At 40.3% G+C, this 72,089-nt stretch overlaps 5 gene segments (V, D, J or C); all 5 read right to left on the bottom strand.

Annotated features, from left to right (window-relative positions):
- Window positions 1-14,243: 14,243 nt before the first annotated feature.
- LOC133067366 (T cell receptor alpha variable 13-1-like) lies at window positions 14,244-15,195 on the bottom strand. The segment is given in 2 exon segments: window positions 14,244-14,869; window positions 15,084-15,195. Coding segments are annotated over 2 exon segments (399 nt in total).
- Window positions 15,196-17,940: 2,745 nt separating this feature from the next.
- LOC133067364 (T cell receptor alpha variable 22-like) lies at window positions 17,941-18,913 on the bottom strand. The segment is given in 2 exon segments: window positions 17,941-18,576; window positions 18,771-18,913. Coding segments are annotated over 2 exon segments (552 nt in total).
- A 4,972-nt stretch (window positions 18,914-23,885) lies between these two features.
- On the bottom strand, window positions 23,886-24,425 carry LOC133066986 (T cell receptor alpha variable 9-2-like). The segment is given in 2 exon segments: window positions 23,886-24,220; window positions 24,344-24,425. Coding segments are annotated over 2 exon segments (381 nt in total).
- A 7,210-nt stretch (window positions 24,426-31,635) lies between these two features.
- Window positions 31,636-32,999, bottom strand: LOC133066985 (T cell receptor alpha variable 14/delta variable 4-like). The segment is given in 2 exon segments: window positions 31,636-32,093; window positions 32,826-32,999. Coding segments are annotated over 2 exon segments (507 nt in total).
- An 8,413-nt stretch (window positions 33,000-41,412) lies between these two features.
- LOC133066984 (T cell receptor delta variable 1-like) lies at window positions 41,413-62,598 on the bottom strand. The segment is given in 3 exon segments: window positions 41,413-41,496; window positions 61,907-62,253; window positions 62,463-62,598. Coding segments are annotated over 3 exon segments (567 nt in total).
- Between the last annotated feature and the right edge of the window lie 9,491 nt (window positions 62,599-72,089).

Below are 72,089 nucleotides of genomic sequence, written 5' to 3'. Positions count from 1 at the left end.
TGAGCCATTTAAGATCAAAGACAAAACTAATCTGAGAGAAATTAAAGAAAATATGAGATAAAATTTTACCAGTTAAGGTGCTACAGATTGTGAAGCATGAAATATATAACTCAGAATCCATGAAAGAAATTTTTCAAAAATTTACTACATACTATTTTTAAAATTCTGCATAGCAAACATGAACAAAGTAAAAAAGATTGTATTAAACTTTTTTAAAGACATATATATGACAGTTTTATGACAACTTTTTTAACAGAGAATGTTCTTTCAAATCTATATTTAAATGACTCTAACACAGGCGCTGTTTTAGTTGCTAAGTCACATCCGACTCTCAGGCACCCCGTGGACTGCAGCCCACCAGGCTCCTCTGTCCAGGGGTTTCCCAGGCAGGAATGTCGGATTGGCTGCCATGTCCGTCTCCAGGGCCTCTTCTGGACTCAGAGACTGAGCCCTCATCTCCTTCCCACCTAACCAGCTGGGAAGCCCCATAACCCAGTAGGGAAGGGTAAGACACGTGAATAGAACATTTACACGAAAACATATAAATGACTTTTAAATGAAATTAAGTTCTGCCTCATTCATAAACTTTAAATAATTTAAAAAAAATTTAAAGCCTAACTGATAAGCAAAAGTCCAAAACCTCAGTAATACACAAAGTCTAGGAAAATAGGTATTCTGCCTAATCGTGACTATTGGTGGTAAAACTTATCTAGGAGAAAATTTAGTTGAATCATAAAGACTATGGGTATGTTACTTTCTTCAATAATATTTTATTTCCCTAAAATGAATACTTAATTATTATATTTTAAATTTTTAATTATTTTGGCTTTCTTACTTACATGTGCCATTGCTCAACTCATCAATGGCTAACTTCCAATTTTCTGCTGGGTTTGGAAAGTGATCACTGCTTATTATACAGGCACTGGTAGAGAACATAGGTAGTCTCTGCTTATATATTTTTAGTCTTCCTATTTTCAACCTTCACTCTCTGAATGACCTCGGAACACACAAACACACACAACGCATCAATCCACCCTAATTATTCAAATGTAATTGATGTTTTTGGTCTCTAAATTTTTCCACAAGAGTACAGCAGCATCCCAATGCTTCTTGTTCATTTTTTGAATGACCCTCAAGTATCACTATTTACGTGACTTTACCCTGAAAATACTTTAATCCTGGTGTCATACTCTTTTGCTAAACTCACTAATGAGAGTTGGGTATGGGGAATCTTCATGCCTTGTTCTCATGCCCTAGTGATTTGTGTGAGTTTTGTATCAGCCAGAGACTGAGAGACAGAACACCACAGACTGTGCCACGGAGTGGATCAGACAGTCAGACACTCTGCATCCAGGCCCCGCTGCTACTCAGAGTGAGCATCAGCTCCCCCTGCAGTTCCCTTCTCTGTGTCTCTCAGAGCACAGTAGTACACAACCGAGTCTGACTCTTGGACTGAGGCTTTCTTCAAGTGGAAGGATTTTGATTTTCTGTGGCATGTGGCTTCAAACTCTTTGCTGATTTCCTTCTCCTTGTCCTTCGTGGCTTTCAGGAGGAGCTGTGGACCTTCTCTTAAATAGTGAACATATCAAAAAAGAGTCGGGTACCCGGTGGCTGAGTAAGTGCAACTGGTGGTCAGAGCAGCCTTTTCTGGAAGAGTCACTTGGCTGCCTAACTGGGTCACTGAGTCTTCACGTGTTTGTCCTGGGGAAAAATAAAAGAGTTCTGTGTGATCTCAGGCATAAAGCTCTGGGATAAAATTATGATTAAAGGTTTTGTTGACATAACAGAAGAAAGAAGCCACATTTTTAGAAGCATTTTGCTTACCCAGCAGGAAGAGTATTATGGTCACTAAGCCTGAAGAAGAGTTCATCTCTAGAGTATCTCCTGAATAACGTTCTTGGCTCTTAAGATGAAGAAATGTTGAAGTCACAGTGAAATTTAGTTTCACGCAGAAAATGTGTCTGTGTTAGGAATCTGCACCCTCTGATGGACAGGGACAGAAAAATGATGCATGTATCCTGGTCTCCTCTGCAAATCAGAAAAATGTTATCCTTGACTGTATCCATGAGGCACATGTCAGTCTTCAGGTGAGGCTTGGAAATCTGATCAACAGCTGTTAACAGCCCTCAGGTCTGTTTTGTTTTCAGGATACTACCTTGTATGGAAGTTCTTTAACAGAGCATCCCAGGTATTTCTGTAGTTAAGAAGATAATCAATTTTCTTAAGCACTTTAACATAGTGCTTTATAGTCACATGCATCCATGTGGGCCAACCTATAATCCACTGACTGTCAGAAAAGGGTTTTGTGGCTGATTACAGAGAAAGTAATAAGAAGTCAAGTCAGTATTGAATGAATCTCTATTTCTCAGCATTGTACCCCAATTTATAGAACAGTGACTTACATTTATTACATGCTCACTAAGTATTTGCTATACCAAGCAAAAATAATGAATAAAGGGTCTTTGATTTAGGAATCACTACTACTTGAAATATAGTATTTTATCATTCCTAAAATAATACCATTTGTAAGAAATGCTAACTTTTTAATAAATATTTTCAGGGGGAAAACTTCACACTATCCTATCAAGAGTCAAATAACCTTGAATTTCAAAACCATTAAAATATGAAAACAAAAGAATTATCATAACTGAATTTATCAAATCCTTATAGAATGATCTGACATCAATATCTTATTCTACTATTTCCCCGATTTCAAGATAAGATGGCTAATCTATCTGAATCAGCCAAGATGAACCCCATACTCTTAATGAAAATCTAGCTTCAGGATTGATTCTCTCAACACCCATCTGCCACATTTTGTTGCCAAACTTTAATCAAATAGTTTTCCTCCATTGGGTTGGGAACCCTAAAAATGTGGATTTCTGTCAAAAGCCTGGAGCATGAGTTAGGACTCTGTTCTTTCCCAGCTTTTCAAATTATTAAAAACATAGCTGATATGTATACAACAGCAAATAATAGAATCAATGTGTGATCTTAAATGACAGATTCAGGAATTCCAACTATAACTTCATGAATTGTACTTTTCAGGATTGAGACCAAGCAGTGTAATTTTTCCCTTGACCCCACTGCACAGCTTGTAGAATCTTAGTTACCCGCCCAGGGATGGAACCAGGGCCCTCGGCAGTGAAAGAACAGACTCCTAGCTGCTGGACAACCAGGGAATTCCCAGAAATTCATAACTTTTAAAACTCCCAGATGGTTTTGTTGCAGCTAGTTCAATACTGATTTATAAGATTTCTTTTGTAATCAGTGTCCTAAAGCAAGATGGTCATCAATGATCAGACAGAAATGCCATTTTTTAAACTGGTCTTTTGCTATGAAGTAAATGGCAACCCACTCCAGTGTTCTTGCCTGGAGAATCCCAGGGATGGGGGAGCCTGGTGGGCTGCTATCTACGGGGTCGCACAGAGTCGGACACGGCTGAAGAGACTTAGCAGCAGAAGTAGCAGCAAAAACTAGCACTTCTTTAGCTTACTTTTTATGAATATTCATTTTTGAAGAAATAAAATAAACAAAACATCCTCAAGGATGAAGTTCTGGAGTGGAGCGCACCTTTTGTAAAACCCTGTAACCGTGCATCCCTAGACAAACGTGCATGGGTGCTCAGCCGCTTCAGTCATGTCCAATTCTTTGCAATTCTGCCAGGCTCCTGCCAGGCTCCTCTGTTCATGGCATTCTCCAGGCAAGGGCTGTCATGCCCTCCTCCAAGGGACCTTCCTGACCCAGCAATCGAACCCACAACTCCTGAATCTCCTGCATCGCAGGAAGATTCTTTACCACTAAGCCACAGGGGAAGCCCCATGCTAGACTCAAAGATGGAAGTTTAGCTCAGCCTGATTCCTGGAGTTCACTCTCCACAGATTTGTATCAAGCAGCTTCATCAGTCCAAAGTAAACATACAGATAATTTCCCTGATCTAGATTTAAGTAATAAAATCAGGCTCAGATTCTCTTTTAGGTTCACATATTCCTTCCTTTCTCCTTTGTTTTCCAACTCCGTTGTCAAAAATGACCTCAAAACTATGCTAGGAAGGAATTCTGAAAAAAATTGACACATTAAACAGAAAGCGAAAAATAAGTTTGGATGATGCTGGGTTGAAAATAAATGTATAACACATGGACACAGAAAGCTACTATCCACACCTTTAAAAAACTACATAGGACAATGAGAACACAGAGGAGAAATATTTGGAGTTGGGGTCACATTAGAAGACTCATGCAACATTGAAGAAATACATTCGCTAAACTTGGATTTTTAATTGTTTTATAAATACACAACATTCACAAAACTATACTGCACTTATTTTAAATAAACAAATTAATAAGATTTGACATGTGTACACATTTGTGAAGCTATTATTCCAAGCAAGATAATGAACAGGGCATCACCCAAAAGAGTTTCCTCACATCTCTTTATAATCTTCTCTCAATCCTCTCCCCGCCTCCTACTCCAATTTTCATGCAGCACTTCCATCATGAACTAGTTTGCATATTTTATATGATATAAATGGAATCAAGTGTACTCTTTGGTCTACTTTCTTTCTCTCAGCATAATTAAGATTCTTTCACAGTTGTAAGTATCAATGGTTCATTCCTTTGTATTGATGAAAAGTCTTCCATTACATAGATATAAAACAATTTGTTAGTCTAGTCACCTATTAGCAAACATTTCTGTTAGTTCTAGTTGGAGGCTGCTACAAACAAAGTTGCTTTGAGCTTTTTTGTGTCACATTTTTAGTAGACATGTGCTTTCATTTTTTTCTTGGGTGAATATCTGGAAGTGGAATCCCTGGAGCATATGGTAGGTGTTTATTTGACTTTAACTTTCTTATTTTTCTAGTGGTTTTTTATAGATTCCCTTGGATTTTATACTAATTATGCTGTCTGTGACTAAAGACAGGTTCACGTCTTCCTTTTCAAATTGTGTTTTTTTGCTTCTTTCTCTTGCCTTTTTACACTGGCTAGAATCCCTAGTAAAACACTAAATACAAACAGTGAGAGCAAAAATTCTTCCCCTAGTGCTGAAATTAGAGGGGAAGCATTCATTCTTTCACCATCAAGTATGATGTTTGATGTAGTTTTTGTAGAGGCTTTTTATTAAGTTGAGGAAATTCCTTAGGTCCTAATTTTCTGGAAGTTTTTGAACAGGAATGGATGCTGAATTATCTCAAATGCTTTTTCTGCATCTATTGAGGTTATTATCGTTAATTAATCAACTGCTACTCGTCAGCCCCTGTAACTACACTATTGATAACTTCCCACAATAAAATGCCAAAGAATATATCACTCTCCCATTTAATATAGTAAAACAAGGCTCATGAGTGTCTAGAAAGTTTGTGGCCAAGCTAATAATTTTGAATAGAAATCTCTCTGATAGTAAAACCTGATTCCCTGTTTTTTACACTATAGATAACTTTCAGGGGCTTCCGTGGTGGCTCAGTGGTAAAGAACTCACCTGCAATGTAGAAGCTGCAGGTTGGATCCCTGAGTTGGGAAGATCCCCTGGAGGAGGAAATGGCAACCCACTCCAGTATTCTTGCCAGGATAATCCCCTGGACAGAGGAGCCTGGCAGGCTACAGTCCACGGGGTCACAGAGGGCTGGACGTGACTGAAGCAGCAGAGCGCACACGCACACAGTACCATCTGTTAACCGCTTTCTTCTTTATTTCTGCACATTGAACAATAAAAAGTGACTAAATCATCACAGATTTGACCCTTTCACCAAAGGAGGACAGCAACACATTGGAAAAAATATCCAAGCTGCAGTTCAGGAGCTGACCACCAGGTACTGCCTTGGCCATTCCTTTCAGATCAATTGTTAGGCACCTGAGGAGCAGTGCACTATGACAAAGATGACAAATTTTTCTAAGTTTAGGTGAACCCCCAGAGTACCAAAATTTCATTCACAGCTCCTGACCACTCGCTTTCTCTAGTCCTTGAAACTGGCTTGTGATAAAGTAGTCTAGAGGATGGCTGTTCAAATTAACTAAGATAAATATTTCTCAAAAATTTAAAAACAGAAGTGTCATATGATTCAGGAATTCCACTCCTAATTATGTCAAAAACTTGAAATTTTGGTATATGCCCTAAATACTGAGATATTTATATATCTATGTTTCCATCAAAAGGTGAAAGCAGTCCAAATATCACCAAATGAGTGGGTAGATGAAATGTGGTCTATACTTACCCTAGAATATCATTCAACCTTAAAAAGGAAATAAATTCTAAAACATGCTACAACATAGATGAAACTTGAGTACATCATGATAAATGAAATAAGACACAAAATGACCAGTGTTGCATGATTCCACTTATACAGGCTGTCTGAAGTAGTCAAACTCAGAGAGAATAGAAGAGTAGTGGCCAGGGGCTGGAGGGACAGGGGAATGGGGAGCTACTCTTTAATGAGTACAAATTTTCAGTTTTTCAACATGGAAAGAGTTCTAAAGATGAATAATGTTTCTGCTTAATCATAATGTAAATGTATTTAATATCACTGTATTCAGTTCAGTTCAGTTCAGTCGCTCAGTCGTGTCCGACTCTTTGTGATCCCATGAATTGCAGCACGCCAGGCCTCCCTGTCCGTCACCAACTCCCGGAGTTTACTCAAACTCACGCCCATCGAGTCAGTGATGCCATCCAGCCATCTCATCCTCTGTCATCCCCTTCTCCTCCTGCTCTCAATCCCTCCCAGCATCAGGGTCTTTTCCAATGAGTTAACTCTTCACGTGAGGTGGCCAAAGTATTGGAGTTTCAGCTTTAACATCAGTCCTTCCAATGAACACCAAGGGCTGATCTCCTTTAGGATGGACTGGTTGGACCTCCTTGCAGTCAAAGGAACTCTCAAGAGTCTTCTCCAACACCACAGTTCAAAAGCATCAATTCTTTGGCACTAAGCTTTCTTCACAGTTCAACTCACATCCATACATGACCACTGGAATACATGATCACTGTATTATACACTTAAGATTATTAATATGGTAAAAAAAAAAAAAAAAAGAAGTCTGTTAGGATGGTAAAATTTTTTGAGTTAAACAAATTTAAGACTTTTTAAAATTAACTTTTACTGGAGTATAGTTGATTTACTGTGTCAGTTTCCGCTGTATAGCAAAGTGAATCAGTTGTGCACACACAGCACACCCACTCTGTTTAGAATTATACTCCCATGTAGGTCCTTACAAAATATTGAGCAGAGTTCCCTGTGCCCTACAGTAGGTTTCTTATTAGTTATCTGTCTATATTATATGTGCAGTAGTGTGTATATGACAATCCCAGCCTCCTAATTTATCCCTCCCCTACTTCCCCCTTGGTAACCATAAATTTGTTTCCTATATCTGTGACTACTTCTGTTTTGGAATTAGGTTCATTTGTACCATTTTTTAAGACTCCACATATAATTAATATATGATACTTGTCTTTGTTTGACTTCAGTCAGTGTGACAATCTCCAGGGCCATCCATGTTGCTGCAAATGGCATTACCTCATTGTGTTTTATGGCTGAGTAATGGTGTATAGTATACATGTACCACACCTTCTTTATCCATTCTTTCCATAGACATATACGTTGCTTCCATGTCCTTGGTATTATAAATAGTGCTGCAGTGAACATTAGGGTGCATGTATTTTTTCAAAGTATGTTTTCTCCAGATTTATGCCCAGAAGTGGAATTGCTGGGTCATATGGTAGCACTCATTTTAGTTTTTTAAGGAACTTCCATACTGTTCTCCATAGTGGCTATACCAATTTACATTTCCACCAACAGTGTAGGAGGGTTCCCTTTTCTTCTTTTCTCCACACCTTCTCCAGCATTTATTGCTTGTAGATTCTTTCATGATGGCCATTCTGATCAGCATGAGTGAAAGTGAAAGTCACTCATTCATGTCCGACTCTTTGTGACCCCATGGACTATACAGTCCACGGAATTCTCCAGGCCGGAATACTGGGGTGGGTAGTCTTTCACTTCTCCAGGGGAGCTTCCCAATCCAGGGATCAAACCCAGGTTTCCCACATTGCAAGCAGATTTTTTATGAACTGAGCCACCAGGGAAGCCCAAAGATCAGTGTGAAGTGATACCTCATTGTAGTTCTGATTTGCATTTCTCTAGTAATTAGTGGCGGTGAGAATCTTTTCATGTGCCTCTTGGTCACCTGTACCTGTTATTTGGAGAAATGTCTATTGGATCGTCCCCTCATTTTTAATTTGAATTGTTTGGGTTTGTTTGTCTTTTTTTTTTTTTTTTTAATGGATCTGCATGAGCTGTTGGTATATTTTGGAGACTAATCTCTTGTCAATTCGGTTGCAACAATTTTCTCTCACTTTGTGAATTTTCTTTCTGTTTTGTTTATGATTTCCTTTGCTATGCAAAAGCTTTTAAGTTTAGTTAGGTTCCTTTTGTTTATTTTTGCTTTTATTTTCATTACTCTAGGAGGTAGACCAAGAAAAGATTCTAGTGTGACTTATGTCAAAGAGTGTTCTGCCTATGTTATCCTCTAAGAGTTTTATAGTATCCAGTCTTACATTTAGGCCTTTAATCCATTTTGAGTTTATTTTTGTGTATGACGTTAGAGAGTGTTCTGATTTCATTCTTTTACATTTAGCTGTCCAGCTTTTCCAGCCTCACTTATTGTAAACAATGTAAGACATTCCTTTTAAGATTTCTACTCTACATAATTGCTTTCCAAATACAAATATAAGAGGCAGCTACTATACAAGATCACTTAGCAACCACCCATTACCATTCAACTTTTAAAACACTGACAGAAATGGGATTCAAGGTAGAAGGAAGAAATTGCAGAGAAGGAATATTTGGGATTGTGTAACAATGATTGAACGAGAGAGCCTAGAGGAGTGCAAAATCAGCCACATGATGGAAAAAATGCTTTTGGAGGAGTGTGCAGTGAAAGGCAAGATCAGAGACAGAACATAATTCATATAGTACTTCGCAAAAATGTCCTTCTAAGGGCCACTAATTATTGATCTTTTTGTGGTTAAGACTGAAGAGAGGCAGGAAAAACCTACATTATGGAAATTGAGCCATTCAGTGATGGAGGTGTTAATAAGAAGCAATGAGTATTAGCACAAAGTAGGCACCTTAGAATGTAAATAAAGGTACTATTAACTCAGCTAACAAAACTAAAATGAATGAATTTATTAAATGGTGTAAAACAACAAAATATTCAAAAGAAGGAAAATCACACAGAGATTTCATGACAAAACAATACCTGTAATATAACATATAGTCAATTAATATTTAATGAATTGCTGGGAAAATTAAATAAATAGTCTTGTTTAGGCTTCAGAGACAAAGCAGAACAGGCCTCTGACCTTGCTTCTAACCTGCCTGGACACTGCCCTAACTGTGAGTAACTGCCTGCTGTGAGTGCAAGACTTCCAGCACCTTGGATAAGATGGGGAAGGAATCTTGAGATTGTTGAGCTCCTAGAGGGATCCCCCAGCCATAGCAACATTCCAAGTTTTACATGACTAAACGAACAGCATTAAGGAAACCAGAGCTGCAATTTGGTCACAGATTGATGATGATATCAGTTTGCAACTGTCCTGGGATTCTAAATGGGAGCCCTGAACTGTTATCTTTGAAGTCTTACCCACGGAGAGTACTCTTTTCATAACTGGGACTCTAGATAGCTGTGACCTGGGATTTCCCAGTGCTGGAAACTCTCAAGTTTGGATGTTGACCTCCATCCACGTCTGGATGTTGGTCAAAACCCAATTTAGTGATGTATCATCTGCTCTTTCTATTTCTATTTTCTTTTAATATTAGCATGTTTAATGCTAATATGTTGAAAGTAAGCTATATAATTCTCCAATAAACATCTATATTATTTATTTGTATAGAACAAGTGTCTTATTATTTTAACAAATCCTTTGAACCTGAGACAAAAGTGAAAACTTTTGGTAAAACATAAATAAGCTGAAATGAAAATCCAACAATTCACACACATTTTTACTGATTTATAATTCAGACATTTCTGAATTTCCTTAGTCAATTCTTCTAGCTCATACTAATCACTACATGGCAAGGATTTTATGTGGCTAATTTTTGTCCTCAATACATAATTTTACATTTTTAATAAATACATAATTTAAACCTAAATTTTTGGATAAGGATTTTTTTTTTTTTTTTCATGAATGATAGCTCTGAATATGGCCTCTGAACCTAGAGAACTATTTTCTTAGAATGAGTATCTTCTCTCTAACCTTATGCCTGTGCAACCATAATCACTTCCTGTCTGTGCTGGCAACTCCCTGCCCTGGTCCCTACGGCCGGTGGAGCAGGGCCCTGGGTTTTGGTGCAGGTCCCTCCTCCACATGTCTCACTGTGGGCTCACTCAGCGCACAGAAATACACTGCAGAGTCCTCCAGCTGTGAAGCTGAGATGACAAGTGTGATAGATTTTCTTGCTTTCTGGAAATTCAATGAGTAGCGACCTTCTGTGGCATTTTGCTGGTTATGAGAATCCTGACGAACAAGGAGAATCATCCCCCCACTGCTGGGCTGCTTGTACCAGAATAAACTATACTGTGAATCCCTGGTGTCATACTTGCAGTCCAGGGTCACAGCTTCCTTCTCCTGCACTAGTACTTGTGGTTAGTCTTGAGTTACCTTCTGGGCAATAATGGATCCTAAAGAAAAAAAATAGAATCAGAACTTTAGGAATAAGTGGTGTGGAATAAAGAAATCCTATTTTAGACCCTACTACCCCTTCTTCCCAGGGTTCCCATAAGACTGCCTGTTCCCCCAGTCCTTAGGTCACAGAGGAGGCTCAGTTCCATTGGGACCATCCTTACCTAAACACAGTGAAGCCACAACCACCTTCAGAAGGCTGGAGAGAAGCATGTTTCAGCTCTCCACTAGATGGAAAATATCTTCTTCTTCAATGTCAAGGCTTTGCAAGGTGAGCCTGACAGGGTGAGGGAAGGATTGCTGGGTATGTGCTGCTGCTGCCCCACAACAGGAAACAGGGGTTTCCTGGAGTAGCAAGTTGATGTGGCTCATGTCAACTTCTCTATGGACCAGGTGAATGTCTCACTCACCCCAAACTTCCTTTTGCATTAACCAGCTCTTCAGTTCAGTTTGGTTCAGTTCAGTCGCTCAGTTGTGTCCGATTCTTTGCGACCCCATGAACCACAGCACGCCAGGCCTCCCTGTCCATCACCAACTCCTGGAGTCTACCTAAACCCATTTTCAGTTGACACCAGCTACATCTGAAAATAAACACAAGTCAAATTTGATACTGAAAGGAAGAGTGAAAATTTGACTAACTCCTGTGTTCAGCTGTTGCATCTATGATGGAACTTGTTTCAAGATACTACATGTAATGGATTATGGAAACAACATAAGACGTAGTGATCATTTATCTTCATACCTACATGTGTTTTCTTTCACTTAAGATAGAAATAAATTGCTTTATGAGAAGAAGACAAATCTGTTTGTGCAGCTTTCTCAACCTACATATCAATATAGCAATCACTATAATTCTTCACCACAACATCTGTTCAGTTACCTAACTTGGGACCTAATAGTAGGAGAAAAGATAATCTCCCTTTGCAGAAGGCTAGAATGAATCTCGCAGACATGGAGTCCTATCACAGTGGTCCCTTTCTCCTCTCTATTTGTTCTGACAGCCCAGGTCTGTTCAGAGAGGGCAAATAGATGCTAGATTTTGGTCATCAGGTTATCAAACCTTTGAATTTATATTGTTCCCATTAATTCAGTTGGAACCCTCTCAGTCAGGTCTGACTCTCTGCGACCCCAGATCTGCCAGGCTCCTCTGTCCATGGCATTCTCCAGGCAAGAATACTGGAGTGGGTAGCCATTCCCTCCTTCAGTGGATCTTTCCAACCCCAGGATTGAACCCAGGTCTCCTGCATTGTAGTCAGATTCTTGACCATCTGAGGCACCAGGGAAGCTGAAAAGAGCCTCAAAAAACCTCTATATTCTGTGAACCTAGTTCTAAGGGAATATGTCACAAGAGACCTCTGTTGGTCCTTTAATGGACCGGAACCTGGTGGTCCAGAGTCGACGATGAGAGAGTGAAAGAAGTGAAGATGCTAATATTCCCTGGGTTATGCAGCCGGCTTCCACACTCCAGGGAATCAGCCAGAAATAGACAGAGAGAGATAGAGAGAGAAGAAAGAAAGAAAGACACGGGGACCAAAGCTCTGATGGAGCAAAGGTGTTTTAATCAACATGGCGTGGGCATATATACCGTAGTTATTCTCAGCAAAGATAAAGATTAAAATTCCATACTTACAAAACACAAGGCGATTCCTATTAAAGAGAGAAGAGGGTACTTATCACCATAATGAGAAACTAACAAAGGAAACGCCTGGATTCCTCAGCCCAGGGAAGGGAAAGGCGTGCATCTCCTCTTAATTCCTGAATATTCAGGAATTAATAAGGGCCAAAGGTTTCCTGACAGATCCATAACAGCACAAGGGAAGCCTCCTGTTAAAAGCTTCCTGACAGACCTCCGTAAGACAGTTGATCATAAGACTACTACTGATTATAATATTTGTGTAAAAATGTAAAAGGAAAGCCATGCCTAAGGATATTACTAATCAACATGTTGTCAACTACAAATTGGCACTTGTCAAGAGTATTTGCCAGCAACTGAACAACAGCAGGGGCATTTGTCTTCTACCTCTACAGAGATTGAACCCTATGCTGCTGCAGCTGCTGACTTTCAAAACCCTCTGAGGGTAATGCAGCGTGGACAGTGAGGCATTCTGTGCTCCAGGGAAACTGGTGAAACAAGTCTTTACATAGTTAGATATTTTCAGGAACTGATTTCATGATCCCAATCCCTGCATCTCTTCATATCTAGAAAAACACTAAATCCCTTCATGGTGACATCAGCTCCTTGGGACTAGCAGAAAATTTTTTGTAAAGTAAGCACTTGATTGTGTTGAATTCCCCCTTCACCAAAATCTTATATGTTGACATTCCCCCACTACCTCTTTGGAGCAGTCTCTCCGAGCTATCTGAGTTTCGGTCTCCCCGGCTTCAGTCCTCATTTTGCCCCAAGTAAAACTTAGCTCACAACTCTCACATTGTGCATCTTTTTAGTCAACAATGGCAAACAGCAGAGAGCTGTTACCTATAGGGGCCTACCCCTTAAAGTTGAACAGAACTTACCTTCTTATCTCCAAGTAATTACAGCTTCAGCTAAATTGGTTGAAGTTTTTTCAGATCCTGCCCTGGAATCTTCATTAAATCTGATGGTACCACACATAGCGCAAATTGTTCTCCAACCTAAAACAGCCAACCTTTTTCTACCAATCAGTTGACTAATATAAAATATTAATTTCCCCTCAGGTTATTCAACTTTGTTACCCTTCTCAGTGAAAAGTTCTCCTGATAGTACCTTTGCTATTCAAAATGCCTTCGTGTCCAATACAGATTTTTTTTAACACTCTTGTACCAAATGTGAATTAATGTGTTTTAAAATAATCTTATCTTAGATATTGAAAAGAAACAATACCAGGCTGTCTACACAATAACTATTCTAAACTCCTCTGTAAACCAATCATTAGCAAAAAATGAAATTAACTAAGTAGCTGAACTTGTGAATCTATATTGGATACATTAAATTGCAAAAAGTATATATTCAGTGGAAGTTTTAGGTTTTTTACACAGTTCACATATCATGTATGCCTGTTAAAGTGAAAGTGAAAGTCGCTCGTCGTGTCTGACTCTTTGTGACCCCATGGACTATACAGCCCATGGAATTCTCCAGGCCACAATACTGGAGTGGGTAGCCTTTCCCTTCTCCAGGGGATCTTCTCAACCCAGGGATGGATCCCAACTCTCCCACATAGCAGGCAGATTACTAGTTGAGCCACAAGCAAAGCCCAAGAATACTGGAGTGGGTAGCCTATCCCTTCTCCAGCAGATCTTCCCAACCCAGGGATTGAACCAGGGTCTCCGACATTGCAGGATTCACCTTTTCTTATTTCTTTAACAAACACCTACTGATAATCAACTATGTGAATGGGGACTGCTCAATTCAACATATAATAGTAAGTGAAAAACATTATAAGCCTATTGTGACAATAATTTATTGAAAAGGTTAGCTGAATATTCACAATATTATGTGATTGCAGAATTATCAATATCATATTTATTGGATATCACACATTTCCCTATAATTAGCATGCAATATATAATCAGAAAAATAATAAATGTTTTCAAAACACAGTATTAAAAAAAATTCATAACAAGGATTATCAATTGATACCAAGAGGTTATTTATAGAAAATGAGTCTGAGTGGCAAATGTAAAGGCAATATTACAATTTCAAAACAAAACAATGCTAACTCCCTTCAAGAAATCAGTAAGCAGCAATTATCCATAAAATGTGTCATACTTTCTGGGTCATCTTAAACCTAACCTTCTTATTCTATGCTTGTCTAACACATCAGTTTCCACTTGCAGACAAACAGTATGACAAATGCTACTTTGAAGGTTGCACCAGAGAAGGGGGCTGCCCGTCACAAGTATGAGTACAGGTAGCGGCTGCCTGGGAAGCGCTGTGTCCTTGCTGCACAGAAGTAGACAGCTGAGTCTCCAGGCTGGATGGTTGCGATGTGCAGGGAGAGATGTTTGGCGGTCTCATTCAATAAAACAGTCAGTCTCTGGTCTTTTTTTTCACCCATATTTGAACGAATAGCTACAAGGAGCTGGGGACCTTTTCCAGGTTCTTGCTTGTACCAAGGGAAATACTCTGAAGCAGTGTCTGTATAAGTGCAGGTGATAACAGGGGTGCTTCCCTCCTGGACACTCAGGGTAGAAGGACTCTGCTCCACCTTGTTTCCAAGACTGACACCTATGGAGAAAGGAGAAGTCAGAGGAAGGAGAAGGGTTGTCAGATTATTAAGTTCCACAATTTAGTTTCCCTTTTCTACAATAGCTAGAAGAAACTTGAATAAAGTCAGTTTCGGTGTCTAACGAATATCTACTAATACACTCTGTTTCCCTTTTTTTTTTTTTTTTTTAATTAATTTATTTATTTTACTGTTTCCCTTAAACCCTCAACTCACAGTCCAGCTGTAGCCATAAGAACGTGATTAAAGCTCCAATGGGTGTCTTCATTGTTTTTCCCATTTAGGATCAATTGTGGACTTGTAGTCTCCAGACAGGAGACCTGCTTCTGTTACCAAGTGTCCCCTTCTTTTCTCTAGTGGTTTCTTTCATTGTCTAGCCAGCCAATAAGAAAAAGGCTCTGCTTCTGCCCTAAGCCTATTCATTTAGAAACCACTCAAAGGAACCCTCCACACGTTCTGATCAGCAGAGGTTCACCACCATCTGGTGGCCACATCTCTAACTACTGAACTCTGGTTAAATGTCCTTTTCATGGCTGTGCCTATGAGGGACATGCATAAAAGCAGCAAAGGTCAAACAAATTATGTCTCAGATTGAAGTAATCTAATGCACAGTAAGAATGTAGAGATAGAGAATTTGACTGTTTATAAGCTGCAAAGAGGTAGATGCTGTTGCTCTTTATTCAATGATGGGCCTGATATATAGGTTTTAAATTATAAAAGCAACATGATTCACTCTCCTAAACAAACAAACAAACATATATATATATATATATATATATATATATATATATATATATATGAAACTATCAAGTTCAGCCAATATACCATTTTCATTTGCCTGTTATGGAGGAAAACTCTCTGTAAAAGAAACTTGTAAGCCAAAGATCAGAGTAACAGAGGGAAGATCATTTGACATTTCAACTGCCTGTTATCTCAGACTGTCTCCTCTAAGCTGGTTTTCAGTGGGCCCTTGCTTTCTCAGAGAATTGACAGTAGAAACAGTTGAAATGTATCCTAAAATGTAATTACTAAATGTCAGAGATCTAAGTGCTGCAGCTTGTATTAGACAGCTTTCCTTTGCTCAGCAACAAGGATCTGAAAGAAGGAGATAGGAAAAGAACATTAAGGGGGAGGTGAGGATATCCAGTGTATCCTCTACTTTCTGCTGCTAGCTCATTTGATCTATTTTTTAATTATATAATTTCTCATTCTGCCATATTGGATCTAGTTTCTGTTTTGTAAAATGAGGTTGAATAAACCCTAAGGGCTCATCTAGTTCTAAATTCTTTTATACTATTTAGCAGAACAAATCTTTATTGAGGCCTGCTCATATACAATGTAGAATGATGAGAGAGAGTGAGGAGAGACCCCTTGCACTCTGGAACCCCAACACCATTTTCACATTTCATGCAGTCTTCGGGGGCTGTGGTTGCCACTAATTAACCCTAGGTCCTCTTCTGAAGCAGAGGCAGGGTCCTTGGAATGAATCCCTATCCATGATTTCATTTCTCCTATAAGATCAAGGAGAATATAAATCTACAGTAAAATGGCATAAAATGGGACTGAATGTAAGCGTCATCACAGACAGTGAGGTCAAAGGGGCTTTGTGACTGAATCTGTAAGGAGATGTTCTTTTGGTGATTCATTCTGTAAGTCTTATTTCATCTTGTAGGAATAAAAGAAAAAACATCTGCATGACTGGAGGACCCAGAGGAAGTCGATGAGCTGCCAACAGGTAAAGCAAGAGACTCTTTCTAAAGCTACCAAATTGCTTTCTGGCTTCTGTCTCTCCGTGCAAGTATAGGTGGGGATCACCTGTCATTTTTAGAACCAGTGCAAAATGGAAATTTGGAATCTTCTTTGCAAGAAGCAGGGTAAAGTATCATTGGGTAATGTTTCTAGTGGCTTCCCTGGTGGCTCAAATGGTAAAGAACTTGCCTGCAATGCGGGAGACCTGAGTTCGATCCCTGGGTCCGATCCCTGGGTCGGGAAGATCCCTTGGAGTAGGAAATGGCAACCCACTCCAGTATTCTTGCCCAGAGAATTCTGTGGAACGAGAAGCCTGGCAGTCTGTAGTCCATAGGGTCGCATAGAGTAGGACAGGATGGAGCGACTAACACTTTCACTTTCAATGTTTCTAGTGGCACCATTTTTCTAAAATGCTTTAACTCTTCATACAAATTAGTTTCATGTATCTGAATCTAATTTTTTGAGTCTTTCAATCATTTTAGGTTCACAGGAACATTAAAGAGAAGATGCAGAGGTTTCCAATATACCTCCCACTCCCACACTTGCATAACCTCTCTTCTTATCAACTTCCACACAAGACTGGTCTATTTCTCACAACTGGTGAGCCCACATTAACACATTATAATCGCCCAAAGTTTATAGTTTACTAGGATTCATTCTTGGTGTTGTACATTCTATGGGTTTACAGAAATGTACAGTGTTCATCATCATAGTATCACAGAGAGTAGTTTCACTCCTAAACATCCTTTGTGCTCTGCCCATTCATCCTTCCACTTCCCTCAATCCTTGCAATCACTGGTTTTTACTCTCTTTATAATTTTGCCTTTCCCAGAATGTCATATAGTTGGAATCATATAGTAGGCGGCCCTTTAGATTGACTTCTTTCACTTAGTATTATGCATTTAAGTTTCCTCTGTATTTTTAAGGCTTGACAGCCCATTTCTTTTTAACACTGAATAATATTCCATTGTTTGGAGGTACCACAATTTACTTATCCATCCACTTGCTGAAGGACATCTTGGTTAGTCCCAAATGTCGGTACCTGTGGATAAAGCTGCTGTAGACCCCGTGCCTTTCTCTCAGCCTGTGGCAGCCGCCCTCAGTGTTTGGTGCTCCTTGGCTTTCAGACACAGCGCTCCAGTCTCTGCCTTGTCTTCACATAAAAAAAATATTTTTCTTATATTTGTTATTACAGGGACTCAAAAATCTGAATACAAACTTTAAAAACATTACACACATTTAATTCCCTTTTCACTTTGAAGGAACACACACGTGCAGTTAACCAAAAAATTGAGTCATCTCTTTCTGTTTGTTGATCACCATATATTTTTTCAAGCATTTTCCATCAGAGAAATTTATATGTAGCTTATATTTTATCTGTCAGGAGCACTAGATTGTTTTAACAGGACATTGAATATTGGCATCTACATTAGTTATGACAATGGTTCCATATTAGAGCTTTATATCCACAAGAGATTTCTGGGATGAAGAAGGGCGAAAAAAAACAAATAGTGAAATGACAGTCCTAAAGGATCTGATCTTCGGAAGAAAAAAGTGCTGAAGTATGAATCTGGAATCCCAAAGAGGTAACAAGGTACTTGCACGGTGTAGCCCTGCGGAGGGGCGGGGCTGAGGCAGCTGCAGTTTGGGCACAGACTGCAGATCACCGGGGAGCACTGTGCCTCCACCGCACAGAGGTAGGTGGCTGCGTCTTCCAGCTGGGAGGCTGCGATGTGTAGGGTGCTATACCGTTCCTTAAAATTCACTGTGGAACTCAGCCTTCCTTTCTGATTCGTCCCTGAAGTTATGAAAAACAGCGTGGTGAGGCTGCCTCCGGGATTCTGCTGGAACCAGTGCACACTGTTCACTGCGGCAGAAAAATTGCACCTCAGAGTAGAGTTGGCTCCTTCCTGGAGCTTCAAGACTGAAGGGCTCTGCTCCACCTTCACTCCTCTCACCCCTGCTTGGAAAGAGAAAAGCAAACACATGTGATGTCACTGAGGGATCGCAGATGGGGTTTCCAGACCAGGAAACTCTCTCAGGAAGCACCTGAGGATGAAGGACCATCTAGGAGCCCCAGTCAGCTCTCCCCCTCCCGCCCACTGATGGCTGTGGACACTCCCCAGCCCCCTCTCTGGGGTGACCCCGACTCACAGCAAATCTGGACCCACAGAAGCCCCAGAAGGGCTCCCCATTGCCTCTTCATGATCCCTTGCCCAGGTACTGAGGTGCCTTCGCCCCTACTCTGAAGGATATAGAGTCCTGGGGCCAGAGAAATGTTGTTCTTACTGTCAGTGTGTTCCACCAGAATCACTGAGTACCAATCACATCTGAGGTGTTTCAGCTCACTTAACAGGAAACTCCACCCACAGTGGCCTAGTGAGACTGCAGTAAGGTCAGCAATTTCTCCAAAATTGAGGTTTGGTGGGACAGTGCAGAGAGGTAAAAGCAATATTTCCGGTATGTGTAGTGATAAATTTTTCTTTTCTTAAAGGACTATATGTAAGAGAAGATTGTGGGATAGTGTGTGAGGAAAGGTAAATGATATTTCTAGAAGAATTGTGTCATGATGGATTACATAGAACCTTGAGGAATTATAGGGACAGATAACCCATTTTTCAAACTGCATAGTTTGGCAGAGATTTTGATAATTCGGTTATGTGAAAATTCTCATCAAGGAAAAATATCTGATACATGCACTGTTTATTGCAGAAGTAAATACAATTTCTTGAAATCATTTAGAAACAAGATATATAGTCAGCCTCTGCACAGATTCCAAGAAGAATTTGGTTCTTGAAAAACAGGACATGCGTATAATGTTCACTCTGCCTTAATTTCCACCTCCCCTTCCTACTGTCCAAATCTTGGACTCTCTGTTGACCCACAGCTGATTCTGATCTGGTCACACTTCTTTGCTCAAATTCAATATTGTCTTTATCTTTTCCTTCTATTTTTGTTCCTTATTTTTTCCTCTTTTTATTCTTGTTCTTTCTACTCTCGAGGAAATATGTGAAAAGGTAGGAGGTCTAGGGTATTGGAATAATTTCTGGGTCAGTGGGTTTGGGGAATTCAGTCATAAAAATTTTAAAAATGAATACAGATCATGCAGATGTTTTCTGCTCAGCTTCCATTCTCTCAGAGCTCAGTAGTATCCCTATTTCCCTACCTCTGCGCAGAGAATCATACTCACCATTGATTTACAGAGGTAAGGGCTACAGCTTTCCAAAGCTTGTATACAATGACAAAGCTGACATCTGAGATGAACTTTACACAAACACTGTTCCCCTCTCCCCATCTTTGCTGTCTATAATTTGACTGTTCCCCATGCTCTCTGGGCTCCTCTCTTAACTGTTCCATCTTTGGAATCATCAGAAAAGGTCTTCACGTCTTGTAAAGCCTATAGTGCCCCCTAGTGGGCTGAAACCATCAACAAAGACCCATTCAGACCAACAACTGCAGCATCACAAAACCCCGGTCCCATTCACTGCATGCTTCCTGATGAAGAAAGTAGTCAGAAAAAAAGTCACTGCCTAGATTGAATGGAGACTAAAAATAAACTGTTACTCTTAAAATGTCATTTCATGGGAATTTATCCCTTAAAAAATTTGATAAATTTCATTTTGTGCTTTTTTTTTTTCATTTCTTTACTTTAGTTCAAAATAAATCCTTATTTACAGAAGTTGTGCTGTAAATACAGTAATTTATTAAAAAGAACAAAATTTTGCCATTTGCAGCAACAGGGATGGACTTGGAGGGCATTATGCTAAGTGAAATATGTCAGAGAAAGACAAATACTGTATGACATCATCTGTGTATAGATTCTAACAAACACAGTAAACTAGTGAATATAACAATAAAAGCAGCCTCATAGATAAAGAGAACAAACTGGTGGTTATTAGTGGGGGCAGGGCCAATAGAAGGGTGTGGGTGTGGGAGATACAAACAACTGGGTATAATAAGATAGGCTTAGGGATGTATTGTTATAACAGGGAGAATATAGACAATATTTTGTAATAACTGCAAATGGAAAGTAACCTTTAAAAGTGTCACATAGCCATTGTTGTGGCTACAGTCCATAGGGTCCCAAAGAGCCAGACAGGACTGAAGTGATTGAGCACACACATACACAAGTGAAAGAAACCAACCTGAAAAAGCTACACACCATATGATTCCAACTATATAATATTCTGGACGAAGCAAAACTATGGTGACAGTAAAAACATCAGTGTTTGCAAGGGGTTACAGGGAAGAAGGGGAAAAAAAAATTACAGAACATTTTTAAGAAAAGAAAGGCTAACCAATGAGTAAAAGTCAGAAAGTTTAATAGTATACAAACTTGGGTAGCTCAGCTGGTAAAGAATCTGCCTGCAATGCAGGACACCCCCATTTATCTCCTCGTTTGGAAAGTTCCCCTCCAGAAGGGACAGGCTACCCACTCCAGTATTATTGGTCTTCCCTGTGGCTCATACAGTAAAGAATCTACCTGACCTGGGTTCGATTCCTGGGTTGGGAAGGTCCCCTGGAGAAGGAAATGGCAACCCACTCCAGTATTCGTGCCTGAAGAATCCCATGGACAGAGGAGCCATGGACAGAGGAGTCCATGAGGTTGCAAAGAGTCAGACACAGCTGAAGTGACTAAGCCCAGCACAGCACATACAAAGTTTGGGGGAATTTTTTGTGTTGTTCTCAGGTCATTAAAGACTAACTTCCACTTTTATGCTGAGTTTGCTGCTGCTGCTAAGTCACTTCAGTCGTGTTCAACTCTGTGAGACTCCGTAGACGGTGGCCTACCAGGCTCCTCCATCCCTGAGATTCTCCAGGCAAGAACACTTGAGTGGGTTGCCATTTCCTTCTCCAGTGCATGAAAGTGAAGTCACTCAGTCGTGTCTGACTCTTTGCGACCCCATGGACTGCAGCCTACCAGGCTCCTCCGTCCATAGGAGTCTCCAGGCAAGAGTACTGGAGTGGGTTGCCACTGCCTTCTCTGTATGCTGTTTAGAAAGTCATCATTGCTTGTCATAAAGAATTGTGAAGAGCACGACTATTCTTTCCTTACAAACGACCTCACTCAGGCCTCCTCTTTTAGTGCTCCCCAAAACCTTCAACACTCACACATATGCACTTATCAGGGCAACACCGTATTTCTCAATTACTCAAAGATGATTGGTGCCGTGTTTTCTTAACCTTTGCACAGGTGCTCAGGACACATTCTGATGCATCTCACGTGAGGTCTAGGTTCCTTCTCCAACTATTCTACAAGACGAGTCTTCGTTCTTCCTTACACTTCTCATCCTCTGAAATCTGCTGACAGCATTCTGCGCTGTTAACTCCTTTTCTGTTCTCTCTGTATTTTCAGGCGTACACCCTTTCTAATTTCTTAGAGTTCCAGGGGAATAAAGAGATAAATGTGAATAAAACCCTTTCCTCTCTTTCCACTGTTTCATTATGTATGAGATTCTGTTCCTCCTCCTTTCATCCCTTCTTTCTCTATTAAGAATGATAATTTTTAGAGGCTGTGGCTCTCCTATCACCTCTCATGCCATGCACTGTCAGGAAGACATTGTGCATGTTAGCCATCTCTATGTCTTCTTTGGAGAAATGTCTGTTTAGATCTTTGGCCCATTTTTTGATTGGGCCATTTATTTTTCTGGAATTGAGCTGCAGGAATTGCTTGTATATTTTTGAGATTAATCCTTTGTCTGTTGCTTCATTTGCTATTATTTTCTCTCATTCTGAGGGCTGTCTTTTCACCTTGCTTATAGTTTCCTTTGTTGTGCAAAAGCTTTTAAGTTTAATTAGGTCCTATTTGTTTAATTTTGCTTTTCTTTCCAATATTCTGGGAGGTGGGTCATAGAAGATCTTGCTGTGATTCATGTTGGAGAGTGTTTTGCCTTTGTTCTCCTCTAGGAGTTTTATAGTTTCTGGTCTTACATTTAGATCTTTAATCCATTTTGAGTTTATTTTTGTGTATGGTGTTAGAGATAAAAAGATGCTCAACATCACTCATTATCAGAGAAATGCAAATCAAAACCTCAATGAGGTACCATTACATGCCAGTCAGAATGGCTGCTATCCAAAAGTCTATAAGCAATAAGTGCTGCAGAGGGTGTGGAGAAAAGGGAACCCTCTTACACTGTTGGTGGGAATGCAAACTGGTACATCCACTATGGAGAACAGTGTGGAGATGCCTTTAAAAACTGGAAATAGAACTGCTGTATGACCCAGCAATCCCACTCCTGGGCATACACACCGAGGAAACCAGATCTGAAAGAGACACGTGTACCCCAATGTTCATCGCAGCACTGTTTATAATAGCCAGGACATGGAAGCAACCTAGATGCCCATCAGTAACGAATGGATAAGGAAGCTATGGTACATATACACAATGGAATATTATTAGGCCATTAAAAAGAATTCATTTGAATCAGTTCTAATGAGATGGATGAAACTGGAGCCCATTATATAGAGTGAAGTAAGCCAGGAAGATAAAGACCAATACAGTATGCTAATGCATATATATGGAATTAAAAAAGATGGTAACGATAACCCTATATGCAAAACAGAAAAACAGGCATAGATGTACAGAACAGACTTTTAGACTCCGTGGGAGAAGGCAAGGGTGGGATGTTCAGAGAGAATAGTATTGAAACAAGTATACTATCAATGGTGAAACAGATCACCAGCCCAGGTTGGATGCATGAGACAAGTGCTCAGGGCTGGTGCACTGGGAAGACCCAGAGGGATGGGATGGGGAGGGAGGTGGGAGGGGGGATCAGTATGGGGAACACATGTAAATCTATGGCTGATTCATGTCAATGTATGGCAAAAACCACTACAATATTGTAAAGTAATTAGCCTCCTACTAATAAAAATAAATGGAAAAAATATATATTTAAAAAAAAAAAAAGGAAGACATTGTGCAGACAACACCTCATCTGGCACACTTTGGTTCTTTGAAAGTATAGTGAGGCATAGTAATACCCACCTGGGTGACTTGGAACAACTTGTGGAAGCAGGATTTTTCAAGAATATGCAAAACACCACTTCATTGATTGTGTGATTTTACCTTGAAATTACTTTGACCCTGGAAAAGGAACTATTGGTGTCAGAGAGTTTTCAGTTTTACTAGTAAAGAGTTGGGTATGGGGAATATTCTCTTCTTATTCTTATGCTTTAGCCATTTGTACGTTTTTTGTATCAACCAGAGACTAAGAGACAAACAACCACAGGCCCTGCTGGAACCACAGTGCATCCAGGCCCCGTTGCTGCTCAGAGTTTGCACTCAGCTCCCCCTGCAGTTTCCGTCACTGTGTCACCCAGAGCGCAGTAGTACACAGCTGAGTCTGACTCCTGGACTGAGGCTTTCTCCAAGTGGAAGGAGGTGGTTTTTGCATTGTATGTGGCTTCAAAACCTTTGTTGGTTTCCTTGTTATTAGCCTTCATGGCTTTCAGGAAGAGTTCTGGACCTTCTCCAGGATACTGGACATACCAGAAAAGAAAGGGGTACCCGGTGGCTGAATAAGTACAGTTCACAGTCAAGGTAGCCCCTTGCAAAAGGGTCACTTGGCTGTCCATCTGGCTCACTGAGTCTCCACGGGTTTGTCCTAGGGGAAAACAAGAGAGTTCTCTGTGATCTTGGGCATAAAACTCTGGGATAAAATTATGCTTAAAGGTTTTGTTGACATAACAGAAGAACGGATCCAAATTTTTACAGGCGCTTTGCTTACCCAGCGGGAAGAGTATCACAGTCACTAATCCTGGAGAAGAGCTCATCTCTAGAGTGTCTCCTGAAGAACGTTCTTGACTCTTAACATGAAGAAATGGTGGAGTCACAGTGAGGTTTAGTTTCAGTGAAGTTTAGACACACAGGAGATGTGTCTGTGTTGGGAAACTGCACCCTCTGGTGGACAGGGACAGAAATGCGATGCATGTATGAAAGAAAGTGAAAGTGAAGTCGTGTCCAACTCTTTGCGACCCCGTGAACTGTAGCCTGCCAGGCTCCTCTGTCCATGGGATTCTTCAGGCAAGAATACTGGAGTGGGTTGCCATTTCCTTCTCCAGGGGATCTTCCCCACCCAGGGATCGAACTTGGGTTTCCCACACTGCAGGCCGACTCTTTACTGACTGAGCCACCAGGGAAGCCCAAGTATCCTAGTCTCCTCCCTAAATTAGAAAAATGTTACTCTTGACTTTATCCACAAAGCACATGTCAGTCTTTAGGTGGAGCTTGGAAATCTGATCAACAGCTGTCAACATTTCTCAGGTCTGTTTTGTTCTTAAGATACTACCTGACATGGAAGTTCTTTAACAAAGCATCCCAGGTATTTCTGTAGCTGAGAAGATATCAATTTTCTTAAGCACTGTAATATAGTATTTTATATTCTCATGTATCCATTGTGGGCCAACCTATAATTCACTGACTGTCAGAAGAGTTTGTGGCTGATTACAGGCCTTCCCTGGTGACTCAGAGGTTAAAGCGTCTGCCCGCAATGCAGGAGATCTGGGTTCGATCCCCGGGTTGGGAAGATCCCCTGGAGAAAGAAATTGGCAACCCACTCCAGTATTCTTGCCTGGAGAATCCCGTGGACTGAGGAGCCTGGTGGGCTACAGTCCACGGGGTCGCAAAGAGTGGGACATGACTGAGCTACTTCACTTTCACAGAGGAAGTAATAAGAAGCTAGGTCATTACTGAGTGAATCTCTGTTTTTCAGCATTATACCCCAATTTATAGAAGAGTGACTGACAATTATTTGTTGTTTAGTCACTGAATCAGTCATGTCTGATTCTTTTGCAAACCTAAGAACTGTAGTCTGCTAGGCTCCTTTGTCCATGGGATTTCCCAGTCAAGAATACTGGAGTTGCCATTTTCTTCCCCAGGGGATCTTCCCAACCCAGGGATCAAACCTGAGTCTTTACCACTGAGTAAAGGCAGATTCTTTACCACTGAGTCACCAGGGAAACCCTGATTGATGTTTATTACATGCTCACTAAATATTTGCTCTACCACAAAAAAAGTAATGAATAAAGGGTCTTTGATTGTGGAATCACTACTACTTGAAATAAAATATTTTCTCAGTCCTAAAATAATATCATTTGTAAGAAATGTTATCTTTCTAATAAATTTTTTTCAAGGGAAAAAGTCACATTGTCTTATCAATAGTCAAATAATCCTGAATTTCAGAATCATTAAAATGTGAAAACAAAAGAAATATCATAATTGAAATTATCAAATCCTTGTAGAATTATCTAAGATCAATATCTTATTCTCCTACTTCTTCCTTGACTCTAAGATAAGAGGGTTGGCCTATGTAAATCAGACAAGTACTAATCCTACTATATATTCTTAGTTGAAATCTAGCCTCAAAGATACTTTCTATTCTATCTGCCACATTTTGTTGCCAGACTTTAACCAAATAATTTTCCCCAGTGTTTGAAACCCTGAAGGTGTGGATTTGTGTCAAAAGCCCAGAGCATGAGTTAGGATGCTCTTCTTTCCCAGTTTTCCAAATTGTTAAAGACCTCTCAGCCAATATTCACATGACAGCTGAAAATAGAATTAATGAGTGAATGACTTAAAATTACACATTCTGGGCCCACCAATAACTTCATGAATCACATTATCCAGAGTTGAGACCCATGAACCTGTAAGTTTTGAAACCTCCCCAAGAAGTTGGGCCGCAGCCAGTCTTATGTTGGTTTACAAGTTTTCATTTGGGACAGATGTCCTAGATGAAGGTAGTTGTCAAAGATCAGGGAGCAACAGGATGTTTGCAGGACTACATGCATACTCAAAACTTCTCTTTTTGAGTACCAGCAGCAAAAACAAACACTTCTTTAGCTCTCTTTTTATGACCATTCATTTTATAAAACAAAACCTCTGAGGAGTATCAAGATGAAGTTCTAAGAGGCATTCATCTTCTGTAAAGGCCTGTAACCATAGATCCCTAAACACACAGATGGAAGCTTAGCCCATTCTGTTTCTGGGAGTTCACTCTTCTCAGATTCACATCAAGGAATTTCATGAGTCAGAGTCAGCACATGGATCATTTCCCAAATCCAGACTTGAAGTTAAAAAACCAGGCTCAGATACTGCTTGAATTCACATACTCCTTCCTTTCTTCTCCACCTTCCAAATCACATAGTAAGAAACTGCCTCAAAAATACGCTAGAAAGAAATTCTGGAAAATGAGTTACAAACTTCTGTTCTGGTAGGTGGGTTTCCCTGGTGGCTCAGATGGTAAAGAATCCGCTGGCAATTCTGGTATATAGAAAGAATGCAAAATAGGCTGCAGTGATGTAGGACTGAAAATAAATGTATAGCATATGGAGGCAGATAGTTGTTCTCTCTACTTTAAAAAAACACAGTTTAAGGCCAATGAGTACATATAGGAGAAGTATTTTTGCTTTTCGGGGTCATAAAACAAGACTTGTACAACACTGAAGAAAAGTATTTGCTGTATTTGGATTTTAATGGCTTTATTAATGCATAGTTCTCTTTAAAATAAATTGTACCTCCTTAACTTAATAAGATTGACACTTGTGTATACTTGTGAAACCATCACCACAATCAAGATAATGAACAATGCATCACCCCAAAAGTCTCCTCTGGTCTCTTTTTAGTCCTCTCAGCCCTCTCTTCACTTCCTACTCCCATTTTCAAGCAACATTTCTCTCACAAAATAGCTTGCATATTCAGTAATTTCAAATAAATGGTATGATATGTGCCTTTGATAGATTCTTTCATTCAGCATAATTATTTTAAGATTCTTCCATGGCTATTATAATCATGTTTCATTCCTTTGTATTGCTGAGTAGTATTCCACTATATGGATATGACTTATCTATAGATACGTTTATTCACCTACTGATGGACATTTAGGTTAGTCCTAGTTTGTGGCTGTTACAAATAAAGCTGCTTTGAACATGTGCGAATAAGATTTTTTATAGTCATACTTTCATTTCTCTGGGGTCAATATCCGGGAGTGGAATGACTGGAGCCTATGTTAGGTATATATTTGACTTTGTTTAAATTTCGTTTTTTTCTAGTAACTTTTTTGCAAATTCCCTTGGATTTGACACTCAGATAATTATGCTGTCTGTGACGAAAGGTAGATTCATTTCTTCTTTTCCAAACTGTATGATTTTTGTTTCTTTCTCCTGCCTTATTGCACTGGCTAAGACCCTTAGTCCAATATTCAGTACAAGTGATGCCAGTCAAAATTGTTCCCTTATTCCTGAAATTTGAAGGAAAGCATTCAGTCTTTCGCCATCAAGTGTATTTGATGTAGATTTTTTTGTAGAGGACCTTTATTAAGTTAATGAATTCCCTTAAGTCCTAATTTGCTGGGAGTTTTTAATCAAGAATAGACACCGAGTTTTGTCCAATGCTTTTTCTGTAGCTATAGAGGTTGCTGTCAGTAATCATCTGAGACTTGTTAATCTCTGTGGATACATTACTAATAAATTGTCACAACAAAATATTAAAGAAGATATCACTCTATCACTTTACAAATAGTAAAACAAAGCTATCTAGAAACTTAATTTTAGAGTTAAAAGTTTTGAACACAGACCTGTCTAATAGCAAAAATCTCTTTCCTTTTTTCCCCTATAGATACTTTTCAGAGAAATTTTGAGAGAGAGAGGGCAGCAAAATTACTTCTCGAATCTTTGAAATATTTTAAGACAGTCTTTTAATAGGTTCTTTACTTATGCAAATTGAACTAATTAAATAGTTATAGATTTGGCTCTTTCACCAAAAGAGGAAAGAAATATACAGAATACTCATGAACTTGTTTACAAAACAGAAACAGACTCACAGCCGTGGAGAACGAACTAATGGTTGCCAAAGGGGAAGGATGGGGGGAGAGATAGTTAGGGAGTTTGGGATGGACATGTACACACTGCTCTATTTAAAATGGATAACCAACAAGGCCCTAATGTCTAACACAGGAAACTCTGCCTAATGTCAGGTGGCAGCTTGGATGGGATGGGAGCTTGGGGGAGAATGGATACAAGTACCTGTATGGCTGAATTCCTTTTCTGTCCCCCTGAAGCTATCACAACATTGTTAATCAGCCATACTCCAATATAATACAAAATTAAAAAAAAAAAAAAAATTTCAAGCTGCAATTCAGGAGATGGCCACCAGGTAGTGCCTTGACCATCCCCTTCAGACTCCTCCTTACTAGGCACCTGAGCAGCAGTGCTCCATACCAGTGCACCAAACTCTTCTAGGTTTCCGTAAACCACTAGAATTCTGAAACCTCATTCATGACTACTGGTCACTCTATTTCTCTTTTCCTTTAAATTGGCATGTGATAAAGTAGTCTAGAGCATAGTTTTTCAGACTGACCAGGATAAACGTTTCTCAAAAATTTAAAAACTGTACTGCCATGTGATCCAGCAATTCTACTTCTTATTATATTATATTCAAAACACTTGAAAGAATTTGGATATATACCCCAAATACTGAGATATTCATATATCCATGTTTCTAGCAAAAGATGGAAGGAACCCAAATGTTCATCAACAGATGAATGAGTAGACAAAAAGTAGTGTATGTGTACAATGGAATATTATTCAACTTTAGAAAGGTATAAAAAAAATCAACAACATGGATGAAATTTGAGGACATTATAATAAAAGAAATGTCACAAAATGACCAATATTTTGTAATTTGACTTATATGAATTATCTAAAGTAGTCAAACTCATAGAAAGAGAAAGTAGAACAGTAGTGGCCATGGGTTGGAGGGACAAGGGAATAAGGAGTTAGTCTTTTTTTTTTTTTTCATTTACATTTTTGGCTGCACATTGAGGCATGGGGAATATCAGTTCCCTGACTAGGGATCAAACCTGTGTCCCCTGCATTGTAAGCATGTAGTCTTAATCACTGGACTACTAGGGAAGTCCTGAGGAGTTTGTCTTTAATAAGAATAAATTTTCAATTTTTCAAGATGCAAAGAGTACTAGAGATAGATGGTGTTTGCTGAACAAACAATGCAAATGTACTTAGTATCACTGGATTGAACACTTAAAATAGTTAAAGTAATAAAAATGAATGTCAAAATGATAAAAAATTTAATTTAAAAAAATTTAAGGGAGTATTTTAAGAATTCTACTTTACACATCTGCTTCCAAATGCAAATATAGGAGGGAGTTATAATACAAGACCACTTATCAATCATCCATTACCATTAGATTTTAAGGCACTGAGAAAATGAGGTTAGAGGTAGGAGGAAATTGGAGATAAGGAGTATTTTTGGACTGTGTTAACACTGATTGAAAAAGAGGGCCTAGAGGGTTGCAAAATCAGTCACATGATGGTAAAAATACTTTTTGAAAAGTGGCACAGCAAAGGGCAAGAGCAGAGAAAGAAGACAATTCATACTCTTCTCCTTCACTATGTCCTTCTAAGAGCATCTAATTATTAATCACTTTGTGAATAAGATTGATGGGAGGCAGTTAAACTATATTATAGAAATTGAGCTATTTCATGCTAGAGTTGTTAATAATGCAGAATGAGTATTAGCACAAAGTTTGTGACATATTAAACCTTTTAGAAAGTAAATGAGAGTACATTGATTCCATTAATAAATATAAAATAAACTTACTCATTAAATGATATAAAACTGTTCAAACAGATATTCAAAAAGAGGACTACCACAGAGAGATTTCACCACCTTCCTCATTCCAAGTAATGTCAGTGATATAATATAAATACAATAAATATTTATTGAACAAATTGATCTGTGGAAAATTCTTAAAGAGATGGGAATACCAGACCACCTGACCTGCCTCTTGAGAAATCTGTATGCAGGTCAGGAAGCAACAGTTAGAACTGGACATGGAACAACAGACTGGTTCCAAATCAGGAAAGGAGTACGTCAAGGCTGTATATTGTCACCCTGCTTATTTAACTTATATGCAGAGTACATCATGAGAAACACTGGGCTGGATGAAGCACAAGCTAAAATCAAGATTGCTGGGAGAAATATCAATAACTTCAGATACCCAGATGACACCACCCTTATGGCAGAAAGTGAAGAAAAACTAAAGAGCCTCTTGAGGAAAGTGAAAGAAGGGAGTGAAAAAGTTGGCTTAAAGCTCAACATTCCGAAAACTAAGATCATGGCATCTGGTCCCATTACTTCATGGCAAATAAATGCGGGAACAGTGGAAACAGTGACAGACTTTATTTTGGGGGGCTCCAAAATTATTACAGATGGTGACTGCAGCCATGAAATTAAAGGACACTTACTCCTTGGAAGAAAAGTTACAACCAACCTAGACAGCATATTAAAAAACAGAGACATTACTGTGCCAACAAAGGTCTGTCTAGTCAAGGCTATGGTTTTTCCAGTAGTCATGTAGGGATGTGAGATTTGGACTATAAGGAAAGCTGAGGGCCGAAGAATTGATGCTTTTGAACAGTGGTGTTGGAGAAGACTCTTGAGGGTCTCTTGGACTGCAAGGAGATCCAGCCAGTCCATCCTAAAGGAAATCAGTCCTGAAGATTCATTGGAAGGACTGATGTTGAAGCTGAAACTCCAATACTTTGGCCACCAGATGCAAAGAACTGACTCATCAGAAAAGACCCTGATTCTGGGAAAGACTGAAGGTGGGAGAAGAAGGGGACAACAGAAGATGAGATGGCTGGATGGCATCACTGACTCAATGGACATGAGTTGAGTAGATTCCAGGAGTTGGTGATAGACAGGGAGGTCTGGTGTGCTGTGGTCCATGGGGTCACAAAGAGCCAGACATGGGTGAGCAACTGAACTGAACTGAACTGATCTGAAAGGCCAATAATTCACACATATTTTAAATTGATTTTTAATTCTGACATTTTTTAATTTCCTTAGTCAATTCTTCTAGTTTTACCTAATCACCATACGGTAAAGATTTTGGTGGTTATACTTGTCTTCAATAAGAAATTTAAATCCAAATTTTCAGGGATAAGAATGTTTTTGATGAGTGATAGCTCTAGATATGGTCTATGAACCTAGAGAAACACTTTCTTAGAGTGTTTCCCCTCTAAACCTACACCTGTGCTGCCGCAGTACTAACCACTCCTGTCTGTGAAGGCAATTCCCCACCCTGGTCCCTACCACAGGTGGGTGTATCATTAGAACTCTGGGTTTTGGTGCAGGTCCTTCCTGCACGCCTCTCACTGTGGGCTCCCTCAGTGCACAGAAATACACTGCAGAGTCCTCCAGCTGTGAGGCTGAGATGGTAAGTTTGATGAATCTGCTTGCCTCCTGGAAATTCAATGAGCAGCGGCCTTCTGTGGCATTTTGCTTGTTATGAGAGTCCTGGTGAATGAGGAAGGTCATCGCCCCACTGCTGGGCTTCTTAGACCAGAACAGACTGTGAGCTGTACCACTGGTGTTGTATGTGCAATCCAGGGTCACAGTTTCTTTCTCCTGCACTGACATTGGCAGTTGGTCTTGAGTTACTTTCTGGGCAATACTGGATCCTAGAGGAAAAAAACAGATAGAAGTAGACTGCAGCCATGAAATTAAAAAGCACTTGGTCCTTGGAAGGAAAGCTATGAATAACCTAGACAGTGTATTAAAAAACAGAGACATCATTTTGCCGGTAAAGATCTGTATAGTCAAAGCTATGGGTTTTCCAGTAGTCATGTATGGATGTGAGAGTTGGAGCAGAAAGGAGGCTGAGTGCTCAAGAATTGATGCTTTCAAATTGTGGAGCTGGAGCAGACTCTTGAGAGTCTCTTGGACTGCAAGGAGATCAAACTAGCCAATCCTAAAGGAAATCAACCCTGAATATTCACTGAAAGGACTGATGCTGAAGCTGAAGCTCCAATACTTTGGTCACCTGAGGCAAAGAGCGGACATATTGGAAAAAACCTGATGGTGGGAAAGATTGAAGAGAAAAGAAGAAGAGTGAAGGAGAAGATGGGATGATTAGATAGTATCACTGACTCAATGGACGAGAATTTGAGCAAACTCTGGGAGATAGAGAGGAACAAGGGAACCTGGTGTTCTGCAGTCCATGGGGTTGCAAAGAGTCAGACACAAATTAGCTACTGAACAAAAACAACAGCCATTTAGGAATAAGTGGTGTAGAATAAAGAAATTCTACTCTACACTCAGCTAGACTTCCTTCCCAGGGTACCCTTAAGACTGCCTGTTCCCTTGATCCTTAGGTCACAGAAGAGGCACAATCCCACTGGGACCATCCTTACCGAAACACAGTGAAGCCACGACCACCTTCAGAAGGCTGGAGAGAAGCATGTTTCAACTCTTCCACTAGAAGGAAAATATCTTCTTCTTCAGTGTCAAGGCTTTGCAAGGTGAGGTGAGGTTGACAGGGTGAGGGAAGAACTGCTAGGTATGAGCTGCTGCTGCCCCACAACAGGAAATAGGGGTTAGTTGATGTAGCAAGTTGAGTAGCAAGTTGATGTAGTTAGTTGAGTAGCAAGTTGATGTGAGTTACATCAACTTCTCTATAAACCAGGTGAGAGTCGTATTCACACCAAACTTCCTTTTGTATTAACCAGCTCTTCGACTGGTAGCAATTACATCTTAAAATAAACACAAGTTAAATTTGATATTGCAAGGAAGACCCCCCCCCCCCATACACACACACACACACAATGCTGTGTTGGGTCATTGCTTCTGTGAAGGAAATGAGTGAGCAGCTCTTATTTAAAAATATTATCTGTAATGTATTATGGAAATAATATAAGACACACTAACCATGCATCCTCACATCTGTGTTCTGTTCTTCCACCTAAGGTAGAAATAAATCACTTTATGGTAAGAAGGCAAAGCACTTTAGCTCTTCTATTCTGCCTCAGTTCAGTTCAGTCGCTCAGTTGTTTCCAACTCTTTGTGTCCCCATGAATTGCAGCATGACAGGCCTACCTGTCCATCACCAACTCCCGGAGTTTACTCAAACTCATGTCCATTGAGTCGATGATACCATCCAGCCATCTCATCCTCTCTCGTCCCCTTCTCCTCCTGCCCCCATTCCCTCCCAGCATCAGAGTCTTTTCCAATGAGTCAACTCTTTGCATGAGGTGGCCAAAGTATTGGAGTTTCAGCTTCAACATCAGTCCTTCCAATGAACACCCAGGACTGATCTCCTTTAGGATGGACTGGTTCGATCTCCTTGCAGTCCAAGGGACTCTCAAGAGTCTTCTCCAACACCACAGTTCAAAAGCATCAATTCTTCAGCACTCAGTTTTCTTCATAGTCCAACTCTCACATCCACACATGACCACTGGAAAAACCATAGCCTTGACTAGACAGACCTTTGTTGGCAAAGTAATGTCTCTGCTTTATAAAATGCTATCTAGTTTGGTCACAACTTTCCTTCCAAGCAGTAAGCATCTTTTAATTTCATGGCTGCAATTACCATCTGCAGTGACTTTGGAGCCCCCAAAAAATAAAGCCAGCCACTGTTTCCACTGTTTCCCCATGTATTTCCCATGAAGTGATGGGACCAGATGCCATAATCTTAGTTTTCTGAATGTTGAGCTTTAAGCCAACTTTTTCACTCTCCTCTTTCACTTTCATCAAGAGGCTTTTTAGTTCCTCTTCACTTTCTGCCTATTGTTACAGTAATGCTTCTCCTCACTATCAATATTTTCAGTTGCTCATCTTGGGGCCAAAGCAGGAAAGTCTTATCACCTTTTGCTAAGGAGTTTAGGCTGAGGTTGCAGAGATTGACTCCTGTCACAGAAATCCCCTTTTATTCTCTACTAATTTTGACAGTCCAGATCTGTTCATGAAAGCCAGATTAGATACCTTAGTTTTGTCATTAGGTTATCAAGCCTTTGAACTTATATTCATCCCATTAACTCAACTGGGACCATAAACAAGCCGTACCAAACTGTTATACATCCTATATGCCCATCTCTAAAGGAAATACATAGCAGGTGATCTCCTACACCTCCATAAGACAGCTAACCATTAGATCACCACTGATTCCACCCCCAACCCTACACCTGTGCTACCACAGCCCTAACCACTTCCTGTCTGTAATAAATCTTTGTTTGTGTATGAATATAACAGGAAAGCCATGCCTAGGGATATGACTCATCACCATGGCAAACAACAAAGACCCACTGCCTATCACAGCCTATTTCTTGATACATTAGCCAAAACTTATCTTCCCCTGATAGCTCAGTTGGTAAAGAATCCACCTGCAATGCAGGAGAGCCCATTTAGATTCCTGGGTTGGGAAGATCCACTATCGAAGGGATAGACTACCCACTCCAGTATTCTTGGGCTTCCCCTGTGGCTCAGCTGGTAAAGAACCTGCCTGCAATGTGGGAGACCTGGATTCAATCCCTGGGTTGGGAAGATCCCCTGGAGAAAGCAAAGGTTGCCCACTCCAGTATTCTGGCTGGAGAAATCCATGGACAGTATAGTACATGGGGTCGCAAAGAGTCAGACAAGACTGAGTGACTTTCACTTCACTGTTCACTTCACATCTTCCTGTCACAGTAATGACAGCCTCAGAGAAATTGTTTGAAGCATCTTTAGATCTTGCAGTGGAATCTCCATTATGTTTAATGGAACTACATACAGTAGGAATTGTTCTCTAATTTAAAAACACCCAACTTTTTTCTAACAACTGGTTGACTAAATATGAAGTATCATTAATTTCTCTTCATATTATTTAAGTCTTTTAAACTTCTCAATTAAAGGATCTCATGATTGTATTCTGTTACTCAAAGTACATCCATACCTGGAACAATTCTTTGGACAGTCTCACATCAAACTCTGAATTTACATTTTTTTAAATTTTTGAAATGAGTTTGGTATGGGCGGGGGGGGGTGGGGGGGCGGGGGGGGGGTGGGGGGGTGGGGGGGGGTGCTTCCCTTGTAGCTCAGCTGGTAAAGAATCTGCCTGCAATGCAGGAGACCACAGTTCAATTCCTGGGTTGGGAAGATGCCCTGGAGAAGGGATAGGCTACCCACTCCAGTATTCATGGGCTTCCCTGGTGGTTCAGTCAATAAAGAATCTGCCTACAATGTGGGAAACCTGAGTTTGATCCCTAGGTTGGAAAGATCCCCTTTAGGAGGGCATGACAACCCTCTTCAATATTCTTGCCTGGAGAATCCCCGTGGACAGAGTAGCCTGGGTGGGCTACGGTCCGTGGGGTGGAGAGGAGTCGGACACAGCTGAGTGACTAAGCACAGCACAGCGCAGGAATCGGGCGGTTTGTCTTCACAAAAGGGGAGCACGGGGCGTTCTGGGGAGCAGTGAGGCTGTTCTGTGTCAGGATCTCGTGATGGCCACATGATCTCCACAGTGGACTGAAATTCAAAATAAACAGAAATATAAGTAAAAAATAGTCCAGTTTTCTATGTAATTACTTAGTAATTAAGATTTCAAATACTGAATTCAAAATAGCAAAATAGGAATCTTCTACCATCTTTTCACCCCGCCAAAAACGCCAATTTTCACAGTCATATTCCAAGGGAGCTTTGAGAAGTCCAGAAATCCAGCAGAGAAGTTCTGGCACACCGTCTGACATCAGACACACTGCAGAGGGTTAGGGAAACAATTTCCGATTACCTTCATCACCCCTCCCCTCACAGCACACAGCTGGGCTCCAGGAGAAACATTTTGACCTCCGATTTCTCCACAGAGGAAAGTGAGCCTGTGAGTGAGCATCTGCTCTCCAGCTTTGGGAGAATCTACAGAGAAGACTCGCCCCTTTCTCTCCTCACCCAGAACACTTAGGTGTGCTGCTCAGCTGGGGAGTGGGGAGCCCCTGGGAATGGCAGCCAGGTCTCCAGGAGGGCATTAAAGTGGACAAGTTTCCTACTGCCACGGCACTGGCTCCCTCAGGACTGCCCACCAGTCACCGGGGATACCTTGCCTGCCAATCATCAAAAGTGGTCCAGGGGTACCAGCCATCACACAACGTCTGACTCAAACACCACCCCACCCTGTCGCTGCTCCAGGACTCAAAGAGCAGCTAGAGTGAGGCTCTGCAGATGCCTCCTGAGCATGGGCAGTGGCGGCCCCACCCTGCTGGCCTGGAGGAAACAAGACAGATGTGAGCAGCCAGCCTCCCCCTAAGAAAAGGAAGAAACATGGGGGCTATCAACACCCAGAGTGGTCTCTTAGCATCAAGAGAAGGCCATCAAGTTTGCAGTAAATTGTCCACAGACAGGAGAAAGCAAATACACCATTTGATTTGCAATCATTTGAACATGACATTTTCAAATCACTTTCTATCTTACTTTTCCTCAAATACACAAAAAATATATTCTGTTACTGGACACTAAAGGAAAACACACATCACATTTTCTCAATAAGAAAGTGGTCAATGCACATAAAGGGGACGTCAAACAATGTAAAATTGTAATTTATTAATATTTCTCATAGAGATATTTCAAAGCTGATGTTTGGGAACAAGACAGTGAAATGAGGAATGTTCAGTTCAATATTTAATATTAAGTGGGAAAAGATACTAATTAAGATAGGAATTTATAAAAAGAGTAAACTGAATATTAGCAACATTGTGTGATCATAGAATTTTCAATGTCATATTACTTATATAAAGCGTTTTCTTATATTTGGCATATAATTTGTATAATCAGAAAAACATGCTGTTTTCAAAGCACAATATTTTAAAAACTCATTCATAATAAGGCTTGTGATATGGATAACAGGAGGAGTATTTGTAGAAGAGGAGTCAGAATGGCAAAATGTAAAGTCGGTCTTACAATTTCAAAATAAATCAGTAAATTACTAACTCTCTTCAAGAATTCAGTAAGCAACAGGTATCCAACAACATGTTCTAACCCTTTCTAGCTACCCTTGAGCCTAATATTCTTATCCAATGCTTTTTATGGCTTCCCTGATAGCTCAGTGGGTAAAGAATCCGCCTGCAATGCTGGAGACCCCGGTTTGATTCCTGGGTGGGGAAGATCCCCTGGAGAAGGAATAGACTACCCACTCCAGTATTCTTGGGCTTCCCCTGTGGTTCAGCAGGTAAAGAATCTGCCTGCATTTGGGAGACCTAGGTTCGATTCCTGGGTGGGGAAGATCCCCTGGAGAAGGGAAAGGCTACTCATTCCAGTATTCTGGCCTGGACAATTCCATGGACTATATCCATGGCATAGCAAAGAGTTGGACACAACTGAGTGACTTTCACTTTCTTTCACATGCTTTTTATGACTGGCACAGCAGTTTCCACCTGCAGACAAACAATATAACATTTGTCATATTTGAAGGTTGCACCAAAGGAAGGGGGCTGCCCCAGTCACAGGTTTGAGTACAGGCAGAAGATGCCTGGGAAGCACTGTGTGCTTGCTGCACAGAAGTAGACAGCTGAGTCTCCAGCTTCAGTGGTTGCGATGTGCAGGGAGAGATGTTTGGCCGTAGTATTCAATAAAACAGTCAGTCTCTGGTCTTCCTCTTTGCCCTTATTTGAACGAATAGCTATAAGGAGCTGGGGACCTTTCCCAGGTTCCTGCTTATACCAAGGGAAATACACTGAGTTACCATCTGTATAAGTGCAAGTGATAACAGAGCTGTTTCCCTCCTGGACACTCAGGGTAGAAGGACTCTGTTCCACCTTGTTTCCCAGGCTGACACCTATGGAGAAAGCAGAAGTCAGAGAAAGGAGAAGGACTGCTAGATTATTGAGCTCTAGAGTTTACTTTTCTTTTTCTACAATAACTAGAAGAAACCTGAATAAAGTCAGTCTCAGTGTCTAATGAATATCTACCAATACACTGTATTTCCCTTAAACCCTCAACTCACAGTCCAGCTGCAGCCACAAGAATGTGATTAAAGCTCCAATGGGTGTCTTCATTGTTTTTCCCATTTAGGATCAATTGTGGACCGGCAGTCTCCGGCCAGGAGAGCTGCTTCTATTACCAAGTGATCCCTTCTTTTCTCTAGTGGTTTCTTTCACTGTCTACCCAACCAATAAGAAAAAGGCTCTGCTTTGGCCACAAGCCTACCTATCCATTCAGAATCCACTCAAAGGAACCCTCCTCATGTTCTGATCAGCAGAGGTGCACCACCCTCTGGTGGTTACATCTCCAACTACTGAACTCTCTGGTTAAATGTCCTTCTCATACCTGTGCCTATGAGGGACTCTGATGCATAAAAAGAGCAAAGACCAAGCAAATTATGTTTTAGATTGAAAATTTAAATGCACAGTAAGAATGTAGAGATCAAGATTTACACCTCTGCACACAACTGAGTCATTTTTAGTAAGTGAGAAGGAGGTAGATGCTTTATCCAATGATGGGCCTGATATTAGTTTTGAAATTAGAAAAGCACCAAGATTCACTCTTAAACATAAAAATATAAAACTTTCCTTTTCAGCCTGTATACCATGCTCTTATGTCTATTATGGGGAGAAAAATCTTTCTAAAAGGAACATGTAAGCCAAAGAAGAGTATAAGAGAAAAAAAGATCATTTGATATCCCAAATGCCTATTATCTTAGATTGTGTTCCTCTAAGCTGGTCTTGCCTGTTAACTGTGACTACAGTTAACAATTCTGTACTTTTCATTTGAGAGTGGCTAGGAGTGCAGACCTTAAGTATACTCACCATAATAACAACAAGACAAAAACCCTGGTAATTATGTGCAGTGAAAGATGTGTTCACTAACCTTATCAGTGTTATCACTTCAAAATATATACATATATCAAATCATTATATTAGACACCTTAAACTCACACATATCTTAAAAGCAGTGAATGACTCAGAGCCTTAGTAGGATGAGTATGAGTCAGTTCTACTGGCATGCTTCTGCTGCCTTGGCCATCACTGGCTCAGAGTCTATATTCGATTATTTTTCTTCCAAACTCCACTAGAATGTTCTTTCCCCAAGACACTGACATTGACACTTCCCCAATAAAATGTTCCTTCCCCCAAGACATTTCCCCTTAACTTCTGTGAGTTTCAGAATTATCTTCCTCTGCCAAAACCACTTTAATTACTTGGAATTTTCTGGTTACCTCTGTGAGAATAAATCTAAGAAAGCCTCAATACTGCCTGTGTCTTCTAGAGAAATAGTGCAAATAGAAGATTGACCCTAAAGAACCTGTTGTAAGAAATGGTCCCTGGGCAACCAAGGCTACTTCATTTCCAGAAGTAGAAGCCCCTCTCCTGTGATTTGGATTCCTGGCCCTGTGGATTACAAAGAATAAATTTAACCTCTGTTCCATAACTCATATTTTTAAAAATTTACACAGCTATGATGAAGAATATCTACTCAATATATAAATATGTATATTTATTAAATGTGCTGGTTTTATGTGTGTTAAACTTCTTGCATTGCAGGCAGATTATTTATCATCTGAGCCACCAGGGAAGCCCAGGTAATACACAAAGTTTGGAACAATTTTTTATGTGATGTTCTTAATTCATCAAAGACTAACTTCCACTTTTCTTCTGGATTTAGAAAGCAATTATTGCTTGTCGTAAATTCTCTGGTGGGTCAAACAGTCCATGGCTGATTCATGTCAATGTATGACAAAACCCACTGCAATGTTGTGAAGTAATTAGCCTCCAACTAATAAAAATAATTGAAAAAAAAAAAAAAGAATCTGCCTGCAATGCAGCAGACCCAGGTTTGATCCCTGGGTCAGGAAGATCCCCTGGAGAAGTGAATGGCAACCACTCCAGTATTCTTGCCTGGAAAAATCCCATGGACAGAGGAGCCTGGCAGGCTACAGTCCATGGGGTCGCAGAGTCAGACATGACTGAGCAACTAACACTACTATAAAGAATTGTGGAGAGCATTGGTGTTCTTTACTTATAAGTAATCTCACTCAGGCCTCCTATTTTAGCACCCACCACAAACCTTCAACCCACACATACACAGGCACTCGCGAGAGCAACACCATCTTTCTCAACTATTCAAAGGTAACTGGTCCTTCTTTTTTAAACTCTTCCACAGCTCACATTGTGACACCTCTTGTACTGAACCTAGGTTTCTTCTTCGTCTAGTCTGTAACACAAGCTTTAATTCTGCCTTAAACTTCTCACCTTCTGACATTTTGTTGACATCACTATGTGCTGTGATCTCCTTATCTATTCTTTTTGTGTTTTCAGATTTATACCTTTCTGATTTCTTTACTATCTTAGTAATAAATGTGTATTATTAATCTACTATGTTTATACAAATTTCAGAGAAAACATTTTATTGCACAACATTTTGTATTGTTTAAAGTATACTTTGACATGGATTTTATGTATAGAACTTTAAAAATAAAATTTGCATTTAAACCAATTTAATAAAAAATTAGCTAGATTTAAACCAACAATGCATAGCTAATATATACTAGATTTAAACCAACAGTGCATAACAAAAATATATTAATGTTATGACTATAGCTCATCCACAAAGCCTACAAATACAGCCTTTGAAAAAAGTAGAAAATTTTTATGAAGGTGGAAGAATGAAGCCAAGAAAAATATTTTAGAAGCAGCAGGCATTTCAAGGGCAATAACATTTTTAGTCATTCTTATCATAATAGTCACTGCAGAACCAGAAAACATATATTGTTCACATCTGTGCTTAAAACTTTTTCCCAAGCAGCAAAAGTACTCCTAGTTTGCCAATAAACTGATGTTAATTAAATAGGATTGCACCAATATTTGCAAAGACCAGCAGTATATTTGCAGTGCAATACAGAGATTGATTGCTCTATTATTCTTTTCAATATACCATCTTCTCTTACTTCCTTATCTCTCACAGTTTCAAGATTATGACAAAATACTCAATATTTTGCACTAACCTATAAGGGAGAATCTGGAAAGAACCCATACACCATGTGTGTCACACACTACACTCGTGCACAGGACGGTGACTCTGCTGTGCACCTGACACTGACACAACGCTGTGTGTCAGCTCTACTTCAATCTAAAAATAAAGGTTTTTACAAAGTCATGGTTTTTGGGGCTGTAGCTCTCCTATTACTTCTCCTGCATGCTCTGTCAGGAAGACACTATGCAAATGACACCTTCTCTGGTGCACTCTGGCTCTCTAAAAGTATATTGTATACTAAAAGTATGATAAAACTCAGTAAAGCAAAACCCATCAAGTTGGCCTGGAACAACCTGCGGGGCATGGATTTTGATTGCAAGGATGAGCAAGGGACTATTGCATAGTTTATGTGGTTTAACCTTGAAATTACTTTGGTCTTTGATAAGGAACCATTGGTGTCGACAGTTTTTAGCTTCACTAATAAGAGGTTGGGTAAAGGGAACGTTTCCCAGTGATGCAGTGGTAAAGAATCCGCCTGCAATGCAGCAGACCCAGGTTCGATCCCTGGGTCAGGAAGATCCCCTGGAGGAGGGTATGGCAACCCACTCCAGTATTCTTGCCTGAAGAATTTCACAGACAGAGGAGCCTGGCGGGCTACAGTCCATGGGGTCCCAAAGAGTCAGACATGACTGAAGTGACTCAGCGCTCACACAGGGGAGTGTTTACTTCTTGTTCTTATGCTCTAGACGTTGGTATGATGTTTGTATCAACCAGAGACTGAGCGACAAACCACCATAAACTCTGCTGGGACCAGAGGGGATCAGAGACACTCAGCATCCAGGCCCCGCTGCTGCTCAGAATTTATGCTCAGCTCCCCCTGCAGTTTCCATCACTGTGTCCCTCAGAGCTCAGTAGTACACAGCTGAGTCTGACTCTTGGGCTGAAGCTTTCTCCAAGTGGAAGGAGGTGGTTTTTGCATTGTTTGTGGCTTCAAAACCTTTGTGGCTTCTCTTCTCGTTGGCCTTTGTGGCTTTCAGGAGGAGCTGTGGGCCTTCTCCAGGATATTGGACATACCAGAAAAGAAAGGGGTACCTAGAGGTTGAATAAGTGCAGTTTATAATCACAGAAGTCCCTTCTGAAAGAGTCACTTGGCCATCCATCTGGGTCACTGAGTTTCCATGGGTTTGTCCTGGGCAAATTATAAATAAAAATTTTGTCACCTGGGGCATATTTTTCTGGGATAAAATTATGGTTAAAGATTTTGCTGACATAATACAAGGAAAAATCTGTGTTTTAAGAGGCATTTTACTTACCAAGCATTAGGAGTATCACAGTCACTAAACCTGGAGAGGAGCTCATCTCTGGAGTGTCACCTGAATAAAGAGGTGACACCTGACACTTCTTTTTTTTTTTTTTTTGGATTTATTTATTTATTTATTTATTTTTTGCCTTCTTTTTTTTTTTAATTAGTTGGAGGCTAATTACTTCACAACATTTCAGTGGGTTTTCTCATACATTGATATGAATCAGCCATAGATTTACACGTATTCCCCATCCCGATCCCCCCTCCCACCTCCCTCTCCACCGGATTCCTCTGGGTCTTCCCAGTGCACCAGGCCTGAGCACTTGTCTCATGCATCCCACCTGGGCTGGTGATCTGTTTCACCATAGACAGTATACATGCTGTTCTTTTGAAATATCCCACCCTCACATTCTCCCACAGAGTTCAAAAGTCTGTTTTGTATTTCTGTGTCTCTTTTTCTGTTTTGCATGTAGGGTTATCATTACCATCTTTCTAAATTCCATATATATGTGTTAGTATGCTGTAATGTTCTTTATCTTTCTGGCTTCCTTCACTCTGTATAATGGGCTCCAGTTTCATCCATCTCATTAGGACTGGTTCAAATGAATTCTTTTTAACGGCTGAGTAATATTCCATGGTGTATATGTACCAAAGCTTCCTTATCCATTCATCTGCTGATGGGCATCTAGGTTGCTTCCATGTCCTGCCTATTATAAACAGTGCTGCAATGAACATTGGGGTGCACGTGTCTCTTTCAGATCTGGTTTCCTCAGTGTGTATGCCCAGAAGTGGGATTGCTGGGTCATATGACAGTTCTATTTCCAGTTTTTTAAGAAATCTCCACACTGTTCTCCATAGCGGCTGTACTAGTTTGCATTCCCACCAACAGTGTAAGAGGGTTCCCTTTTCTCCACATCCTCTCCAGCATTTATTGCTTGTAGACTTTTGGATAGCAGCCATCCTGACTGGCGTGTAATGGTACCTCATTGTGGTTTTGATTTGCATTTCTCTAATAATGAGTGATGTTGAGCATCTTTTCATGTGTTTGTTAGCCATCTGTATGTCTTCTTTGGAGAAATGTCTGTTTAGTTCTTTGGCCCATTTTTTGACTGGGTCATTTATTTTTCTGGAATTGAGCTTCAGGAGTTGCTTGTATATTTTTGAGATTAATCCTTTGTCTGTTTCTTCATTTGCTATTATTTTCTCCCAATCTGAGGGCTGTCTTTTCACCTTACTTATAGTTTCCTTTGTAGTGCAAAAGCTTTTAAGTTTCATTAGGTCCCATTTGTTTAGTTTTGCTTTTATTGACACTTCTTTTAAGAGGAAGAAAGGTTGAAATCACAGTGAAGTGACAAGTCGAACCCTGCATTTCACACAGGAAGTGTGTTGGTGTCAGGAAGCTGCACCCCCTTGTGGACAGAGAGAGGAATGGGATGCTTGTGACCTAGTCTCCCGAATATGTTCTCATACCCAGCTTTATTTTTGAGATATATACCAGTCTTCAGATGGCACTTGGAAATCTGACCAAGTTGCTCTAACCTCTTAGGTCTATTTTGTTGTTAGGTCTCTACCTGACAGAAGTCCTTTAACAGAACATCCTTAGGGTATGTCTGTAACTGAAAAGATACCAATTTCCTTGAGCATGTTAAAACAGTCCTTTACATCCTCATGTATTCAGTGTGAGCTAGCCATAATTCATCAAATATCAGAAAAGCATTTGGTATTGAACTTAGAAGAAGTAATAAAAAATCAAGTCATTACTGAGTGATTCTTTTTTTCAACACTGTACCCTAATATGTAGAGCAGTAAACTGAGATTATTACATCACAAAATATCTGTCCAATTAAACAAAAATAATGACTAGACAATCTTTGAGGAATCACTACTTTTTGAAATGCACTGGTTCCTCGATTGGTTGGTTTAGCCCCTAAGTCTTGTCCAACTCTTGCAACCCCATGGACTGTAGCCTGCAAGGCTCCTCTGCCCATGGGACTCTCCAGGCAAGAATACTGGAGTGGTTTGCCATTTCCTTCTCCAGGGGATCTTTCTGACCCAGGAATCAAACCCAGATCTCCTGCTTTACAGGCAGATTCTTTACTAACTGAGCTGTGAGGGACCAGTTCTAAATTATATCAATTGTAAGGAATTCTATCTTTTAGTAAAAGCTTTTAAGGAGGAAAAGTCACATATCTTACTAATAGTCATATATTCCTGAATATAAAAATCATTTGAAAATGAAAATATGAATTCTAGTCAGAAAGAAACACCATAATTGAATTTATGAAATTCTACTTGATGTTCTGATATGAATATCTTATTCTCTCAGAGTTTCAAGCTGGCTGAGTATTAGTCATTTAGTCATGTCTGATTCTTTGTGACCCCATTGACTGTAGCCCGCCAGGCTCCTCTGTCCATGGAATTCTCCAGGCGAGAATACCAGAGTGGGTTGCCATTCCCTTCTGCAGGGGATCTTCCCAACTTAGGGACCCTGTGTCTCCCACATTGTAGGCAGATCCTTTACTGTCTGAGCAACAAATACTAATCTTACTAAATCCTACCAACAATACCCTCAGTAGATATCTAATCTCAAATACACTTTTTATTACTTAAGGTAATAAGTAATAAGCAAAATGTTATACCAACATTTTGATGCCAAACTTTAACCAAATAATTTTCCTCCTCCATGTCTGGAACCCCGAAGATGTGAATTTCTGTCAAAAGCCTGGAGCTTGAGTTAGGACTGTTTTCTCCCACCTTTTCAAATCATTAAAGACTTATAAATTGATATTTATACAACAGCTGATGATAAAATCAATATGTGCATGATTTAAAATTACTGATTCTGGATGCACCACAAATTTCATGAATCATATTTTCCAGAATTGAGACTTGTGAATTTGTAATTTTGAAAGCTCCCTTAGAGATTTTGTTGAAAACAGTCCAACAAAGTTTCATTTGTGATCAATGTCTAGACAAAGATAGTTGCCAAGGTTCAGGGACAAAGCTCTGGGCTCAGAATGGAAAAATGTTTCCATGACTCTACTGTGCTAAATTGCTTCAGTTGTGTCAGACTCTTTGTGACCCTATAAACTGTAGCCCACCAGGCTCCTCTCTCTATGGGATCCTCCAGGCAAGAATACTGGAGTGCATTGCCATATCCTCCTCGAGAGAATCTTCCTGACCCAGGGATTGAACCCACATCTCTTATGTCTTCTGCACTGGCAGGTTGGTTCTTTACCACTAGTGCCACCTGGGAAGCCCATGACTCTACAAGTTGTGTTAAATGATCCTTCTCTGTGAAGTACCAGCAGCAACAAGAAGTCTTCTTTAGCTCACTTTTTTTTTTAAGCTGGCTTTTTATGAATGTTTATTTTATTTAAAAAAATTAAAAGAAACCAAAAATCCTGAGGGCTCTCAGGATAAAGTTCTGGAGAAAGAAAGAGTCAGTAAAGCCCCTGGAATCATTGGTCCCTAGACACATAGATGGGAGCTTAGCTCAGGTTCTTTCAGAGAGTTGACTCTCCAGTTTCAGATCAGGGAGTTCCATGAGTCCAAAGTCAACGTGTGACTGGTTTCCCAGATTCTGATTAAGTAGGAAAAGCAGACTCAGATACTGACTGACCTCACACATTTCTTCCTTTCTCCTTCACCTTCCAAATCGCATTGTCAGAACCCTCCTTAAAATTATGCTAGAAAGGAATTCAGGAAAAGCAGCTAAAAACTTTTATTCTGATATAAAGGGGGAAAACAATACAGGTTTGATGACATTGAGTTGAAAAAATAAGTATAGAATGCACAGATGCAGAAAGTTGTTATCCATGCTTTAAAAAAAAAAAAAAGAAAAAAAAAAAAAAACAAACCATATTTTAAGGCCAGTAAGAATGTATGAGAGGGTAACAGACAGGAAGGCCATGGGTCTCCAAATGGAGAAAATAGGCTGCAAGTGCCAGATATTTTTCTCTCTCTTAAGCGGCAGGAGGAAACAAACCAGTGATATTTTTTTCTTCTCTATACAAATTTAAAAGGAGGTTTCTCTTAAAATGCTGTGTTGCCATGACACCTGGTTTCACCTGAAGCTAACTACTTTCAAACCTTGAGGTAACCAATACATTTCTTTTTTATGGAAATGTTTGTCTTAAGATATGTTAATTTACTCCAGACTCTAAAATGGCCTAACCTACTTTCTCAGATATTGTTCCCCTAATCTATGTAAACAAAACTATTTGTTGGTAATCTGCCCTTCTACAAGATTCAAGTCAATCGTTTTATGGCCAGGGATGAATTATCTGGTGCCATTCTAAATTCTAAGACATTCCTTTCTTTTCACTAACAGATTGTGAGTGACTATATAACTTACAGCTAAAGACTGGGGGGGGGGGGTGTACTCTTTCCGCCCCCTTCTGATGCCTATGTCAGAAGTTTTCTCTATCTCCTTTATACTTTAATAAAACTTTATTACACAAAAGCTCTGAGCAATCCAGCCTCATCTCTGGCCTCGGATTGAATTCGTCTCCTCTGGAGGCCAAGAATCCCGGCATCTTATCGTTCAGCAACAACCTTTCATCTTGGGGACTCGTCCGGTATCCTTCAGTACAAGGTAAGGGTGCTTGGAGCTCTAGTTCTTTGTTCTCCTAGCAAACACGTTTTCCGCTGTACTTTACTAACTCTATGGTGTGCTTGTGTGAATGAATGAAACGCCCTACGAGAAGCAAGTGAGGAGCCCTGCTCTGCGGTTCCGCGGCGACCTCATAAGGCTTATGGCAGAAACCTGTCGGGGGTTTATACAGACCTGCCAGTGCCAAGAGGCAACCAATGTCTCCTTCGGGAACCGATCAGAAATGGGCAAGGCGTGTGGACTGAACTCTCCTTTCTCAGTCAAACTTTTCGGTCTCTTTGACCATTTCATAACTCTTTGGGAATTAGAAGTACTAACCTAATCTATCGGATCATAAGCTTTCAAGGGACTAATCTATGTTGCTACTGTGTACTAGGTGGCCTAGGTCTCAAACTTGGATTGTTAGTCAGGAAGTGCCTAGCCTCGCTAGGCATCGAAAGTTCAGAAGCTTATGGAGCTCTAACTCCAAGAGCATCTTTGAGGTTAAAGGTTACTTGGATTGGAACAGCAATTTTTTTTTTTCCTTTGGTAACACTTGCTCTTAGTGGACCAGAAGAGGCTCTTATACTGGTGTGGTGACGTTTGGCAGGAACATCTCAGTTTAAAGTTCTTGCAGGTCTTATTGTGGTCAGGAATACACTCAGGGTCGTGCATAGGCACTCAGGTGACGAAAGTTTCCCCCCAGAGGTCCTAGCTTGGGAGGCATTCCGGAAGGTTACTCTGATTGCACCCCAGGTGGCATTAGAGGCAAGCGAGGTGAAGAGCTGGACGTCAGTCAGGGATGCCATCAGGTCTACCCCTGGTGCATCCCCACCCCGTCTCGGTGGTAGAACCGGGAGGGACGAGTGTGACACCTGCGTCGGTAAGGGACTAAGTCCGACCAGGAAGGAAAAGCTTTTGGTGTAAAGTCTGTCTAGACCCTCATCTAGAACTAGGAGGGACGTCTCCAGTAGAAAAAATGGTGCTGGTCACTTTTTTTCTCTCTTACAGATGGGAGCTAACAATTCAAACCTCACTCCTTTGAACTGTATCCTAAAAAAAAACTGGGATAGATTTGATCCCCAGGGCTTAAAGAAGACACACTTGGTCTTCCTATGTGATACCCACTGGGAGTCAGGTGGTCCCAGCTACAGAACCAGACTGAGACTATAACACTGCTAAAGGAAGATGGGATCAGAGTTGAAAGGTCGGGTATGTTGAGACATGCCCCAGAAAAGTGCCACAAGGCAAATTCCGGAGGCTGGCTAAACTTCTGGAGACCGACCCCCTGCAGCCTGGTCCAATCATGTACCAACACGGAGCCCTTAGACACTGACCACCGCTGTAGCCCGCATTTTCTTCCTTATATGAAAAGACCTGGCTTGGACGCCGGCCCTGGCTATAAAACCCCTCCCCACCCCCTCATACCTCGCAGACTCCCTTTGTCTCCTCGCTCACCCGCCCCCAGGAGTTCTGCCCGAGAGTGAACGCTCAATAAAGGCCTTCACCAACGGTCCTTAGAGGCGGCTTTTTCTTCCCGCGGCGTTTTCTAACAAGAGTCATTTTGTCAGATGTATTCTTGAAGGACTCAGGCAGGCGCTTTCTAAGCCTTTAAACTATGGCAAACTGGCAGACATAGAACAGGAGGAGAAGGAAGCTCCTGGTAAATTCCTAGATAGACTGAGAGAAACCCTTTGCAGATTCACTGAGATTGATCCTGAAAGTGAAGAGGGAAAAGTGATCTTAAAGGATAGATTTCTCACTCAGTCAGCTACAGATATTCGCTGTAAGTTATCAAAATGGGCGTATGGACCAAGTCAGTCTTTAGATAATCTGTTACAACTGGCTCAGACAGTCTATTATGGTAGGGAATATGAGGAAAAGAAAGGCAGAGAAAGACAAAGGAAAAGGAGGAAGCCCTCACAATGGCTATGAAAACCATTCTTAAACAGCCTGAGAAAAATGCCCAGAGGGACCCAGGTGAAAAGGGATGGGCTTGCTATTGCTATGGAAAGGAGGGGCATCTCAAGCGGGATTGCCCTCAGGCATCTAAGCCGCCCCCGGCTCCACGTCCAGTCTGCAAGGGACCACATTGGAGGAGATACTCCCCCCTCCCCCCAGGCGTAGGTCTCAGGGGTCTGACTCTCAAGACAATCGGGACCTAAGGTACCCGGGGGTCCCCACACAAGCTCCCATCCTAATTACACCTGAGGAACCCCGGGTATTGATAACAGTGGGAGGCCAATCAGTCAATTTCCTTTTAGATACTGGGGCAACTTACTCCATGCTTACTGAAGCCCCTGGCCCACTTTCTTCCTGATCCGCCTCCATAATGGGACTTTCTGGATGAGCCAAAAGGTATTATTTCAGTAATTCTCTATCTTGCAACTGGGATTCTGTGCTATTTTCCCACGAGTTTCTGATCGTGCCAGAACCACCTCACCCCTTTTGGGGAGGGATATACTGAGCAAGGTCCATGCCTCTGTTTTCATGAATAAGGAGCCCTCTCATTCTCTCCCTTTAGTTGAACAAAATGTAAATCCTAGAGTATGGACTGATGGAAAATCTGTGGGTCGAGCACAAAATGCTATTCCTGTAGTTGTCAAGCTCAAAGACCCGCACTTATTTCCACATAAGAAGCAGTATCCTCTGAAACCCAAGGTTAAGGAAGGGTTAAAACCCATCGTTGAGAATTTAAAGGAGCAGGGCCTATTAATTCCCTGTAACAGTCCATGCAACACTCCTATTTTGGGTATAAAGAAATCAAATGGTAAATGGAGACTAGTTCAAGATTTACAAATAATAAATGAGGCTGTGGTTCCTTTATACCCCATGGTGCCTAATCCTTATACTCTATTGTCTGAAATTCCTGAAGGAGCCAAATATTTCTCAGTAATTGATTTGAAAAATGCCTTCTATTCAGTGCCTTTGGTGGAGGAAAGTCAATTTCTATTTGCCTTTGAAGACCAAAGGCAGCTTCTCAGTTAACCTGGACAGTTTTGCCCCAGGGATTTCATGACAGCCCTCAATTATTTGGACAAAGTTTGTCACGGGATCTACAAAACTTTAATAGCACTGAAGCGGTAGTGTTACAATATGTAGATGATATTTTGCTCTGTGCTGAGACAGAGGAAGCTTGTTCACGAGCCTCAGAAGATTTCTTAAACTTTCTGGCAGGCTGCGGTTACAAGGCATCAAGAGAGAAGGCTCAGCTTTGTCAACAATCTGTTAGATATCTGGGCCTGATCATATCAGAAGGGACTAGGGCCATAGGCCCTGAAGAATTAAACCTATACTAAATCATCCCCTATCTATGACTTTAAGACAATTGACAGGATTTTGGGGAATCACAGGCTACTGTCGTATTTGGATTCCGGGCTATGGGGAACTTGGCCGGCCTTTATATAAACTTATAGCTGAAACGCAGCAGGCCCAAACCGACAAACTGATTTGGTCTCCAGATACTCAAAAGACTTTTGAGGTTCTTCAGACTGCTCTCCTGCAAGCTCCCGCTTTGAGTTTGCCCACAGGGTCAGAATTCAACTTGTTTGTCACTGAAAGAAAAGGCATGGCCTTGGGAGTTTTGACACAACCCCGAGGGCCTCACCAGCAACCCATTGCTTATCTAAGCAGAGAATTAGATGTAATTGCACGTGGGTGGCCCCACTGCCTAAGAGTAATTGGGGCCACGGCTTTATTAACACCTGAAGCTTTAAAAATAATTAATGGACGAAACCTTACTGTACTGACTTCTCATGATGTGAGTGGAATCTTAAATTCTAAGGTTACTATTTGGATGACAGACAGTAGACTTCTAAAATATCAGTCATTGTTGTCAGAAGGACCAGTAAATAAGCTTAAAGTTTGTGGAAATTTAAATCCTGCCACTTTCCTTCCTGAGAAGGAAAATGAAACACCTGATCACGAGTGTTCCCAATTCCTAACTTTAAACTATGCAGCTCGGGAGGATCTAATGGATACCCCATTAGACAATCCTGACATGGACATATTTACAGATGGCAGTTCTTTTGTTTGGGATGGAAAGTGTAAAGCAGGTTATGCCATGGTGACTGCTGAACTGGTTTTAGAAGCAAAATCTCTCCCCCAGGGAACCAGTGCCCAGTTAACGGAGCTTGTGGCTCTGACCCGAGCTCTAGAGTTAAGCAAAGGGCAGCGAGTAAATATCTACACTGATTCTAAGTATGCTTATTTGACTTTACATGCTCATGATGCAATATGGAGAGAAAGACAGTTTAAAACAGAAACAGGAGAACCTATTAAGCATTTCAGAGAGATCCAGAGACTTTTTAACTGCTATCTATTGTCTTAAAGAAGTAGCGGTTATGTATTGCAAAGGGCACAGCAGGGATGGGGGTAAAGTAGCCTCCAGTAACCTGTTAGCTGACTCTCAAGCCAAAAAAGCGGCATTTTACAAAACCCCCTCCCTACAGACGCCTTTGATCTGGACAGGTCCTGTGGAACAGGAAAAACCACAATATGCTGAGGAAGAATTAGAAAGATATGAGAAAAGAGAAGCAAAGATTACTAATAAAGGATGGTTACAGTCCGAGGATGGACGATTAATAATTCCTGAAAATTCTCAGTGGAAAATTCTTAAGGGTTTGCATCAGAGTTTTCATTTGGGTGTATAAAGTACTTACCAGATGGCTTCTCGTTTGTTTGAAGGTAAAAATGTACTGAAAACTTTAAAGAACATTATCAGTGTGAGGTTTGTCAGAAAAATAACCCAAACACTGAAAAGCTAGCAAAATCTAGATTACGACGAAGTGGAAAGTATCCTGGAGAGGACTGGGAAATTGATTTTACTCATATGCCAAAAGCTAATGGATATTCTTGCTTACAAGTTTGAGTGGATACTTTTACTGGATGGATTGAGGCTTTCCCCTGTCATAGTGAACAAGCTAAGGTGGTTATAAAGATTTTCCATGAAATCATCCCCAGATTTGGGCTGCCACAGAGCCTTCAGAGTGACAGTGGCTCCACCTTTAAAGCTGCTGTAACTCAGGGGGTATCTAAAGCTCTAGGAATAGAATATCACTTACACTGTTCGTGGAGACCCCAATCCTCAGGAAATGTTGAAAAAGCTAATGACATAATCAAAAGACATCTGCACAAATTAACTCAAGAAACGCAGGACAACTGGATTAAAGTCCTACCCATAGCTTTAACGAGGGCTCGAACTGCCCCAAAAAAGGAGGGACTGTCCCCCTTTGAATGTATTTATGGAAGGCCTTTCTTATGCACATGGTTATAGATCCTGAAGCCTTGGAGTTAACTAATTATGTAACTCAGCTCTCAGCTTTTCAACAGGCATTAACAGAACTCCGGGAGACGACTCCTGACCCAGCTTCTGAATCCAACAAGCCTCTATTTGAGCCTGCTCAAGCTTCTGCTTGTCTTTTGTCTCCTCATATTTAAAAGATATTCAATGTTTATAGAGAGAGGTTGGTACAGGTAAACCACTCAAGAGTTATCTGTTTTCTGAATGAGTAGATGAGTTGTTATTCATGAACTTAGTGAAAGAAGTTATACTGAACAACTCTTGAAATTATTCTAAAAGCAATCTTCCAATACTATGGAAGTCAAGTTAAACAAAAGACTCCAACAGGATAAACAGAGGGTTATATTCATGGACAAAATTCAATAACAGATAACAAACATCCCAAGTCTAGGATGGAGGAAAATTAAACTGATATGGGTATAAATATTATTCCCATATAAATATTTAACAAATATTCATAAATATTCTTTGGTAGTCTGTTCTGTGGCGGATCACACACACACACAAGTCAACACCCACTACTACTGAAAATATAGGAACAACTAAAAATGAATTCATTTAAACTATGTAGGAATATATTATTTTATTATATTACCAAAAGACAGAAAAAAAACAGTTTTTGCTTTTTGGCTTCTTTAACTTTATTTTTTAGAAGATTTGATGTCACACTTCAAAGTGGCATTTTAAATAATACTGAAAACTGAAAAAATGAAAACCAAAATATGAAGAATTTAAAAATAAGATTTTTAGCCTATTGTCTCTTTTCAGAATTTTTAATTTTAGAAGATTATATCTTGACCATATGAGATGATGTTATCCTTCTTTGCGTGATGAAAACCAAAATAATGTACTTAATTTAATTTTAAAAAATCAAGAGAACTTGATGAAAGGCTAATGTCTCTGCATGATGAATACTCCCAACAATCCAAAAATAAAAGAGTAATTCCCAAATCTAATAAAGGGTATCAGTGAAAATATCAAAGTCAATATTATTCCCTACAGGATCACAAACAAGACATGTACTTCTATTCATTACTTCTATTCACTGTCCTAATGGAGGGCCTGTGATCAAAACAGGAAAGGAAATAAGATATATTAAGTTTTAAAAGGAGAAGCAAAAAATAAAAAAAAATAAAAGGAGAAGCAAAACTATTTTAATTTACAGATTTACAAGTTTATACATGTACAAAATACAAAGTACCTCTAAACAAGCTGTTTAAGAACTAGAACCTATTAGTGCATTGATACAGTCACCAAACACAAAAATCAATTTTATTTCTAGATTCTAGCAAAAACATTAGAAAATGCAATTAAAATGTCATTTATCAAACGCTGGGGAACAAATGTAATATAAGGTATGCAAGATCTCTTCTTGATTCCTCTCCAAAAACTCTAGAATAATTTTGATTTGAGAGATAAAAATCACATAGCATTTTAAGGAGATGAGAATTGTCCTCACTTCTGAGGTCTGGGGTAACTAACATAAATCATGGCCTGGTACTCAGTGGTGACCAGTCCTTGCCACCTACAGACACTAATGTCAGGAAACACCATTTCCTAAGGCTGCTTGCCGGGCCTGCCGGCTAGATGAACAGGTCGAGGACGCAATCACCACAGCACCTGAGAAATAAAAAGACTAAGAAAGATGGGGTTGAGAGGGATGGAGTCAGCTTGTGACTGATTCTGACGACTTTATTGAGGGGTAACATACATATATATACTAACAGGATTCACCAAATTTTAGATCAAAGACTTGCATACATGCAGAACTGCAGACACTAGTTTTAGCTCAGGAGTTTTATCTTAACTCCAGCAGAGCATGGCACCAGGGTCTTACAATCAGGTAAAGACTACCTAGACATAAGCCATTCACAGGAGCCCGATAATCTTATCAGAGTCAGGAAAATGGGCAAATGGTGGCTGCAGCGATTTCCTTGAGGGAGGTGAGGAAGGCCAATTTGCACTTTAACAAATCAGGGGTGGCGGGACAGAGAGGGACCTTTTGATCTCTCTCAGGGCCGAGAAGGGGCCTGAGCAGTCAGGCCGGCTCCCCGCATCTCCCCCTTTTCTTTTGACTAATGGCCATTATATCTCCCTCGAAGGAAATGGCCGCATTTGCAAACGGGAAAACATCAGCAATCTTTTATTTATCATCTCAGATATGCATTGACAAATGCAAGGGCCAAAACACAGCAATAACAATATGCATATAATGATAAAAATTATAGATTTCCACCAACCACTATGAAACCAGGCAGATATCTGACTCCAAATGCTGGAGTCAGAAAAATCCATAGCGGCTACTTGTTGTTTCATATCTTCTAAAGCATCAGAAACATTTGAGGAATAATCAGGAATATATACACAACACTCCATTTTTATTAAGGCACATGTTCCCCCTTGAGAGGCTGTTAGAATATCCAGAGCCATACGATTTTGTAGAACGGCTTTTCTCATCTGTTTTTGTTCTTCATTAAGAGCCTCTAAAGCTCTTCTAGTATCTGTCAAAGCTTGTTTTGTAAAATTGTTCAAAGCCTCTACCCTGAGCATAATATCAGTGGCTCCTAAAGAGGGCACAAAAATTGAGGCTAAATAATCATACCAATGAAAAACAGAGCGTGACCACCGGGCTTTAACATAAGGTAAATTAACAGGTTGACTAATTTTTTGCTTATGAATTCTCCCAGGGGCAAACACAAACCCTAGGGTACATCTCCCCACCTATCCAACAGGGAGCCAGGGCCAAAGATTGTATCCACAAATCCATCGAGTGTTATTTGGGGCTACCCATCTTATACCAGGGCTATTTTCCCAATCTGTCCCTGGCCAAATAACAGACTTGTTGACAATAAACGTTACATCCATTACAGTCTTACATTTGTGGGTAGGCAATAGTCCCATATGTTTCATGTGATATCCTGGAAATTCTCGGCCTCCAAATGTTGGTACATGAGGCTTTTGCTCCCAGCAAATGTCAGCAGGGGTCAGTAGCTGTCCTTTTTCAGGGGTCATCCAGAAATATTCATCCCAAACTTGGTAGTAGTCACCCTCAAATCGATTAAAATCATTAGGAGAAGAAACAGATCTATTTTCGTAATATAAGTACGCATTAACACTCATGCATCTGCTGATTTGTCGGGAGAAGATTCTTCTGCTGTAAAGTCAGCCGACCTAATTGCTGATTCAGTAATCTCCTCCGTCTGGCGTACCAGCCTTTCCGGGAGGCAGCGCGGTGCTTCGGCATCCTGTGGAAAAACACATACATCACCCCTCCCCCAAATTAACACGGGATCTGGGCCATGCCAGTTATTATCCAGAGGGTCTTTCCACAAGACCATCGGCTTTCTGCTGGAAATCTGAGGGTCCCAAAATCTCTGCGCGGCTGAATGTCCTTCTTTATCTAAAATTTAAAAATTTAAAATATATAAAGCATGATTAAGGTAATTTCTGGGTAGAACGGGGTAGAGCTCCCCCCTCTGTATTTTTTGAAGCTGTAGTTTCAAAGTTTGATTAGCACGTTCCACAATGCCTTGACTCTGTGGATTATAAGGAATGCCTGTTTTTAGGGTGATAGAAAAAGAGGAACAAAAATTTTTGAAAGCAGAGGAAACATAGCCGGGGCCATTATCAGTTTTTATCATCTTTGGCGTGCCTAAAATGGAAAAAGCATAAAGACAATGCGAGATAGAATGTTTTGCGGCTTCACCAGTCTGTAAGGATGCCACAATATATCCTGAAAAGGTGTCAATAGATACATGAACGTACTTTAAACGACCAAAGGAAGGGACATGAGTGACATCCATTTGCCAAAGATGATTTGGTAGAAGCCCGCGAGGATTAACGCCAAGATGTGGAACTGGAAGAAACTTAGGGCAAACAGAACAAGATTTAACAATTTGTCGTGCAGTCTCTCGAGGAATTTGAAACTGTAAACGAAGAGTATTACTATTCTGGTGATGTAGCGCATGTGATTGCTGTGCTGCTTCCACCTGTGAAAGAAAAACTCTAGTGTGAGAATCAGCCATCTGATTTCCCATAGATAGACGTCCAGGAAGCCCAGTGTGGGCACGTAAATGTCCAAAGAAGCAGGGTAAGGTGCGCTGTTGCAGCAGAGACTGAATTGAACGTAACAAATTTTGAATGTTAGAATTCACAGTAGAAATAAAGGGAACAGTTTCTATATATTGCAAAGCATGAGCAATGTATTTGCTATCAGTAAACAAATTAAAAGACTGTGAGGAATATCGTGAACATACTTTATGGACGGCTGAAAGTTCTACTTCTTGAGCCAGGAGAAAGGGGTATCATTAACCACAAAGGCAGCAGTTCCGTTGGAGGATCCGTCAGTAAAGATCGTAAGAGCATCTTGAATAGGAACATTAGAAACATTTTTTGGAAAAATAAATGAATGCTGGCTGGCAAAATGCAAAAGTTTATCAGAAGATAAATGATTAATAATTTGACCTGTAAAGGAGGAAAAGGCCAAAGCCCACGAGTCATTAAACTGAAAAAGCCATTCCTGCTGTTCTTTGGTATAGGGCACATAAATGTAAGCAGGATCGGCTCCCAACATTTCTCTGGAAAGACGCCTTCCTTTGGCAACGAGGAGGCTAATGAAATCAAAAAAAGGAGTAAGAACTTTTGAAGGCGATACAGGTAAATGGATCCACTGTAAGGGAGCATTTTGATATAACACTGCCGTCGGGGTATGTTTAGAGGGAAACACATATAGTCCCCACGGTTGAGAAAAATCACAGTAGGTAGCAAAATGTTCAGAGAGGGCCTTTTCAATTAGGGCCAGAGCAGCTCGCCCCTCATCGTTTAATATTCTGGGAGAGGAAGGATCAGTTGTTGATTGAGGTCTCTAAATTGTCTTTCTTCCATTAGCATGTCAAAAGTAACCTGCAGCCCATTGCGGCGGTTACGGTCTTCAATGATGTTACAGACCTCCCCATATTCTGAGCGCCACAAGAGATAATCACCTCCTGAGAGACAGGCTCCGCAACTGCCTTCCAATCATTAGGAGGCAAGTATTGAGATGAAAGACTTTCAATTATGGCTAGCGTAAACGGCGCAGTAGGCCCATATTGGGCGCAAGCTTGTTTCAGTTGTTTAAAAGGCAGAGGCTCAGGATACCTCCCATGATTAGCATCTTGAAAGACAGGGAAAATCATAGAATATCCCTCAAGATTTTCACCCTGTTCTAGGGCTGTTTTCACAGCCATTTGTAGTGGTGAAAGGACTGGCCTTTTTAGGCTAGATGGAACATATACTGGCGCTGTTGGAATCAAAGGCGCTTCTGCGAGAGGAGGGGGAGGGAGCGGGACGGGCGGCGGCAGCGGGTCAGGATCTAAACCGGCTATAACGGATGGCGTTTTAGAATGCGACGGCTTAGTTGTATTTATGGGCGATAAGTCTAGTTGTTCCATTCTCTGAGATATGGATGTTAGCATCTCTCTAAGTTCAGAAAAAGGGGAGCCTTGGTCTTTATTCTTTTGTTGAGTTACTATAAAGGCATCCCATCCTTCTTTGTCATGCTCAAAAGCCTGCTCTTTTAAATCGTCTTCCTCATCAGGAGAAAGTTCCGAATCTGAGTCTTGTTCCAGAGCAGTAGTCTCATTATCATTTTTTCTGGAACCTGAAACAATTGGGGAGTCATATATGTGCTCCGCTACCCGTTGGGGGGCACCTGAACACTTGGGTGTTATAAGTTTCAAGGCTGTTTCAAATTTCCTACTCTCGTGTTCTGGGTTTAAGCAATCTCTTATTAGAGTCCATAGAGAATAAGCATCAAGAGGAACTTTGTCTGGTCCACAGAGGGTATAAACTGTTTGAATTTCTTCTCCCACCTTTACCCAAGTTTCAAGGCTAATAGTTCCTTCCTCTGGGAACCAAGGACAAGCTTCCTCCACAAAGACAAGAAATCTTTCTAATTTCTGTTTAGACACAGAAATTCCTCTAGCTTTTAGCATAGTTTTTAACATAGAAACAAAGAACTGCCTACTATTACTTTGCCCCATAATTTTTACTCTCAACGATATACCCTCTCCACCCACAGTTTTCCAACGATACCTGAATAGGTGAGGCTTTCTCCCGGGATCACTTTCAATATTTTTGGGTGGCTGTGCGGTGGGATCCGCCCACGTTCCTCGTTCAGGCGCCACTTGCCGGGCCTGCCGGCTAGATGAACAGGTCGAGGACGCAATCACCACAGCACCTGAGAAATAAAAAGACTAAGAAAGATGGGGTTGAGGGGGATGGAGTCAGCTTGTGACTGATTCCGACGACTTTATTGAGGGGTAACATACATATATATACTAACAGGATTCACCAAATTTTAGATCAAAGACTTGCATACATGCAGAACTGCAGACACTAGTTTTAGCTCAGGAGTTTTATCTTAACTCCAGCAGAGCATGGCACCAGGGTCTTACAATCAGGTAAAGACTACCTAGACATAAGCCATTCACAGGAGCCCGATAATCTTATCAGAGTCAGGAAAATGGGCAAATGGTGGCTGCAGCGATTTCCTTGAGGGAGGTGAGAAAGGCCAATTTGCACTTTAACAAATCAGGGGTGGCGGGACAGAGAGGGACCTTTTGATCTCTCTCAGGGCCGAGAAGGGGCCTGAGCAGTCAGGCCGGCTCCCCGCAGCTGCTCAATGAAATAGTGTTTTCAAAACCCCAAACAAGAGGTTGGTACCTTTTATTTGGCTGTTGAACTAAATCTGTTCTCATATTGACAGGTATCTAGCTCTGTTCTGGCTATTTCAGGGCATAATTAATTCCCTGTATTTGCATTTTCTTGACCCAATTAGTCCTAGCTCTGGATTTGATGCTGGGCATTTAGGTCAATTAAGGTAAAAAAAGCTATATGAAATAAAAGATAAAATTGTTATAAGTAGCCTTGCTTCCCAGGTGGCTCAGTGGTAAAGAGTCCACCTGCCAACCAGGTGGACTATTTCTATTTACACAGCATATGTTTGTACATGTAGAAAATACCCCTGCATTGGGAAGATCTCCTGGAGAGGGGAGGGGCAACCCACTCCAGTATTCCTGACCGGGAAATCCCGTGGACAGAGGAGCCTGGCGGGCTACAGTCCACGGGGTCGCGAAGAGTTGGACACGACAGAGACTAAACAGCAGCAACAATACAAGTCCTCTACAAAAATCTTAACACTAACGAAAGAAACTAGAGAGGACCTAAATTAATGAAAGAAATTAGAGAGGACATAAATAAAGAGGTTATGGATCTAAGGACTCCATGTGTTAAGATGTCAATTGTCCTAAATGAATTCATAAATTCAACACAATCCCAATCAAATTACCTTAATCTCTTGTGTTAGAAGCTGTTCTATAATTTACGTGAAAGTGCAAAGACCTAGAATAAGCCTTGAATAAGACACGGAAAACATGACTTGCATTTCCAGATTTCAAAACGTGTATGAAGCCCCAGTAATTAAGATAGAATGGTCTGTTGGTATGAAGATAAAATAGTCAATAAACAAAATCAAGTCCAAAAAGACATGCCATAATACATGTGCCATCAATTTATTTTCTCTAAAGGTGCCTATGCAGCTCCACTGGGGGGAGGTTGGTCTTTCTAGAATAATAGCTAGAATACTTGGCAATTTTTATTTTTTGGAAGTACCAATGTTTTGTAGCTTTCTGTGTATAATTTCTGTACTTATTTTCTTAGATTTATGCCTAAGGATTTAGGGCCTTTCTTGAGCCATTGTAAACAGTATTATATTTTTAATTTGGGCATCCACATGTTTACTGATAATACATAAAAATGCTTTTTATTTTGTGTGTTTACCTTATATATCCTGAGACTTTCTGAACCCACTTAAGAGTTGTAGGAGTTTTGGAGGGTATATTCTTTGGGATTTTCTACACAGATAGAAAATAGTGGTCATTTGACTGCCTTTCTGGCTTAAAAGATTGTTTATATATTTATTTTCTTTACTGCACTGATTACAACGTCCAGCACTGTGCTGAAAGAGAGAGATTAAAGTGGATATTCTCCCTTTGTTCCCTTCCTTAGGGAAAAATATAATATTTTACCAGTAAACATGCTAAGAGCTGTTGAGGAACTTCTCCATTATTCCTGTGTTTCTTAGAGTTTTCACCATGGCTGACTATTGGATTTTGGCAAATGTTTTTTCTACACATTGCTGTTGCTGAACTAGCTCAACTTATTGTTGACTCACAACTCCTCCACTTCCCGTTAAATGTCCTCCTCATCTTCTTTGTCTTGGGCCAAGTATGCATGTAGCAAGATGGCAAATGATACCCACTTCTCTTCAAAGTCACCCACTATTGTGAGACTGAAGGAGGCGAGGGACAGACAAGTCTTTGTGGGTTCCAGTTGTCCTTATAGTTCAAGTATGACTTTGTTTGTCCAAGTTTGTCCATGCTTTTGTCCCCATCAGACTTTGCTTTACAAATGTTAACCTCAGTTCAGTTTTGTTCAGTTCAGTTGCTCAGTTGTGTCTGACTCTTTTCGACCCCATGGACTGCAGTATGCCAGGCTTTCCTGTCCATCACCAACTCCCGGAGCTTACTCAAACTCATGTCCATTGAGTCAGTGATGCCATCCAACCATCTCATCCTCTTCCATCCCCTTCTCCTCCCATCTTCAATCTTTCCCAGCATCAGGGTCTTTTCCAATGAGTCACTTCTTTGCATCATGTGGCCAAAGTATTGGAATTTCAGCTTCAGCATCAGTCCTTCCAATGAATAGTCAGGACTGATTTCCTTTAAGATGGACTGGTTGAATCTCCTTGCAGTCCAAGGGATTCTCAAGAGTCTTCTCCAACACCACAGTTCAAAAGCATCAGTGTTACTCTAAGATGACTTAAAGTGAATTCAGGCTCAACAGCAGATATGAAGATAACAGCTTTGTACAGACTCATCCACCAGCTCTAGCCATTGCCTGAGTTTTAATCCCTAGAACTAATCTCTTATTCTACATTATCCATGGTCTGCTTTTCTGATTGTGCCCTGACACAAAGTCTAAGAGGGAGTGACTAAGGAAATGGTTTTGATGGTGATTCCACACAACTAGACCCAGGTTTTGATGAAGTAAAACTGCCAGTTTAAAGTATTATGGGGCAAGTTTTCAAATTTAGACAACTTTACACATGTTCTGTACAGTTGATTTAAAGTCAAAAATTCAAGAGAATATATTAATAGAAAGTTACTCTGGACACCTGTTTCCAAATAATGTAGAAGGTGCCTTTAACTAGAACTAAATCTTCTGATCCAGACCACAACTTAAATAACCACAGGACTATCATTTCTTGTCTGGGGTCTGTGGGTGTGCATTTCAGCTGGGGTTTTGCAGCAGCGGGGCTCTCTCTTACTAAGCTCCGGGGTTTTTGTACAGCTTTTCCTATTACTTCAAGCACTGTGAGTTCAGAAAGAGCACAGAAGTACTTTGCAGAGTCTTCCGGTTGTAAGGCTGAAATGGTGAGGCTGGTGGATTTGTCTGCTTTCTTAAAGTTTACAGAGTAGCGGTCTTTCCTTGCATTTGAGACTAATGAATCCTGATGAATAACGTAAGTCATTTGTCCACTGGGAGGTTGCTTGTACCAATAAAGGTAGTAAGTGGTCCAACTTGTTTCATACCGACAATTCAGGGTGACTGACTGCCCCACTTGGCTGGATACATCTGGCTGGTCTTGAGTAACTTTCTGGGCCACACCAGATCCTGTGGGAAAAAAAATCGGAAAACAAAGATGAAGCAGTGAATAAAGTAATCTAGGAGTTATTTAGGCTCCAAAGACAAAAAATTGAAATCATAAGATTCTTGCTTTTCTCCATCTTTCCTTTCTTCCCCAAGTCCCTGTGAAGCACCACGTGCCTGTGTGCAGTCCTTTCACCCTGAATACTTGCACCCACGTTTGGAAGCATCCCTACCAGAGAAGGTGAAGGCCAGGAACACCCAGAGCAGACTGGAGAGCGGCATGAGGCATGGATTTCCCTGAACAAATGTGCTGAGTTCTGCCTCAAGCTGAGAGTTCAGTGTCTTTGAGTGCTGGCAGCACATATACATACTACCCGGTACCTGTGTGACTCCCCCCAACAGGAAGTGGAGTTTGTCATGTCCATAGACCACGTGGTCTGTGCATGAGTGGGAAAAAGTCTGGCTCACCACAAACCTTTACTTTGTCTGCTTGTCTTTCCCTGGTCATTAAATTAGGCAAATCCTGAAAGAAGTTGTGAAAAAAGCAATCAGAATTAAAATTTGAGCTGAGGAGACCTGAATATTAGACAAGTTGACATACATTAATAATTATTTAGCAAAATAGTTTTGCCATCCTGTTTAAGATATAATTTACTATAGCCTATGAAACTTTCTGTAATCTACTAACAGGTCATTTATTTAGCCTATACTTTTCTCCATCCAGAATCTAATGCCTCTTTTAAAAACTTGCAGATCTTAGGCTTCTTGGTGAATGGAAATTTTATTCAAAATCATTAATGTATCTCTGTCTTTGTATTGAGTTTTGTGACTCTATTTAGGTTTTTCAATAAATAAAATTACTTCACCATGAAATGACAAAAATAATCAATCCATCTGACTTTCAGAGTCTATTCAGTTTTAAATTTTGAATGAAATTATATAGGAATAAAATATTCTTTTGAAATTTGAAATTGAGTCTTATTTATTAGACTTTGAGGAAGACCAGGATACTCTGTCTTGTCCCCTCCACAAGCAGGATTGCATTAATTAGACCATGTGTCCTGGAATTGTCCTGACATCACATTTTCTATGTCAGTGGTCCAAAGTGTTCAATCTCACTTGTTAGTTGCTCATTATTTTTCTCTTTGTAAAATAAATTCAAGATAAGTATGCCAGATCTTTCTGTGACATAATGCTGTAATGTTCTCCTACAACACTTGGTATTTACAGGTTTTAAACACATTTTTGTTTTTGTTCAGTCACTAAGTCGTGTCCAAACTTTGTGACCCCCATGGACTGCAGCACCCCAGGCTACACTGTGCTTCAGTATCTCCCAAAGTTGCTCTAATTCATGTCCATTGAGTCAATGATGCTATCCAATCACCTCATCCTCTGCTGCTACTTTCTACTTTTGCCTTCAATCTTTCCCAGCATCAGGGTTTTTCCCAAGAGTCAGCTCTTCATATCAGGTGGTCAAAGTATTGGAGCTTCAGCTTCAGCATCAGTCCTTCCAGTGAATATTCATGATTGATTTCTATTAGGACTGACTGGTTTGTCCTCCTTGCCGTCCGAGGGACTCTCAAGAGTTTTCTCCAGCATCACAATTGAAAAGCATCAATTCTTCAGCATTCAGCCTTATTTATGGTCCAACTCTCACACCACACATGACAATTGGAAAAACCATAGCTTTGATTATACAGACCCTTGTCAGCAAAGTGTGTCTGCTTTTTAATATGCCATCTTAAGCTTCCCAGGGAGCACAAGTGTTTAAGAACCTGCCTGCAAATGCAGGAGACATAAGAGATGTGGGTTCGATCCCTGGGTCAGGAAGATCGCCTGGAGGAGGGCATGGCAACACACTCCAATACTGTTGCCTGGGAAATCTCATGAACAGAGGAGCCTGGAGGGCTACGGTTCACAGGGATGCATAGCTGGACACGACTGAAGCGACTTAGCCCACCTGCAGGTCTGTCATATCTTTTCTTCCAAAGAGCAAACATCTTTCAATTTCATGGCTTCAGTCACCATCCATAGGAATTTTGGAGCCCACAAAAATTAAATCCGTCACTACTTCTACATTTTCCCCTTCTATTTGCCATAAAGTAATGGGACCAGATGCCATGATCTCAGATTTTTGAATGTTGAGTTTCAAGCCAGTTTTTTCACTCTCCTCTTTCACACTCATCAAGAGGCCCTTAAGTTCCTCTTCACTTTCTCCCATTAGAGTGGTATCATCTGCATATCTGAGGTTTTTTATATTTCTCCCAGCAATCTTGATTCCAACCTATGACTCATCCAGCCCAGCATTTCACATGTTATACTCTGCATATAAGTTAAATAAGAGGACTGGCAATATAGCCTTGATGTACTCCTTTCCCAGTTTGGAACCAGTAGGTTGTTCCATGTCCGGTTCTAACTGTTGCTTCTTGATCTGCATACAGATCAGGAGACAAGTATGGTGGGTTGGTGTTTCCATCTCCTTAAGAATTTTCCAGTTTGTTGTTATCCACACAAAGTTTTTAGTGTAGTCAATGAAGCAGAAGTAGATGTTGTTCTGGAATTCCTTTGCTTTCTCCATGATCCCATGAATGTTGGCAATTTGATCTCTAATACACATACTATATATATCTGTATATTATATTTATTACATTTTTTATCCACCTTTTTATGCATAGTTGTGAAATTAATCACACTTGTAAATTCTTATTACCACCACTAAAATTAATATACAGAACCATTCTATCACCCTAAAGAACTTTAGGTTGCTTTGCCAACCATCACCACCTCTGCAACCCTTGAAAACTGCTGATGTTCTGGTTTCCAATTATTTGTAACTAGGCAGAAGAGACCACAAAGGCCCACAACAGCCTGGGGAGCAGCTTGATATTCTAAAATATATATGCTAATATAATAATTACATATACATACCAGGAAATTGATATTGCTAAAATTTTTTTAAAATACAGATCATGATCTGGTACCTCAGTTTTATATGTAATCTTTGGTTTTGATGCATAGCTCTGTGAAATTTTATCACATGTATAGGCTCCTGTTATCACCATTAAAATCATGACATAGACTTTTTCCATCTCTCTAAAGAAAACCTCTTTGCACACCCTCCCGAGGCCTGCAATTCTTTACAATCCAGGTCACTACTGATCTCCTTTCATCTCTGTATTTTGTCCTGTTGAGAATGTTGTGTAAGTAGAATCACACTATGTATGCAATCAAAATAATCCAGGAAGTGTAACCATACACCATGTATCCTCTGAGATTGATTTTGTTTCATTCAGCATAATATCCTGAGATCCATCTAGACTACTGCATATATCAATAACCTTTTCCTTTTAATCACTACAGACTGTCCCCAACTTAATTAGGATAATTCAATTTAGGATTTTTGACTTTACAGTAGTGAAAAAGTGGTATGCATTCAGTAGAAACCATACTTGGAATACTGAAATTTTATCTTTTCCTGGGCTAGCAACATGCAGTATGATATTTCCTGGTGATTCTGGGCAGCAGCAGTGAGCTGAGCTCCTGGCCAGCCTCAAAATCACAAGTGTAAACAACCGACACATTTACAGCCATTTCATGCCTGTATAACCATTTTGATTTTCACTTTCAGTACAGTACTCAACACATTCATAAGATTTTCATCATTTTAGTATAAAATAGACTGTATGAGACAATTTTTTCCCCAACTGTAGGCTAATGTAAGTATTGGCCACATTTAAGGGAAGCTACCGCTTCCCTGATAGGTGAGTTGGTAAAGAATTTGCTGAAATGCAGGACACCCTGGTTTGATTCCTGGGTTGGGAATTTCCTCTGGAGAAGGGATAGGCTACCCATTCCAGTATTCTTGGGTTTCGCTTGTGGCTCAGCTGGTAAAGAATCCGCCTGCAATGCAGGAGATCTGTGTCTGATCCCTGGATTCGGAAGATGCCCTGGAGAAGGGAAAGGCTACCCACTCCAGTAGTCTGGCCTGGAGAATTCCATGGACAGTCCATGGGGTCTCAAGGAGTCGGACACGACTGAGCAACTTTCACTTTCAAGGGAAGCTAGGTTAAATATATTAGGTGGGTTTTCTTTTTTTTAAATTTTAATCTATTTTTATTGAAGTATAGTTTCTTTACAATGTCAGTTTCTGCAGTGCAGCAAAGAGAATCAGTTATACATGCATACATTTATCTCCACATTTTTTTAGATTTCCTTCCCATATTAAATGAACTTTTGACTTACTATTGTTTCAACTTAAAATGATTTATTGCAAAATAACCCTATTGAAGTTGAGAAAGATGCATAAATAGTATTTCATTGTGTGAATGCACTACAGGATATTTATCTGTTCATTCAGTGATGATCACTGGTTAACTTCCGGTACTAATGTACGTATTTTTCACTGAACATAAAATTTTCATTTCTCAAGCATAAATACCCAGGAGTGTGTTTGCTGGGTTGTTCAGTAAGTGAATATTTAAGTTTATGTGAAACTCGTGGATTGTTTTCTAGAATGACTGGGCCATTCACCCACCAGCAATGCATGAGTGATCCAATTTCTCTGCTTCCTTGCCAGAACTTGGTATTGTCAGTAATTTTAATTTTGGCCCTTATGATAGATGTGAAGTGGTTTCTCTTTGTAATTTTAATTTGGATTTCCCTAATATAATTTTAGGGGTGTATTCTTTGGATTTTCTACATAGATAATCATGTTACCAGCAAATAGTGGCAGTTTCACTTTTTCTTTCAACTCTATAAGATTGTTACATCTACTTTCTTTATTGCACTGACTCCAACATCTAGTACTGTATGGAAAGAGTGACGAGAAAGGACACTCTGGTTTTGTTCTCTTTCTTAGAGAAAATCATAGTCTTTTACTAGTAAGAATACCATTAGGTATTGAGGAGATTCCCCACTATTCTTGTGTTGCTCAGAGTTTCCACCATAACTGACTACTGAATTTTTGCAAATCCTTTTTTTCTGACTAGGTTAATATGATGATATGATTTTTCTTTTCTACCCTGTTCATATGGTGAATCCCATCCATTGATTTTCAATATTAAAGTGTCTTGCATCCTTGAAAGAAATTACATTTGTGCTCGGTATATTCTTCATTTTATATATTAATGAATTTTACTTGCTAAAATATTTTCAGAAATTTGTGTCTATCTTCTAGATAAAAGATATTTCCCTGTAGTTTTTGGTTCTTTATGGTCTTTGTCTGATTTGGGTATCAGGGTAATATTAGCCTCATAAAATGAGTGAAGAATTATTTTCTTTCTATTTTCTGAAACAAATTGTGTACAATTCAATGTTTGACAGAATTCTTCAGTGACACTGAGTCTGGGGTTTTTTTTTATTAAAACTTCAATTTCTTCATAGACATCATGATTTCAGCTATCTCTGGCCGCTGCTCTGAGGAGAGATGAGGAGGAGAGACCCCAGAGCCCACAGTGAGGTTTGGGGACAGACAGCAGGTGCTTCCAGAGCACTGCCCTCTTGCCCAGAAGTAGGTTCCTACGTCTGAGAGCTGGGCAGCGGCGAGGTGCAGGGAGCTGTGCTGTCTGGACTCTCCACACCGATCTGTCCGTTTCTGCACCATCTTCACTTCTCCACGCTCAGCTAATATCATCAAGAAGACAGGACTTCCCCCAGGCCTCTGCTTATACCACTGTAAACTGTAAAATGTGCTTGAGGAATTGCAGTATGTGGTGAAGTTCTCTCCTTCTTGCAGAAGCAAGAATTCAGGAAAATGCTTTATCTGTTGTTTACTCATTGCTGTTCAGAAAAGCAGTAGAGAAAGTCTGATTAGATGTTTATTCTCTCAGCTGTCATGGTCTCTCATTTTTCTTGTGTATTTTCTCCTTCTTTCCATGTCTCTCTCCCCAACTCCCTCTATCTCCCACATTTTAGTTTTTATGTTTTTCTCAACATCCTGCTCTTAGTCAGAAAATCCCACTCCTACAGTTGCCTGCAGATAAGATTCCTCTGTGCTGAATTTTCTGGGAGCAATCAGGGAAACCCCAAACTCAGGTGATATTTGCATCCATAAGATCAACACTGGTGCTAACAGTAGCATCTCCCTTTTCTTCCTCTTCAGAAACAGTTGCTGCATCTGCCTGCTCCTGAAAGGCTTTCCCTTGTATCAGCTTCTTCCAGACCTATAGAAACCTGGTCTATACTGCCTTTTGGAAAGCAAATAGAAAGGAGTGACTGCAATTTGAGACAGCCAATCAGACATACTACCTTATTATCCACTCATCTTCCCCATGGAGTGTCTATGCAGATGCTGCCCCTCTGTGACTGGATCAAAAATTGCTGATCCAGTAATACCTGGTAAACAGTGGTTACTCTAACATTTGCTGAATGATAAATAAATATATACATTTGCATATGTGAGAATTTGAATGCAAATGTCCCAAAGAGCAATTTAAAAGTGCCCTTCCATGAGTGTAAACAGTCAGGAGTTGCTTGTAGCTATTTAGAAATGCTACCTTTTGAAAACTGTGTTAGCCCCAGTAGCCCTAGTTCTCCCATAACAAATCATCACAAATTCGATGGCTCCAAAAAACAAGAATCGGTTCCCTGCAACCTGGAGGGCAGAAGTCTGACGATAAAGTGTCAGCAGGAACATACTCCTTCCAAATGTTTCTGGAGAGACTCCTTCCTGCCTCTTCTGGCTTCTGGTGGTTCCAGTGCTCCTTTGCTAGTGACTGTACACCTCCAGTCTCCTCCTCCATCAAAAAGACCTCATGAGGCCTTCTCACCTATGTGTCTCTTAAAAGGACACTTGTCACTGGATTGAGGCCCCACCAATATAATCCAGTATGATTGGATTTTGATATCCTTTGCTTAATTCCATTTGAAAAGGTTCTTTGTTAAACAAGTTCACATTCACAGTTTCCGTGGGTTAGGATGTGAATGTATCTTTCGGGACCCACCCTCCAACCCACTATAGGATCCTTAATGTCTTTGAAGTGTTGCCATGTAATTATACAAACAATAGAAATCTCAAAACTTCTTTAAAGTCAAAAGTAAATCTGAATCTGAATTACTTTACATATAGAAACAGAAAGAGAAGCAGGTTTAGGATGCAATGGAAAAGGAAAAGCCCATGAGTTAACAAAGTTCTTTGAAATGCACATCCTTGGGATAACTTTTCCTTTTCAGGCATGTTGGATTTGAACTTCCAAATGAAGACAAATCTAGCAATGCTATGTTGGTGAAGGCTCCACTCCCACCCTAGAAGAACAAGGGGTCTAGAAGAGCACTTGGGGATGCTTTAAAAGTTCCCTGGTCTTCATGCAGATCAGGAGCCCTGCCGCAGTTTACACAGAAGGATGTAAATCAAGACAGAACAGTCAACCCCTGGAGAAGGCTGCGCTTTCCCAACTCACACCATCGTATTTGCTGTAGCCTATCTCCGGGGCGTGTGCTGTGAAGGAGATATTTGCTAAATGAAAAGAAAGGAACCTGACCATGCTTTGGTTTGTGGACTAAAAGGAATCTCTTCATGCCTCGTAGGAAACAGTTTGAATGAATAGAAATATAAGATGGCCCCCAGTAGCAAATATTCCTGTCAAACCATCTTAAGAGGGGAGCAGATCCAAGAATATTTATAATTAAAAGTTAGCAATATTATCCTCTGAGATTTCACATAAGAAGTAATGTTGCTTGAACTGGGCTGTAAAGGTTGAGTACATATATGTGTTTTGAACAAGCACTTGGGAAAAACCATTCTGACCAAAGAGGACAGCATCTGCAAAGGTTCAGATTAAGGAACGAGCTTAATACCAGCATAAATGGTTTTATTTTAAAGTGGCTGATGTTCACTCATTATCAGAGAAATGCAAATCAAAATCACAATGAGGTACCATTACACACCAGTCAGGATGGCTGCTATCCAAAAGTCTACAAGCAATAAATGCTGGAGAGGGTGTGGAGAAAAGGGAACCCTCTTACACTGTTGGTGGGAATGCAAACTAGTACAGCCGCTATGGAGAACAGTGTGGAGATTTCTTAAAAAACTGGAAATAGAACTGCCATATGACCCAGCAATCCCACTTCTGGGCATACACACCGAGGAAACCAGATCTGAAAGAGACACGTGCACCCCAATGTTCATCGCAGCACTGTTTATAATAGCCAGGACATGGAAGCAACCTAGATGCCCATCAGCAGACGAATGGATAAGGAAGCTGAGGTACATATACACCATGGAATATTACTCAGCCATTAAAAAGAATTCATTTGAATCAGTTCTAATGAGATGGATGAAACTGGAGCCCATTATACAGAGTGAAGTAAGCCAGAAAGATAAAGAACATTATAGCATACTAACACATATATATGGAATTTAGAAAGATGGTAACGACAAACCTTTATGCAAGACGGAAAAAGAGACACAGAAGTACAGAACAGACTTTTAGACTCTGTGGGAGAAGGTGAGGGTGGGATGTTTCAAAAGAACAGCATGTATATTATCTATGGTGAAACAGATCACCAGCTCAGGTGGGATGCATGAGACAAGTGCTTGGGCCTGGTGCACTGGGAAGACCCACAGGAATCGGGTGGAGAGGGAGGTGGAAGGGGGGATCGGGATGGGGAATACGTGTAAATCCATGGCTGATTCATGTCAATGTATGACAAAACCCACTGAAAAAAATAAATAAATAAAGTGGCTGATGTAAATCTAGAGTGTGTGGCAGAAAAGGGTGAATGAGAAAACTAGAAGTAACTCAGGGAAAAATTGTACATTCCCTTGTAATTCTTAATATAAAATTTTATCTTTACAATTTCTAATGGTTCCTCATTATCCAAAGATGAGCAGGAAGCAATCTAATTGTATGTGTATATATATATACACATACATATATATGTTATTGTTGTTCAGTCGCTAAGTCATGTCCAACTCTTTGTGATCCCATGGACTACAGCCCACCAGGCTCCTCTGCCCATGGAATTATCCAGGCAAGGATACTGGAATGGTAGCCATTCCCTTCTCCAGGGTATCTTCCTGACCCCGGGATCAAATACAGCTCTCCTGCATTGTGGGCAGATTCTTTACCATCTGACCATAACAGAAGCCCAATATGATGTTAAACTGGTGGGTTATTTGGAAATCTGCAAAATGAGCACAGGACCAGATAATTGATCAGCTTCATATCCTGGAAATTACTAAGTAAGAAACTCAAATGCCCATAAAAGAGTGTGATTGCTGACTTGTAAGGTGAGTGAATATTTAAGTTTATGTGGAACTGCTAAACTGTCTTCCAGAATGACTGCACCATTTATCCACCAGCAATGCATGAGTGGTCCAGCTTCTCTACATTATTGCCAGAAGTTGGTTATCATGAGTAATTTTCATCTTAGCCATTAAGCAAGATGTGGAATGGTATCTCATTGTGGCTTTAATTTGCATCTCCTTGGTGGTTAATGATGTTGAACATCTGTTTATATGCTTATTTCCCTAACACATAGCTCTTCCATGATACGTTTGGATGAACCATTTGCCAATTGGACTACTTGTTTTCTTCCTACTGAGTTTAGAGAGTTCATTGTATTCTAAATACCATCCTTTGATGAAAATACATTGTGAAAATATTTCCTGCCATTCTGTGGCTTGCCTTTTTCATTCTCTTAATAGTATATTTCACAGAGCAAGCATTTTTACTTTTGATGAAATATTTTATTTTTTATTGATTGTGCTTTAACGTCATGACAAAAATCCTTTTGTCTAACACTTGGTATGGAAGATTTTTTTTTTCAAAAAGATTTAGTGTTTTAGATTTTACACTTGGATATACAGTCCATTTTGAGATTCTCCTCAAATTTTTGTATAAGGTGTGACATTTAGGCTA

This window comes from Dama dama, chromosome 12 (genome assembly GCF_033118175.1).
Source record: "Dama dama isolate Ldn47 chromosome 12, ASM3311817v1, whole genome shotgun sequence".
Classification (NCBI taxonomy): Eukaryota; Metazoa; Chordata; class Mammalia; order Artiodactyla; family Cervidae; genus Dama; species Dama dama.
The sequence above is the reverse complement of the archived record's forward strand: the minus strand, read 5'-3'. Positions and strand labels throughout refer to the sequence as shown.